Source organism: Vitis riparia, chromosome 6 (genome assembly GCF_004353265.1).
Source record: "Vitis riparia cultivar Riparia Gloire de Montpellier isolate 1030 chromosome 6, EGFV_Vit.rip_1.0, whole genome shotgun sequence".
NCBI lineage: Eukaryota > Viridiplantae > Streptophyta > Magnoliopsida > Vitales > Vitaceae > Vitis > Vitis riparia.
The window spans coordinates 13186114-13257988 of record NC_048436.1 but is presented as its reverse complement, the minus strand read 5'-3'; the positions used below and the strand labels follow the sequence as shown (position 1 = coordinate 13257988).

The 71875-nt window shown below is 35.1% G+C and overlaps 5 protein-coding genes across 12 annotated transcripts in view; 1 reads left to right on the top strand and 4 right to left on the bottom strand.

The window, feature by feature from the left end:
• Positions 1-5208, bottom strand: part of LOC117916163 (calcium uniporter protein 6, mitochondrial-like) — a 5726-nt gene extending 518 nt beyond the window's left edge. Inside the window, exons 1-2 of the mRNA XM_034832059.1 lie at positions 4589-5208; positions 1-364 (exon numbers count right to left, since the gene is read on the bottom strand). The exon at positions 1-364 is cut by the window's left edge and continues 518 nt beyond it. Coding sequence (XP_034687950.1) covers positions 1-364; positions 4589-5014 — 790 coding nt within the window. The 5' untranslated portion in view covers positions 5015-5208. The remainder of the gene's footprint in view (positions 365-4588) is intronic.
• A 540-nt stretch (positions 5209-5748) lies between these two features.
• LOC117915564 (TLC domain-containing protein 4) lies at positions 5749-16832 on the bottom strand. 4 transcript variants are annotated; one of them, XM_034831146.1, is made up of 9 exons: positions 16579-16830; positions 16238-16453; positions 10292-10380; positions 10064-10202; positions 7700-7774; positions 7274-7395; positions 7124-7199; positions 6887-6946; positions 5810-6273 (listed from the first exon to the last, which is right to left on the bottom strand). In XM_034831146.1, exons 2-9 carry the CDS (start codon positions 16340-16342, stop codon positions 6136-6138), a joined length of 804 nt encoding a protein of 267 aa, XP_034687037.1. In that variant the 5' UTR covers positions 16343-16453; positions 16579-16830; the 3' UTR covers positions 5810-6135. The 4 variants fall into 4 exon arrangements, with proteins under 4 accessions (XP_034687039.1, XP_034687037.1, XP_034687038.1 ...); XM_034831147.1 differs by having other exon boundaries at positions 16238-16375; XM_034831149.1 differs by having other exon boundaries at positions 6187-6273; positions 7128-7199; positions 16579-16832.
• A 1664-nt stretch (positions 16833-18496) lies between these two features.
• On the bottom strand, positions 18497-33837 carry LOC117916210 (CBS domain-containing protein CBSX3, mitochondrial). 2 transcript variants are annotated; one of them, XM_034832127.1, is made up of 6 exons: positions 33738-33837; positions 23755-24017; positions 23569-23650; positions 19230-19303; positions 18968-19028; positions 18497-18872 (listed from the first exon to the last, which is right to left on the bottom strand). In XM_034832127.1, the coding sequence occupies exons 2-6, from the start codon at positions 24010-24012 to the stop codon at positions 18730-18732; spliced, it is 618 nt and encodes a 205-aa protein (XP_034688018.1). In that variant the 5' UTR covers positions 24013-24017; positions 33738-33837; the 3' UTR covers positions 18497-18729. The 2 variants fall into 2 exon arrangements, with proteins under 2 accessions (XP_034688018.1, XP_034688019.1); XM_034832128.1 differs by lacking the exon at positions 33738-33837 and adding an exon at positions 33656-33736.
• Positions 33838-48253: 14416 nt separating this feature from the next.
• On the top strand, positions 48254-52033 carry LOC117916402. Of its 2 annotated transcripts, none has more exons than XM_034832376.1 (4): positions 48254-48333; positions 50388-50666; positions 50772-50832; positions 51308-52033. In XM_034832376.1, exons 3-4 carry the CDS (start codon positions 50797-50799, stop codon positions 51686-51688), a joined length of 417 nt encoding a protein of 138 aa, XP_034688267.1. In that variant the 5' UTR covers positions 48254-48333; positions 50388-50666; positions 50772-50796; the 3' UTR covers positions 51689-52033. The 2 variants fall into 2 exon arrangements, 1 of the variants encoding a protein (XP_034688267.1); XR_004651554.1 differs by having other exon boundaries at positions 48279-48333; positions 51322-52031.
• Positions 52034-52422: 389 nt separating this feature from the next.
• LOC117916401 (protein CHROMATIN REMODELING 35) lies at positions 52423-65595 on the bottom strand. Of its 3 annotated transcripts, none has more exons than XM_034832372.1 (6): positions 65338-65595; positions 64180-64730; positions 62871-63137; positions 60901-61053; positions 52894-54677; positions 52423-52800 (listed from the first exon to the last, which is right to left on the bottom strand). In XM_034832372.1, exons 1-6 carry the CDS (start codon positions 65408-65410, stop codon positions 52797-52799), a joined length of 2832 nt encoding a protein of 943 aa, XP_034688263.1. In that variant the 5' UTR covers positions 65411-65595; the 3' UTR covers positions 52423-52796. The 3 variants fall into 3 exon arrangements, with proteins under 3 accessions (XP_034688263.1, XP_034688265.1, XP_034688266.1); XM_034832374.1 differs by having other exon boundaries at positions 64926-65593; XM_034832375.1 differs by having other exon boundaries at positions 65323-65593.
• Between the last annotated feature and the right edge of the window lie 6280 nt (positions 65596-71875).

The following is a 71875-nucleotide window of genomic DNA, read 5'->3' as shown; positions in this document are numbered from 1 at the left end:
AATTGTGCTTCTTGAACAGCTTCCTCTGCCTTGAGAGGAAGAGCCTTTTCACGATATCTTGGTATGTGGGGTCATTTGAAGTGATCAGGAAGTAAGCATAACCTACAATTATACCTGAGGTGGTTGTGAAAAATGCAATGGGCTCCATGACATCCCATGAGAATTCCCAGAATGTTAACCGAAAGAACAGCCCGACTTGTGCCATAGTCAACCCCAGACCTGACCAGAGGATACGACGGACCTGCTTATGTGCCAGCCTGTCAATTTCTTCCTTCTTCTTCTGCAGCCTTTTCAGTTCATCCCTCCTAGGGTCATCTTCTGGTGCTAGGGCCAAGGGCATTGCTCTTCTAACCAGATCCACAACCTGAACACATGGAACATAAGATCGAGCAAAATAGACCAACATTAGCATTTTTATTAAGACTGCATCTGATTTTGGAAATGAAAAATTGCTCTCCTCATTGAAAACATAATGAAAATGATGTAAAAGAACATGTTTAGCTTGTGCTTCAGAAAGTTTATGTTTATTTCCCCTTGTACACAGTTTTCTGGAAATCTTGGAGGTTGTTTCTGAATTTTCATTTCCTTGATTTGTGCAAGCCAAAGCAATAGAAGCTATGTTATAAAAAGTTTTCATGGTTTCTATTTATGTAAATAAAAAAAAATGCTTTTGAAACCAGAAACAAAGCTCTTCTTGTGCTTGAAATTTGTTTCCAAACAGCATTTTCAAACAAGTTGTGCACCATGCTGATTACAACAACATGACTAAAAGGATGTGAGAAGAAGAAACTGAATGAAGTAGGAACTGAGGTAAGCATAACTTGTATAGGATTGCTACACAGCTGGGTATTGATGACAAGCAAAATGATGAGGGAATGACCAACAAAGAAAACTGAATTAGCCGCAAACTGTGGGCTATGTTTTGTAGATAATAGGGTCAAGAAAAAGGTGTTGGACATGGCAACCCTCATGGTCTAGGATAAACAGCTTACAAGCACATGTTGATGAATGCAGTAAGTTAGACCATACATTTGTGCCTATGTTCCAAGTTCTTCTCTGTGAGTGCTCTGGTGTGAAAGATCCATACAGAGTAGTCCATGATGGTCAAGTTGAAATACAATGGAAATAATATAAGTGATATATTATCTGTGTGCATCATAAATCATACAATTTCAAAGACTTGCCAAGCTTCCTTTCAAAGATATACCTAGAAAGCTTTCACTCTCCTGGCTAGTATTGGTCAATTACTAATCAATTGACTCTTGACAAAATTAGAAGGCCATAAATGGCATCTAGCCACCAAACCTCTGCGAAATATAAATTACATCTATCAGAAACAATTTATTAGAAAGAATTTGAGAGTATCAGAAAGATGGGCTATCCTTCAGAAAGATACTGACCAAAAAGTGCAGAAAGAGATAGAGATGAATAAACAGAAAAGCAAACGACAAGGTGGCATAAAACCTCTTAAGCAGGAATTTCACCACAATTTTTTTTTTTATGATAGTCAAAGACGCAGAAAAGAGTATATTATAAGAAACAGGGCACTCAACGGCAAGCCCAAAGCATGCAGGAGGTATACAACAGACACCTAAAGGCTAAAAACAAAAGAGGGAAACAAAAACTTACCCACCCTCATCTAAGACCCACCCACATAAAAAAGTTAAATAAAGAATTAGGCCCATCAACAATATTACACTTGGACCAAGACCACAAATTGATAACAAAAGAAAATTTCATCCTTTGGATCGAAAAATCCTCATTTTCAAATGCAACCTTGTTTCTTTCCTTCCAAACTGTCCAAAAAAGGCATAAAGGGGCTGCTCTCCAAACCTTCACCTGTTTCTTGCCCACAAACTGCCCATACCACCTGAGAAGAATCTCCTTTACTGATGAAGGAAGAACCCAAAGTACCCCAAAAAGGTTAAATAACAAGTCCCATAAAACCCTAGCCTTGGTGCAATGAATTAAAAGACGATTTATAGACTCTTCGGCAGCCTCACAAAGATAACATCTGTTCGGAAGTGCCCAACCCCTCTTCTTTAGTTGGTCCAAAGTTAGAGCTTTACCCCAAGTGGGTTCCCAAGCAAAAAAACCAACCTTAGTAGGAACAAATGGGCTCCAAATAATATTTTTCGGAAACGGGACTGTGCTGCTACCCCTCTAATGCACTATAAAAGGATTTAATGGAAAAATTACCACCCTTTTCCTCCTTCCACCGTAACTTTTCCTCCAAATTAATAGCCACTCTCTTCACTTGCAAAGAGAAAAGGAATCTCTCTACCACCTCCAACTTCCAATCATTAAACAATCTAAAAAAATGTGGGTTTCAGTCCCCATCCTCCCCCAAAGTATCCCAAACCTCCGCCACCCAAGCCTCTTTGGAAGTCGACAAAGCGTACAAAGAAGGAAAAAAAATGCTTAGAGCCTCGTCTCCACACCACCTATCCTTCCAAAATCTTGCTCTTGTTCCATTCCCTACAAAAAAAAAAACGAATTTGTCTTTCATAAAAGGCCATTCTTGTCTAATTTCCTTCCAAAACCCTACATCATACCCTCCCTTACTTCACAGGTACACCACCCCCCTTCTTCTACCCCATATTTTCTATTAATAACTTGATGCCATAGAGCCCCCCTTTCTTCCACAAAGCGCCAATTCCATTTACCTAAGAGGGCTCCATTAAGTTTAGAAAGACATCTAACACCCAAACCGCCCTTACTTATATACGAGCATACAATTGACCACTTCATGAGGTGAGGCTTACCACCCTCTTTAGCCCATTAGCTAAGACTTTAGCCAACAACTTGTAAAGACCTCCTACCAAGCTGATAGGTCTATAATCTCTATGATCATTAGCGCCTCCTTTTTTGGTATTAAAACCAAGAATGTGGTGTTCAAACTCCTAACAAATTTCCCCCGCTCATGGAAATCTCTGAAAAAACTTGTAACTTCCTCCTTCACGAAATCCCAACTAAACTGCCAAAAAGCAATAGTGAACCTGTCTGGTCCAGGGGCTTTGTCCCCGTTCAGCTCTCATAGAGCAAGGAACACCTCCTCTTCACTAAAAGCTACCTCCAACCTGGCTGCATCCTCATCCCCTAATCTGCTATCTGGTTTGCTAAATGAGGAATCCAAGCTCAAGAGCAACCCAAGCCTTTAGCAATCTTGATAATTTTGGGTAAAAATACATCAAACTTCCAAGCTCTGCTTGTCTTACGACACTCAACAGATGAAACTAGCCAAATTTCTGTCCATCAAGAGATAAAAAAAAAACACAAATGGTTTTGTCCTTAACCTTCCAATAATGGAAGGATCTCTGCCTCAATGGCTAACCCTCTCCTAAAACATTTGGAAAAGCTCTAAACACTCTGCCACAATGATCCCTAAGCATATATCAATTCCTAACCATCCCAGGTTTTCAAAAAGCAACCACAAAAATTTAGCATAAAAGAACCTACTGGAAGGGATTTTCATTCTACATGCTATACCACAATTCTCCTAATTGTATACAGAGAAGTTAATAATCCAACATGACCATCATTCACAAAGGAGTATTAGATAAGGGAGGAGTAACTGATGCCTAGAGAGAGAAGAAGTAAATTCTGTCAAGAAGACGCTGAAGTCCTCCACCTGTCTCAAAGATACTGGCATTCTTCTCAAGCCAGGTTATCCAATTAAAGTGAGTTCAGCCCCCTGCTAGAGAGTCCTACTCCTAGTTGCTCCTTGAAAGCCCAAAAAAGCAACGATCAACATATCATCTATATTCCTAGGAGGAATCCAGTGCAATCCCAGCAAACTTCAATGACTTATGCCACATCCCTGAAGCAACTGGAGAAAACTCATTTAAAGCAATGAGCTATTCTCCTGGGAGACACCTAGTTACTCCTAGCAAACCTGAATATCTATGCTACACCCGTAGAACAATCCGGGAGCAACACTAATGAACACTTGGAAATTTTCAAAGATAGGAAAACATGGAAACTCCTATAAAAATATCTGAGACAAAATCAACGCAAATTATTATTTACAGATGCTAAAGCAAGTGAAAATAAATTTACTTCCAAATAAAGACCAATCACTTCCATAAAACAAGAAGACCAAGAAGACTTCACAGACTAGAACTCTAGGTCTAGAAGATCTCAAGAATATAAATATAAAAAAGCAACAATACAACTCCAAATAAACAACCTAAAATGGGAGATTATGTTATGCATTGCATAATGTATCCAAAGGATTGTGAGATGCCTCATTGAGGCAGACTGAAGCAGGGAGAGAGAGAGGTGGAGACATCCATCCCCTGAATTTTCACAACAAAACAAAGATAGCGCAGGTAAAGCTGAGCCCTTTACCATCAGCAGTCCAAACATAAGTGGAAAAGAAACGGAAAAGGAGGGAAAAAAAAAACAAAACGGGAAAGTCTCTTCTCCCGACAGAAAGCAGAAAAAGGAAGAAACGTGGTGCCCACCGAGTGCTGTGAAGAAGAAGAGGAGGCAATAATATCATTGCCAATTTGCCATTGCTACTCATCATCATTGGTAATAATATAAATAAAATTAACAAGATAGAGTGGGGAAAAGCACAGCGGACCTTGTCCGGATGTAGGTACACCTTGTTTCTGAAGAGAAGGACGATGCCTGCCTCGTCAAGGACACGGGCAAAAGCGGCAGCCTCATCAAGCGTTCTTGCCACGCCCATGCTCTCGCAGGCATCGAGAAGCTCAGAATAGCAAATCACCTCTTTCCCTTCCATTCCCAGCTTCATCTTCAGCGCCTCCACATTCACGAGTCTCATTAGCTTCTTTGCCTCGGCGAAGGATATCGGATCTCCTGACGCGAAGCTGGGCGACGAAGAAGCAGGAGGTGGCGGCGGCGGTGGTGCCGTGGACGACAACATTGAGACCATAACTTTGGGTAAGAGAACGCAGGATCCGAAAGCTGGCTTTCCGCCATTTCCATTCCCATACCTAACGGCCGCTGACAATCCCTTCCTTAAAACACACGACCATCTCCACATGTTTCTTTCCTTCCTTCAATTCTTGGTATTAATGAATGCTCCACCATTAGAATCTCAGATCCAGTGTAATATTGAGGAAGTGATTGATTGTGAAGATAAGAGAGAAACTCAGGGCACAACGATCGGGAAGGGGAGAGAGACCTGACTGTTCCAACCGTCTTTACCGTGGGATATGTTTCGGAGTTTTGAATGTTCCAACCGCGTGCCACTTGCCGTGTCCCCGTGTCTTGGACTCCACACGCATCCCAACAACATGATCCACTGTATTGTCAGGTTGTCATTCCTAATCAAAATCACTGAGTTTTTTTTTTAATTATTATTATTACTTAAAAAAAAAAAAGGACAGGTGTTTGATACATTTTTAAAGTTTAAACTATATATTCTTAAATAATGACTTTAAAGATATTTCTCCTAAAATTACTTCCTTTTTTCTTCTTAATTAAATAATGTAAAAGTCATTTATAATAATAAAAAAAAGATATTTTTATTGAAATCACTTCCAAATCAACCAACCATAATTATTCCTTCTTCCTTAAATTCATTTAGGTTCTCTTACAAGATTTTTCTTATTTATTTCAAATATCCCAAATTTTAATGCCTTAAAACATAACATTTATCTAATCACCAAGGGTGGTTTTGTCCCTTCTCACGTTTGTAGTTTCACCCCTCTACTGAAAGTACAGATAACTTTTATACCATCATCTACATTTAAGAGCTTAAATTTCATCGAACACTTTGACCAATTAACTTTGATGGGTACCAATTCCCCAAATTTGATTGGATTATACTGTCGGCTAAAGTAAGGAAGAAGAATAGCCCAAGTTCTATTCCAAACCAGTAGTGTAGGTAGCCTTTATTCACATTCTATCACAAGAAAAGCATGACCACTGACAAATAAAACAAAAAATGCTGCAACTCCAACCATATTGACCTTCATTTGCAATTTTCACCTTTCATTTCTCAGTTCAGTTCACAGCAACAATGGTTGGGGTTCAGCTCCCAGAATACCACCAAGGAGAAAAGAAACATACTAGTACAAGATATACAATTTAGATGGAAACCAATTACCACCCTCGATAGCCCGTGGTAATATACATTTGCACATCATGGAGATGCTGAGATCACTGACTGTGTCTTGCTTTGGAAAGAGTTTTTATCAAACCCTTTGCAATTTTCCAAAACCAAAATGCATTCATCATTGCCAGCACAGGAGGCACTATCAGCAAGCTGTAGAACCCCAATGGAAATATTTTCTTCACCTGACGAGAAAGAGCGAAGGATTGAGATCATTTGAGTTGAGCCACAATATCCAGTTTGGAATATGCTATGGTACCAATTTGGTATCACACCAAACATGTGATCTAGACTGTTCAAATGTATGATAAAATCTAGATCATTGAATGAAGGTACAAACAAATGAAATTAAAACACGGAGATATGGACCAAGATACAAAGCAATGTGACCAAGGAATGAGATCTTTTGCAAGGTAGGTACAGGGTCATGAGACCATGTTAGGACATGTAGCATTCTGCAATAGGTGGCTACTTTTTAGTACGAAAAGTAGCCCTTTGGCGCCATAGCCAAACACTATCCAGTTTGCCATTTCAGTTTGCTCACTGCCAAAACTGAAACAAAGTTGAAGGATTTTGTGGATTTGGAACCCACTTGTATATGGATGTCACTGGATATTCTTTGATTTTTGACATCAATCATGAAACTGTCAATATTGACTCCAAATCATATTGAGATATAATAAAATTTTGTAGGTCAAAATTCCAAAAGGTTTCAATATTGAAGAAAAAATGACCGAATTTAGAATCCAATATGTGATTGATTGTCATACAATTAACCAAGGAACAGCATCCACTAACCTCATCAAAATGGATTATCATGTGGTAGAAAAAGAAGATGAATAAAAGAATCCTTGCAACCTGAAGGCATCAGAAGTTCATGTCAGCATAGTTATATCATGACAAGAAATAGAAGAGTTGCAGCCTAGCAAATGCAATTTTGCAAGCCACCTAAAAATGAGCTTTGTTTTTTTGTTTTTTTTTCCCCTCTTTTTGGCACAGAAAAGAACTGAGGTTTTGGAGTCTGTTGAACAGTACCAACCACCCAAAGAACAGTGCGATGCCATTGCAGATGTATAGGTTTGAACTCTTCAGACCAGCAACATCCAAGTGCCTGCAGAAGTATTTACAAAATCACTCACTGTTGACAACCAATTACATTGAAAGAACTTGTGGTGCTGACTTTACCATCTTAGATTTACAAAGGGAGTAGTACTCTCAGAGAACAGAACCATTAGTATGTAAACCTGTCCTTGTCCACTGATGAGGGATAGAAAGATTGAAAACATGGATAACCCATGGTGCAGGACCTAACAAAAATAAATGACTATATGATGAGAACAAGATAAGTGATCTACACAAGTTCCCAAATAACAAATATCTCAGTTTATTCAAGTCAATTCAATTCAATCCAGCGCAACTCAACTTAAATGGTAATAGCATTAAACCCTTGATAACTTTTTCAGAAAACCAGAATATTGATTCAGTTGATGCAGCCAAGTTAGGAAAGAAATGACTTTATTCAGGATATGTCACAAACTTTGAAGGAAAAATAATCTCCAACAGTAAATAATTGGATATCTAACATTGAGCATGCATTCTCTTTGTACTTACATACTCCAGACCGCCTAAAGCTGGAAAATTCCAAAGAATCATTGCCAAGTCTGACAGAAAATAACCAATGGAGATCTGTACAAAGAACCCAAAAAAAAAATTAAAAAAAAAAAAGAATTAAAAGGGAAAAAAAAAAATCAAATGAGTAATATATATTCAGACAACAGCATGAAATAGACATCTTATTGCAATATAAAAGCACCAAGATACAAAAAGGATAGGCTATCCTTCATGGTAAGCACAAGAGGAAGAATCAAAACCCTGGTAGTATAAACAAGGAACCAAAAGAACTTCAAGATTCAAGGGGAATGAAGCCCAAACAGATCCTTTGAGAAGGAGAATCATTGCTTAAGCCAGTTTGCTAAGTGGGAGCTTCAATAGAAAGAACATCCCATATCTCTTGAGAAATCTAAATATTGTGAATCCATGCATCCAATCTCCAATCACCTCTTTTCCCCTGGATCACCTAAGAGAGCACCAAGGTTTAGTCTAATTCTGCTTTAAGGCAAAAATTGCTCAACATCTTCACCTCAAACAATACTTCCAGCAAGGCTAGTTCTCTACCTCTACAACCAACCCAGAACTGACAGGCTGCAGAAAAGCCCTACTGATTCTACCATTGTGGTCTCCAATAACACCTCAATCACCATTTGGGCTGGTTTCCCTTATGAACATCCAGCAAAGTATAACGTTTCCAGAAAGACGATGCCCCCAAATTGCCACAACATGTGCTGCATCCTACTTCCTCTACAAAATTCTCTTCTATCTTGTAGGATCATGCCAAGAGGAGTGCCTCTAAAGCTGTAGAAACGGTCCTCAGAGATATGTAAGGTAAAACTCTCTCCTAAACAAAATCTGGACAAAAGAGCAGTCAGATAGAAGGATCATTTGACAATTGAATTGATTATTCCAAGCCCTCAAAAGATTTCTGGTAGCTCTTCCGTCCACTAATCCACAACAAACATAATGGGGCTAACCTTCCAAACTTTTCTTCAATTTTCCCAGCAAAACCCCGTTGTGGTCCAAGGATTCCCTTTTTCTTTTATTATTATTACTTTTTATTTTTAATTTTAATATATTGAGAGCCTGTTTGTTGGGATATGGCATCTATACTTTCAGGGTGTGTTCTCGCATAAAGCCCATGTAATTGGGTTCACCCCTTCTTTTGACACTTATTAATGCTCCTCATCCAGAAGAAGAAGAAGCAGCATTCAGCTAATGACCTAAAGACACCACAGGAAAGGACATCTATTTATGTGCTGAGATCATGAAGAATCCTTTGCCCCCACCTCCTCATATTTGACACATCAGCATAAAAGTTACTTTCAAACTAATCTCTTCCAGTGAACTCCACTTGTCTGCTTCAACTATTAAGAGGTGTCCTGCAGTAAGCAAATAAGCTAGTAAAGTATTACATCATCTTGCTTGGCAAAGACTGAGCTTCTCAATAGTATGAGAAGTTTTTCAGTGGAATTCTCCCTTTTAAGGGAGGTCAAGGGAAACAATATGATTCCTAAAACTATTATCATTCATTTTCCAAAAGCCTAACAATAATGTGCAAGAGAGATTGCCCCAATGGTTTTGTATCTTTGAAACTCTTTGGGGCCACTAGGTGCTGATTTGCCATCTCTAGCTAAACTTAATAAACAGTTGACATTAGCACTGCTGTAGTTATGACGCCATTCTTAACCTGCTTAGATGTGTTCAAACCATCTTAATCCTCCATTCTTATTTTGTTGTCCATTAAGAGTAATATATTTTCCCCAATGCACTCATATCTCAGCTTATCTCTACAAGTCCTCCACACATTTACCCAAATGTGTCCAAGACATTCTTTGCATGATCACTTATGAGATATGAGAAAGGATTTACTGTCAAAAAGTTGAACATGAAGCAATTCATTAGAATTGGACTTTGCACTATATTTCAGGTTAAAATGAATTACTGCATAATTTATTGTGGACAGACAATAATTATGCAAGCATTCTTTACATATGGTTTCTTACCAAACTCTTCAAATTTCAACCGACACCCACAAACAAAAGTATAAGAGATATCATCATTCTCAAAGTTCACACATGTTGGATGACATAGTACACTATAAGTTTGATAAACCATTGGGCTAGGGACTGTCTACCACCGGACTGACATTACTGGGAATCTGGGAAGCATTTGCAAACATTGACTAAGATAAATATGCCTGAATTTCTTTGTGAATGCCATGTCATAACTCAAAATGATTATATGTTTATAGACAGTCCAATATATGGTCCATCTCAAGGTGGATGAATCAAATTAATTAATTTAGAGGATCAGCAACCATGCAAAGGATACCCTCTAATGCTGCTTTCTGCATCAACTTACCCCCAAGATGGTGTCTGATAAAGTAGATGCCCTGTTAATAATCAACTCATCATGAGAATCCTCATCAAAAAGATCTGATACCAGTAGAAGATAGAGAGAAGCAACTGCCACAATAATTGCATGGAATGTAGAGAACCCTCTGTACAAGAAAAAAGGGCCAATGAAATTTTATGCCTGTGAGGCAATTGAGGATTAATTATAGAGGATGAACAAGCAAAAGAATATCACCGGTTGTTCCATTCAACTTTCTCAGTGTTGCTAAGTTTGGTATATCCCTTGAAGCACAAATTGCTAAGCAGACCTGTTAATTCATAAACCTTCAAAAACAGAAAGGGACCACTTAGAAAGGTAAGTTATGAACAAAAAAGGAAAATCATAAATCTTATGCTGAGGTTAAATGTATTCTTGTTTTTATTTTCATGTAAAATGAAACAGAAAATCCAGACCATAATTAAAAAACAAAAAGATAACATAAAAATAATAATAATATAGTGATAACAAAGAAAAAAAAGAGAAGAGGATACACTGTGTATCACAGGACCAAGGGTAAGTTTCATTTGTTTCTAGTGACAACTTTTAAGAGAATTGAAGAAAGCATTTTGGATTTTGACGCTAGGCTAGAGAGAAATTTTGGGATTCATCTTTTTACTAAATTAAAGGAATCACCAACAAAGAATTATTTCCCAAGAACTTATCTTTAGCTTTCTTTGTTTTCCATTTTTCTAAAATCCATTCAAAGTCAAAGTATACTGTGCATTTAGGGTTAAACATGTAGATTAATATAAATATTTGATTCATTTTTGCTATTTGTTGAAAAAAATTAAAATTATAACCCAAAATCTTTCTCTTAAAAAAACAAACATTCTTCTTTCTTAAGGATGAAATATAAAAAAAGTTGATTGGAATGTGATCTCAAAGGTTTTTTTCTGAAGGAACATAATATAGGTGAAGTAAGGTGATTCTCAGGGGTTAAAGCCACAAGAGGTAATGAAGGCACATCTTTGCCTGAGCCTTGGCTTGGGAGTGCTACACCTATGAGGGGCATTGCTTAATTTTTAAAATTTCAAATCATGAAGAAACTTAGGTGAGTTCAAAACCACCTTATCAAACCTTGATTATAAAATAGATGTCACTCTAATGGTGGTACTACATCCATTTGCATTGATAAATACAATATGTCCTACTCAAGTCCTACATCTATTTGCATTTTGATAAGCATAATATGTTCTACTTAAGTGCTTAAGTTTAGGGTGGGGATGGTGGGGGAATGGATGCATGTTTTATGGCATACATTACAAGAATTGTTGGGGTTTTGTGACCACAATTCAATAAGTTGTGACTTCAGTTCCTAAGCATACCTATTTCATCTAATCCATCCATTTAGGACTTGAAGAGGTCATCAGTCATTATGCATATTGAAACAACTATGCAATTTATCTTTGAGTACATGATAGGGATGGTGAGCAAACCACAAAACAAATATTTAGTCAAGGAAAATTAAAACGATTCTTCATATTCTTAGAATTGTTTTTATTGCATCAAGATTCAAGTATGCAAAAATAAGGCTTTGGTTTAAAGAAAAAAAAAAAGGATCATCAACGGGTCTATGTCATAACTTGATTGTTCTAAGTCAAACATAAAATTCACTCAAATTGAGTGACAAAAAGCCTTGATTGATCAAGTGTGAAAATTGCAACTAACAATCCAAGCCTTGTCCCATATCGATCAAGCAATGTGTAGACATAAAAATTTTTAGTGGATTAAATTACCACAAAATTGATTTTTAAAATTGTGACTCCTTATCTCAACAAAATTTGGGTTTGACAAGTAAGTCATGCACATGAACATGTGACATGCAATTCTAAAGATGACATGTGATGAAATTTGGAAAGCTACAAAATCAAGTCTTGCAAAATAAAATAAAATCAAATAATTAAATTGAAAAGAGAATTAGAAAGAGATACTCTCTTGTTGGTAAATTTCCTAAATGAGGGCAATAAATTTCTCAATTGAAGTCAAAAGTGAAATAAAAAGAAATATTCTATTGTTGGCAAATTTCCTAAATAAAGAAGACAAGTAGCTAAAATCAAGGAGCCAAATTTGAATTAAGTGATCAAATCTTGGAGATTCCATATTTAATCCCCTAACTTCACCTATAAATAATGATGACCCCCTTCAATGGAGGGGAAAAACAACTTCACAAGAGTAGAGGCTTCACAAGACATCCTTACAAGTGTGAGAAAACATAGAAAGTACTACACACATGCTCTTCACCATCCTCAAAGTCATTTACGAACAAGCCACGTTAAGCCCTCAATTGATCTTCAACTTCAAAAAAAAAAAAAAAAAAAAAAACTCCCATTGCCATCCTTTTGATTGTGATCAAAGTGATTGAATAAGAGGAAAATATTTTTTTGAAAAAAAATATTACCACAGATATTGTACCTCACAAATATTTCAATACAAATAATTTTATACATATATTTTTCTCGTAATTTTGCTTATTTTTGTAGGACACTTTGGAATTTGTGCATACAAATTTTTGGTACTCTTGGTGGGGACATCTCTGCTTCTCATCTCTTTTGCTAAAAAAATTATCACTACTAAAATGATGACACTCAAAAAGACTCAAATTGTGCAAGTTAACAAGGACAATGACAAAATTGTCATTACTCAATCGAAGCACGACACTATAGGCCCTATGACTTGTAGCAAAACAAAGACATTCATTAAATCTTTGGCAAAGCAAACAAGTGGACACACTCACTTGCTAAAACCAGTGGAAACACATAATCTCCAGCTGCTCATCATCTTAGCCTTATTAGGGGTAAAAGGCCAAAGTTTCCATGGTGGGAAAAAAAACACCCCTTAGCACCAAAGGACTTTAGAGATGGTATCCCTAATTTATTGCCAATGACAACTCTAGCACCAACTCATGTTATGAATCACTGATCGGGACGTCAAGGGAGGATGACTCGTTAAAACGTTTTAACTTCTTCCTTCTTAGTAACTATGTTGGTAATAACAACAGGCATTACACCTGTAGAAGAATAACTAGCTAAGATGGCTCATTCTATGGCCAAACTAACAAAAACCATTGAAGAAAAAGATCTACAAACAGCCTTCCTCATAACAAGGTTGAGGCTATAGTTGTGAAAGGCTCCAAGTGGTGCGACGCCACCCTCCGACGCTTTGCCTAATTGCAGGCACCGCCCCTTCATAGAGGCGCTGATTAGGCGTGCAAGGCGCTTGCCTCTCGACTAGGCGCGATGCCCCCAACAGGTGCGCCTCTATCCTCTATCGTCATCTTCTTCTTTTTCTTTTTCTTCTTCTTCTTCTTCTTCTTCTTCTTTTGGTCATCTTCTCACCCTTCGGTGACGAGTTATAGAGTAGCAGAGGGAGAACGATGAGGGTTTTGTTTTTTTAATTTCCGAAGGCCAAAACGATGTCGTTTGGTTTGTTCTTTTAAAAAAAACAGGCCAAAAACAACACCGTTTTGGCCTCTTCTTCTTCCAGAACCCAATATATGCTTGTTTTGGACTTGTAAAATACAAAAAAAATGCCCTAGCCTTCCAAAGAGTGTGAAGAAGAGAAGATGACGAAGAAGAAGAGGAAAAATAAAGGAAAATTTTCGGGAACTTGATTATATTATATAAAAACATATATGTAAAATAGGGTGTCTCTCACTTCACTAAAGCCTACGCCTTAGGTGTGCCTTGCGCCTTAGGTTCCAAGAGGACTTTGCGCCTTGGTGTGCCTTGAGCCTTTTAAAACTATGTTTGAGGCACAAACCCAAAACATAGCTAAGTCATGGACTCACTCACCCCCCAAAGACTGCATCTCAAGGTGATGCATCACATGCATCTAAGTCAGTGTAGGTTGGAAGGCAAACCGCTAAATCTACCTTAATGTCATCACTATCTATTCAACAACTTCAAGTCGTGATAATTAACACTATCATAATACAGTATGGTGGACCATCACATAGCAGGCTATGTACTTTAAACTTTACACAAAGAATATTGATAACCTACATATGCCTATGGGTTATCAACCTTTAAAATTTCAATTATTCTATAGAAAGGGAAAGTCAAAGCAATATATTGTCCACTTCATCGAAACTTGCAACAATGTAGGCACTGAGGATGATCTCCTTGTCAAACAATTTGTTCACACCATCTAAGGGAACGCTTTTAATTGACACACGAATCTTCAGACCGAATGCATTGATAGTTGGGAACAAATGAAGCGTGAATTCCTCAGCTGCTTCTATAGTACCCAAAGAATAGTAAGCAAGATGGAGCTCATGAATACCAAGCCATGAAAAGATGAGTTAATTGATGACTACATCAATTGATGGCATTTTTAGCCTTGGTTGCAAGGATAGATTATCTGAGGTGTCTATAGTGGAAATGTACATACAAGGTATGCATTAAGGGCTTCTATACATTCTCCAAGACATATGACCTTACACCTTTGAAAAATTTGCTACATGAGCACATGACATAGAGCTTGGTATAAAAATAAATGCAAATGAAAATATGTCTATTGAAGGAATTGAAGATGATATTACTAGGGGCAAAAATATCACCGATGAGGATGAAAAGAGTGTGATATCAAATTTTACTACAATTAGTTTCAAACCTCAACACTCTATTATGCTCTAAAAACAATAAGAACTTTTTCCTTCAAGTAAGCAAGAATGGACAAAACCTACTCATAAGTAGAAGTCTGGTTCATTCAAATGAAACGTTTCTACAAATGCTCAAGCAATAGATGAGGTGATACACTTCAATTATCTAATACAACAAAAAGTTGAATAGTGATACTCCTCAAAACATGAACTTAAACTGCATATTGCTTCTAGCCTAAGAACTTAAATTGTATTAGAAAATAAATAAATAAAACTTATGCCACAAAAAAAAAAAAAAAAAATCTTTATTGACAAATTTTTTAAACCAAAGCAATAAATTCTTTACATTAAAAAAACTCAAATTCGAAGATTCTAAATCAAAATCTCCAACTTCTTGAAATGCAAATGTTTTTCTTCCAACTTGAAGTATTATAAAAAAAATTAAAAAAAAAAGATGCAATCAACCAAGGGTGGAAGATTTCTTGCAAAGAGTTCAAGTTCGGTCTCTCAAATTATTGTTTTCTTTAAATAAAAAATTGGGAGGACAAATGGGAAGGGAAGATGCCCATGAAAAAAAGAAGTGAATTTTCCAATTAACACAAGGTCTTCCTTTGATATCAAATGGAAGGAATGGAAAAAACCAAAGCAATATTTGGGAAAAGTGGGAAAGAGATAATTTCAAATAGGAAAATTTTTTATTAAAATATTTCTTTGGGAAAAAAAAAATTCTTTTAGTTTTGTTTATCTTTGCAAGTACATAGTGTAATAAGTAAGGTTTCTTAATTGGCCAAATTATATTGTCGCCCATAAATATGGAGCCCCAAGAACATTGATTCTCCTACATATTGATTGAAGAAACTCTTTGAAATACCAACTTCAGAAATCAATCTTTCTCATGAGACCTGATTTCGATTGATTTTGTAACATAAAAAGCCCCAAAACTTGCTGTTCACATTAGTTGTTTGTGATTTGCAAGGAAACTGTGCTTCTAGTGATCTCAATAAGAACTGGTGAGATCTAGTAGAAGGGATGCAAGAAGTGGTTCTTAATTCAGCATGGATTTGCAAAAGTCGAGTAAAGGATTTTTGGGGATCAAGGCCTTGATGCTCGGCTCAAGTTACAAGGGATTAGTGTGGGAATGTGGAAGGTTCCTGGTTCAATTCTCAGCACGGAGGAAAAATAGGACCCCAAGGATCATGTGTCATGAATCAAGATTGTATGCAAAGGATGCTTCAGGGTTCTTCACATAATTAATGTGAAAAGAATTTGTCATGTCTCCATTTATTGTGCTTACTTGTTGGTTTAGCTGGATTCAATTGGAAGAGAGAATCAAAATTAGTTGTAAGCTAATTTATGATCAATTTATTTATAACCTCTCTTTAGGTCTTATCCAAAATATTAGAAGTCCTTCCAAGTTACTCTATCCAGCAGTAGTTTAGCCTACACACTACACATTGTTATTCCAGCATATGCAATGATGTTTTTATTCTAATAAGCAATCAAATAGAACAGGTTTTACTAAACCAAACAAGAATGCTTACAATTTTGCAGAAAATCATTCCAAAAAAGACAGATGTCATCCAGTGGAATTCTTTGCTTGAACTGACAAGGCCCATGAAAGCTGGGTGGAAAGGCAGACCCACCATATTGCTTTCTTGGAGTTATTAACTGAGACCAAACTGCAGCAAGTACATCACATATAACTAATCCAATTTTGTTCCATCCAATACTTTGAAACAAGATACTTTAATCAGATCCTGAAATTTTCCAATGTAATCACTAATTGAGTCAATAGATCGAACACATAATACCCACAAACACTGAGAAGGAACAAATTAACAATTAAGCTTTATTGTACGAATATAAATGGGAAGAGCAATACCCAGAAATTAGGGGGCTGAGAAAGAGAGGGGAGTCTACAGACGTGGGTCGACGAGCTTGACCAAATATCAGGGGTTGTCGTTGAGCAGAACCCCCATCAAACAAGAACCACGACTAACGTAACAACGAAGAGGAGGATATATTCGTTAGGATTGGGTTCTCTGTGTATGGGCTTTACTCCGCCCTCGCCGGATGCGTTTAGTCGCCTTCCTACCAGGCCGCCACTACCGCCATTCCGTGGGCCCTCCAGAAAGTGGAAAATTAAATGTTCTCTCCAATTATATTATTTTGGATTATTGGAGTAAAATTTCCACGCTACATTTGCATAGTTATTTTAATAAAAGTTTGAGGAGAGAAGATTTTTTTTAGGCTAAAATCACGGAGAGAGTTAAAGATTTTCAAATTTGAGATTATTTCAATTTTTTTTTTTATCAAATAATTAAAATCACATACTTAAAGAAATCAAGATTAATTAGAACATCTTATATATAGTTTTATTCCTAATTCACACACTTTATACTTTAATATTATTTTTTATGTTTTTACTTAAATTATATACTTTCATCTAACTACTTAAATTTTGTTACATATTTTCAACAATTAAGATTAGAAATCGAATGCATACTAAAAATTTCTATTTTAATGCAATATTCGATATTTAGAATGCACTTGATAGTAATTTTAGGAAGTGTTTCTAGTTTTTTTTATGTTTGAAATATAAAAATTTTCAAATGTTAAAAATACTGGAAACACTTCCTAAAATCACCATGAAACGCTTTAATTTTATAAATTTAAAAAAAATCATTAAATTGGAAGTGATGGTTTTATTATTTAATAGACATGGGACATAATTAAACTTAAGCTCCACTTTGAGAGATTTCTCACAACTAAACATTCTTTATTATTTTTCATTCTTTGAACTTGGTTCAATACCAAAATTTCCTTTTTCTCCATGGTTATGATTTGTTAATGGTGACAATTTTAAGGATTTAAGTTTCCTTTTTAGGTGGTGTTTGTTTTTTTTGCTTTTTATTGAAAGCAATCTGTTTTTAGAATTTAGGTTGTTGTTTTTCTATTTTTTTCATGACTTATTATAAATTTTTTATTAAATAAAAAAAACCAAAATATGTAACTTTTTTAAATAGAAAAAATAATATATTGATTTTTTTTTTTTACTTTTTAATACTTAATAGAAATAATATACTATAAAAATAAATAATATAATATTTAATATTATTAAGTATTAAGATTCTATTTAAAATTAAGTAAAAAAACAAACACCACCTTAATCTCCTAGGTTTTTATGGTGAAAATTTTGAGGGATTTGGTTTTTGGGCTTTCATTTATTGGTTGAGGGTTGTGATTTTCACAATATTTTCATTCACCTCCAAGGCTGGAATAGCACTTCGCTGAACAAATTTCGAAAAGGAAAAATGACATCAACGTACCCTCTACAGTTTGGACGAAATTATATATACACCCCTTGAGATAAATAACAAGAAAAATTCAAAAAAAAAATTTCTCAAAGAAGGAAAATTACAACAGTGAAATATCTTCATTAGTCATTCATAAAAGGTAAAAGAAGAGTGTTGGACAAAACACAACATTTCGACGCCATAATAAAATTAAAAGTTAGCAGAAACCCTATTTCTGCAACTGCAACATGCATGCACAAACAGATTTGAAAGTTTTCATTTGCATTTTTATAAGATTGTAATGCACAGCTATTGGGTTAGAGGTAATATGTATATGTTGTTTTATTCATTATTCAACTGAAAGGCAAATCACCAGTACAGAGTAGTCAAAACCCTTACCAACATCAAGGCCAGTGCATCATCCAGATACATGTAGCACCTAGAATTAGTGTTTTTTATTAATCAATTAGACTTTGTGTCAGCATTTGTGTATTTAAAAACAAGTTTCAAGTGGGAATCATAGTGCATATTATTTAGCCATAGTCCACATGGCGATGTACTCCAAGCGCAAAAACAAGTAGCATAAGTTCCACACAGCACAACATATATTTACAAGCAGTCAGCGTAGTACTAGTGTTCAAAGAGAAGTATTATCCACCCAAGAGAGCTCAAAAGCATTTCATCTTCATTTTTTTCTGATAGGCAACTTGATATCTCATCATCATTAGCATAACCATCTAATAACCCCCCTGGATGTATGCATTCAAGCGGTCCAACTCCTCCCTATGCTCAGTCACCACAGCACGAACCACATCCCCAATGGACACCATGCCTATCATTTCCTTGTCATCAATCACTGGAATGTGCCTAATGCGGTTATCTGCCAACCAAGCATGATTTACAAGGTCAAATTGTCATCCTGGAGGGGAGGCCATGATAAACCAGCAATTAAAAGCATTCAACAAGGAATATTACCTGTCATCAGCTGCATTGCTCGCAGAACTTTGGTATTGGGTGAGACTGTGATAAGCTTGTTCTGAGACCACCACATAACGAGTATGGCATTTGCAACCACAAATTTACAGATTATACATTGAGAAAAAGGAGCACAGGTATTATCGGCATAACACATAGGATGGGATTTAAAATTGTGTAGATGTATATATAAACTCGTGACTGACAATTGGACATAACCCAAGCATGAACTTTATTCTATCAAAAAGGGTACAAAACATACCTCTTCAGTCATGATATCTCCAACCTTCGTTGACTTGGATGATCTTCCCTGTACTATGATCTTTCTCAGATAATCTGGAAATGAAACATCAAATCAGGGAGAACTGGACAAGTACAACAGCACCTCACCAAGCTTGAGAGTGCAGTATGTGCAGCCAAAAGTGTAATTATGATCATAACGCAGGACTAGCTTAAATCTTGAATACTGCAGTTTACAAATCTTTCAAATTGGTGAGCTAAGGTCAAGAAGAGGCAACAGGTTTAGGGTTTTGACCATGCAAACTGAACAGTTGGGTGTTGAAGGAAGATTTGGAAGGTAAATTTGGTGTTGGAATTCTGAGAAACAGGTCACAAAATTTTTGGCAGTGTCCAAACTAGGATGTTGATGATGCAAGTAGAAATACATTTACATTTACGGTTACAAAAGAAGAGTATTTCGGTTAGGAAAAATGAAAGGTAAATATTGTGCTTAAAAGAAAGCACAAATGCATATAATTGAAGAAAGGAAGAATCCAAGTAATTATGCCATCAATCATAAAAAAATCTACTAAAACTCTTAGGCCTATTTGGTAGGCAGAAATGAGAATTGCTTTGTCTCTTTCAAAACAAGAAAAATGAAATGATAGAAAACATGTTTGGGGGCATGTTTCCAAAATTTTTACAAAAGTGGGTTAGGCCAAGACACACCTTTTGGCTACCAACTGTTCCATAGGAGAGAATCAAGTGGCTTGTGGATGCTAAAACTTTTTGGAGCTTCGGAGCTTTTAAGGCTGGAATCTTTGCTTGATCCAATTTTTCTGGGATCAACATTAGTTCAATCCACCAGGTTGACTTCTTTGCTTGATCGTGATATCTCTAAGTGACCTTTAATGTATTTGGGTCTTCCTTTAGGATGGAACCCAAAATTGATTTCCTTTAGGGATTCAGTGTTGGATATAGTCTCTATGAGGTTGGATGGATGGAAAAAAACTTTCTTATCCTTAGGAGGTAGAATCACCCTAATTCAGTCTTGTTTGTCGCACATCCCAAGCTACTTTCTTTCTCTTTTCAAGATTTCAGCTTCAATAGCTTTGAGGATTGAGAAATTACGAAGAGATTTTCTAAGATCGAGGTCTAGGAAGGGTAAAAGGGTTCACCTGGTCAATTGGAACATACTGTATAGACTTAAGAAATTTGGTGGGTTAAGGTTTGGGAAAATTACTTTGAAGAACCAAGCTTTATGAGGGAAGTGGTTTTGGAGGTACCCTCAGGAAAGTTTTGCCCTTTGACATCAGGTTGTCTTGAGTATTTATAGGACATATCTTAATGGATGAGACGCCAATAATTTAGTCAAATGGTCACATTGTTGCCCCTAGAAGGTCATTACACATATTCTCTAGGTTTTTTCTACACACTCGCTTTGCAGTGGGTGATGGGTCCAGAATTTGTTTCTGGGAAGATTTGTGGTGGGGGGACTAACCGTTACGCTTACAATTTCCAAGACTTTTCAGAGTCACCACAACTAAAAACCTTTCCATTTCAGTCATATTAGGTAATGATAATTCTACTTCTTGGGATCTTATCTTTTGCCGCAATCTAACGGATGTGGAGATTGAGGATCTTGAAAGACTAATGTATTTACTTTCCCATGTTCATTTGACTCCTTTGATTCCAAATGCAAAAGCTTGGGTTATGTTATCTTTAGAAGTTTTCTCAGTAAATTCTTTTATGTTAGCCTTATCCAATTTTTCATATTCTACTCCTTTCTACCTGGCTAACTTTTTGTGGAAATCAAGAATCCCCTCTTAGGTCATGGGTTTTGCCTGGTTAGTGGCACATGAGAAGGTAAATACCAATGATATGCTACAGTTGAAAAGACCTTTCAAAGCCCTTAGCCTTGATTGGTGCATCCTTTGTAGGAGGAGTATTGAGACGGTTGATCATCTTTTCTTACAATGTCCAATTACTTTGGGATTGTGGCATAAGATTTTCTCATAGGTGAGGATGGTGTGGGTTCTACCAAACAATATTCATGAACGATGATGATTTCTTTCAAGTGCTTTGGAAACTCTATTAGAGGCAAGACTCTTTGGAGGATCGTGTCTCTTTTTGTTGTGAATTGTGTGGAGAGAGAAGAACGCTAGGATTTTTTAGGACACTTGTAAGATGCCAAAGATGATGTGAGATGCGTTTCATTTCTTAGTTTCCCACTATATAGACATTTTTAAACCCTATCCCTTGAGTGTAATTCAAGTTAGTTGGTTTTCGATTTGCACACCTTAGGGTAGGGTCTACAGGGCCAGGAGTTGTTATACTTGTACGGGCCTTTTGTACTTTTTGTATAGCCCCTTGTATTGAGGAGGCCTACTTAGTTCTTTTATATCAAATCTGTATTTCACGGGGAGGATTTCTCATCCTTCTCATCTTTTATTTATTCTTAATTAATACATATGTTTGTTTTTTATCTTTTTAAAAAAAAAAAAAAAGTCCAAAATATGCATAAGCAACCCTTCATGCCATATTTCTTCTCTTCCTCACAAAGGATTTCTACCAACTTAAGAGAGCCTCTTTAAATGAAGTTTGCAAACGATGAGAAGATGCCACAAGATACTTTTCTTGGTGCAATGAAGCAAGAGGTGGTTTACTAATCAAAACAATTTCTTTCAGGAAGGGATCATATAGCCTCAATATCAAATAGGAGTATGGGGGTTTTACTAAAAACTTACCATTCTTTGATTCTAACCATACTGCCCTATCCCCATCATTTCAGCTAACCACTTTCATTTGCAATCTTAAGAGGAATTCCTCCATTCTTTCAAGCTCCCAATCATGCAACTATCTAACAAAACAACGGCTCAACATTCCCTTTCCCCTGTCTGCTCTCACACATCTGCTACCCATGAGTCTTTTCCAGTGGCAATAGCAAAAAGAGAAGGAAAGGAATCACTCAAAATTGACTCACCACACCACCCATCCTTCCAAAATATTTACCCTTTTTCCATTCATCACTGTGAAACAAGATATGCTTTTAATGGCATACAAACCTTATCTAATTGCCTTCCACAGCCTCAATCCATGTCTTCCCTCATGAACTGCATTTCCCCTGCTTCTTCCCTAAACTTCCCTACTATAACACTTTTTTCCAAAGACCTTCCATTTCCATTGCAAACCTCCAAGTCCATTTGTCAATCAAGGTCTCGTTGAGCACAAAAAAACTCCTAGTACCAAGACCACCCCTCCCCCTCTTTTCTTCTCGATGTAGACAATAGACCCATCAACAAAATGGGGTTTGATTTCTGGTGATTCCCCCCACAGGAAGTCGTTGAATCTTCTCAAGCAATGAACTCACTTTTCTAGGATTGAGGCTTAAATAGAATATGAATATAAAAATATTAGGTCAAAGGAATTTGGAATACTTATCAAATAAACAAAAATAAATCACTACCAAAAATCACTACCAAATGCTATGGTGTATCCTGGAACACCGTAGCACGGTGCAGTCCTTCACAAAATAACCTTAGATGCCACTTTAGTTGAACTCCGCACAGCCCTCCCTTTTTGCACAAGCAAACACAAACAATTTGAATTGTATGCCAAGATGAAATTTTCACAAATTAGTTGCTGCTCCTAATCAGTCTACCAAGTTGCTTCCCTAAGGAACTGTTGTTTCCCAATATGATAAATGTCACAACTACAGAAGGTTTCAGCAAGCATAGCAGATAAAAACAGATCAATCGAGAGATGAGTAATCTATGAAGGGGAAACAAAATCTTTTGTTCCTGCTGCTGGTATTGCTTCTGGACAAGCTTCTACTTATACTGGTGCTTATAGATCACTTGTTGCATTAAACCCAACTGCATATAAGTTTGATTAGCCCTATCAGGAAGTAGATATCTATATAAGAAAATGCATCGCCAATCCATTTAATCCTGAGAACTTAAGGCATGGAGTTGCTTCAGGTTGCAGGTAGGCTAGCAATCTCTGACAACTAGCCTAACGAATGAAGCAGGCTCTCATCTACATTCTGGACAACCATAAGAGAGATGTTTTTTCTTGATATTTTTCTTACCATAGTCCAAATCCACAATATATTTTTTTAATCACAAATAAAACATGTATTAAATAAAATAAAAAGTGTATGAGAAGGATGAGGAATCCTTCCAAAAATACAAAAATTTGATTAAAAAAAAAAAAAAGGTATGACTGAACACCACCATACTGGGAGCCTCTATGTTGGTATGCTACCACACAAATCCGCAAAATATTTTCCCACACAGAGCTCCAAGAAACAATAGTGGTTCAGATATATCAAATGTGTCATGCATAAACGAAGAAAGTAAATAGAGGGATTCTCCATTTACCTCTCTCTGTGATGATTCCTGCAATAGATTTTTGTTCTCCAGGTTTCACAACCACCAAGGCTCCAACATTGTGATGTGTCATCTGAAATGGAAGTGAGACATTTCATCTATAGATTCAATCCTCATGCCAAAGTTTGTCATAGCATAACAAAAATTAGAAGTGTCACAAAGCACAAAAATGCATACTGATTTCACAGCATCATAAACAGAATCATCTGTAGTGCACCAAAGCCAAGAACCATCTGCACTTTTGCCTTTTCCTTTCAAAACGTCTGCAATTGTGGTGCTCTCAAAACCATGCTCCTCCATACGAGCTGAAGTAACCGACTGAAGACGAGAAAATACAACAGATGGCATGATTGGATTCACCAGCCTGATACGATGCAGAACTACATTTTTTACAATGCTTCCATGTGATACAATTGCTTGTATTGCTCCTTGCATTTTACCTGTTAAAGAATAGGTTTCAATATGCAGGTGGAAAATATTAATTTTTTTAGTTCAGCATACAGATGGTAGAAATTCACAAAGGGTGATATGAGCCTCTTTCAATCATGCATGTACTTCCGCCAGAAAAATCAATTTCAATGAACAGCATGAATTGTTTACTGAGATTCCAGCCCATAAACACTTTTCTCTCAAAAGAATTATTTCAAAATAAATAAAAAATAAATAACAAATTAAAGAGAATTTCTCAAGTGGGTATGAGGACTGTTAATATCTTAGCTACTGAGATCTTCAAATGTTGCAACAACAATAAGTGGTCATAGAAAAGCAGTTATTTGGGCTCCTCACTCTCTATTTTGACCTTCATTTTTTGTGATAGGCAACAAGATCATGCATTAAGAGGCGCCTAAAAAGAGTGGGGGGGCACCCTATGTATACAGGCAGTATACACAAAACAACCAAAAGTAAGCATCAAACAAAGTAAGCCTACAAAAACAAGGCAATGCTAACCACAATAAAAAGCATTTAGGAAATCCAACTGTAAAGAATCCTAGGACCACTCTAAAAGTGACTGTATGAAGAAAGCCTTCAATCTTTGATCTTAAAGCTCTCATCTTCAAAAGTCCTTCAGGTGCACTCTTTCCAAATACACCAAAATAAGCAAATTAGAGCCAAATGCCAAACTACTCTTTTCTTCTTATTTAACCCCTTAACTTTCCATTGTAGAAGGAGATTTTTCACTAAGGATGGAAACACACAAACCAAGCCAAAGACTACTGACAGAAAAAAAAAACACCACAGCTCTCTTGTCTTGTCACAATGAATCAAAATGTAATCAATTGATTCTTCACTATCTTTATAAAGGCTACATTTGTTGATCATTTGTCATCCCCTCTTCATTAAAGCATCTACCGTTAAGATCTTCCCCCAAACAGCTTCCCAAGCAAAAAAACAAATTTGAGGAGCACAAGATCCCCAGATCTCTTTACCTGAAAAAACTAAATTATTCTCTACCCTTAAGAAAATGTAATATGACTTGACACTAAAATTTCCCCTTCTATCATCTTCCAAATTAAAATGTCTTCTTCTTGCACTTTTAACAGGTGAAGAAGCTCTAAAAAATGGGTCACCTCCTCTATCTCCCAATCTTGGAAGGGTCTTCTAAATTGAACCTCTCAACATCCCCCTTTACCCCCATCTCTTTCCTATAAGTCTACAGCTGTAACATTTTTGTGGGAAGCTATCTTGAAAAGAGTAGGGTATGCATCTTTCAACTTAAACTACCTTGCCCATTTGTTCCACCAGAATCTAGTATATCTACCATTTTCTATTCGAATAGAAGTTTTGACACAAAACTCTTCCAACCCTTTTCTAATGTCTTTTCAAAGGCTCATCCCAAAAGAATCCCCCATCCATTTCCCTGAATTTTCCAAAAATAATCTTCCTCCACAAGCTCTATCACTCAACAAAAAACCTCCATAACCCTTTGCCTAGCAAGGCTTGATTGAGACCCTTCAACCTTCTTAGTCCTAGCCCTCCATATTTTTAATCCTTACACACATCTAGCCAATTTACCAAATGGATCTTTCTCCTTTCTCCCGAATCTCCTCATAAAAAGTCTCTTTAAATTCTCTTTAATTTGCTACTCACTTTTCTAAGAATTGCAAAGATGGACATAAAATAAATAGGAGGTTTGATAGAGTGCTCTTAATAAGGACACTAGTCTTCCTCCTTTGGATTGGTACTATTTTTTTTTCCAACCAGCCAATTTCTTCTTAAACCTCTCCTCGATTGAATCCCACACACCACAATGCTTGTGAGGGGGGCCCAAGGGGTAAGCTTAGATAAGAAGTAGGAAGTTTACCAACTTTGCACCCAAAAGGAGAAGTTGCTCTATCTACATCCTCCATCTCCCTCACTAGAATAATTTCACTTTTTTGCATATTTATTTTCAAGCTTGACACCAATGTGAAGCAAGTCACAACCCACTTCCAATATTTCAACTAATCTACATTATCCTCACAAAACAAAAAAAAAAGGGTATCATATGCAAACAAAAGGTTTGAGACTTGAGTCACCTCTGCCCCTCTACCCTCAATCTTGAAAAACCCTAATGAAACTTCCTTGTTTAGCCTTTGCAATTAAGCTAGTGAGGGCTTCCATGACCAACACAAAAAGATAGGGTGAGAAAGCGACCCCTTGCCCCAAACCTCTAGAGGTCGAGAAGAAATTGGTGGGAGTGCCATTTAACAATAGCTGTCACTCTCGCATAAGAAATACAAAACTAGATCCATTGTCTCCATTTGGGGCCAAATCCCATATTTTCTAAGATTGAGAAAAGGAACTTCCAACTTACGTGATCGTAAGCCTTTTCTATATCCAATTTGCAAACTAAACCCACATTGGAACTATGCTTCCTAGAGTCAATAGCCTCATTTGCAATCAAGATAGCATCCAAAATCTATCCACCCCTTACAAAAGCATTTTGACTATTTGACACCACCTTGCCAACCACCCTTTTCAACCTATTAGCTAGGACTTTTGCTAGAAGTTTATAAAGACACCCCACTAGGTTGATTAGCCTAAAATCCTTCATGTCACGTATCTCCTTTTTTTAAGAATAAGAACTAAAAACGTTGCATTAAGGCTATGAGCCATGGAATTCTTCGAATGAAACTCCTCAAAAAAATGCATCACTTCCCTACCTACTCTAGGCCAACAAAACTTCCAAAAAGCCATTGAAAATCCATTTAGCCCAAGTGCCTTGTCACCCTCCAATTTTGAAAGTGCTACAGTCACCTCCTTCTCAAAGCCCTCTTTGTTTGAAGAGTCAATGCTTTTGAATAGCTTTGTTCTTCTCGCTTGGGATTCATCAAACACTACTTTAAAGTGGGAAAAAAAATGCCTCCTTTAAGCTCCTCCTCTTTTTCCAACCGGACACCACTAACAAAATTTTCATTTCTCCTTGCATTAGCCATGTAGTGAAAAAAATTGGTGTTGTTATCTCCTTCCTTCAGCCAAAGAGCCCTTGACTTTTGCCTCCAAGAGGTTTCTTCTAAGATGGCTAGATGACTGTACTCATCTTTAGCAACCTTCTGGCTTCCCCTATCCTCGTTGGCAAAGGGTCCTAGCCTTTCTACACTATCCCAATAGTTGATAAACTCAAAAGCAGAATCCTTCCTAGCTGAGACAATACTAACCACCCCTTTATTCCACTTCTTCAAGTCATTTTCAATGCTTGTAATTTCTTCGCAAGCACAAAGTTGGGGCTACCCCTAAAATTATACATCTACCACCACTCTTTGATTTTATCCGCAAAAAGCCTTCTAACTTTAACCACATGTTTTCAAATCTGAGTAGACCTTTGCCTTCCCCCCCAAACCCAACCTAGCAAGATAGGAGAATGGTCAAACAATGGTCTTGGCAACAAAAATTGTAGGGCCCTTGAAATGTGATCCTTCCAATCTCCAAAAAATAAAAAACAGTCCAAATATGCCTTGAATGATCCTCCCTGTCCTCCACTCCACGTGAACCACCTCCACCTAGAAGTGAGTCTACAAGCTCTAACTCTTCAATAAAGATGAAGAATTCTCTCATAGCAGCTAACAACTACCTACAATTGCTCTTTTCAACTGGTAAATGCACCACTTAAGTCACCAACTATGCACCTAGGCTCATCCTAAAGACCCTTAATTGATGCTAACTCCTCCCACATCTCCCTCCTCTCTCTTCCCTTTAGTGGGCCATATAGCCCAAAAAACACCCAAAGAAAACCATCTTCACAATTTCTAAATTGACAAGAAATTAAAAAAAAGAACCCACTTCAATAGCCATCCTTTCCAATACTCTTTTATCCTAAAATAACAACACCCCTCTTGTCATGCCCCTTGCATTCAGAGATGCCCAACCCAGATGCCTTCCCACACCCAAGTTTCTCACAATCTTGTTTGACATCTCCCTCATTTTTGTTTCTTGAACACATACCAAGTTTGGCTTATGTTTTCTAACCATAAACTTAACTACCTTTCTTTTATCTGGGTCATGCAAGCCTCTAACATTCAAGGAGAAAATCCCAAGCTTCATTTGGATAATAAAGTTACATGCCTACCCATCCCCCCATCCTCTACCTCTTTGCCTATGTTGCCCTCATAATTCATGGAGCTAAATAGTTTCTTCAATTCTCTGTCTTTCCTTGAGTTGGATAATGCTCCCTTTTTGCCTAGCTTTTGACAGACTCACAGAGCATTTTCTATTCTCAATTTCTACAAGAATTCTCAAGATATATCCTTTGAAGCCTTCCATTGAGACCCCCATTGACTTACAAAATCCAAGGAATTTTTTGTTCACCCAAGGGGATCTCATTGTTCCCACCTCTCTTGCTACAGAAATCTCAAGCGACAACCTTTCCTCTCCTATCGCCTCACTTTGATCAGACATGGGGGATTTTCCAAAGCTTCACTCCCTTAGGGTCGAAACATCCACCCTTTCACTTGAAGGGCTAAGACTAGGTGATCTTGAAGTACAATAGATTGTTCGTCCTTGAGAATCATACACAGAGGACCCCTCACAAACCCATGCTTCATTGGATCTTCAAAATACCCATTCGTACCTAATTTACTCCCCCTAATTACCTTTTGATTGTACTCCAAGGCCACAGGGGCAAGCTCTTACATCCATAGTTGTGAAAGGTGTACTTAGGCTCAGGGTGGCGTGACGCTACCCTCCGACGCCTCGCCTGAAGGCAGGTGACGCCCCTTCACGAAGGCGCCGCTTAGGCGCGACACGGTCGCCTGACTCGCCTCTGACTAGGTACGCACTCCTTCTTCTTCTTCTTCTTCTTCTTCCGTTGGGTTGCAGAGGGCTGGACTGAGCCCTAATTTTTTTTTTATTTGGTGGGTCCAAAACGGCGTCGTTTTGGCCCTCATTAATTTTAAAGGAACAGGCCAAAACGACGCTGTTTTGGCTTGTTCCTCCCTTCCAGCCCCCTTTTCTGGTCTTTCTCAACCCAAGACCACTCCCAATCGTGCCCTAGCCTCAGCCGTGTTGGAGAAGTGAAGAAGAAGAAGAAAAATAGGAGAAAAATAGAAAAAGTGAAGAAATGATGTGATTAAATTGAAGTTTTGGATGATATTTGATGATTTATGTGTTTAAGACAAATAAATGATTGTTAAATTTGATTATATTATATGAAAATATATATGTAAATTAGGGTACGCCTCACTTCACTAGAGCCCGTGCCTTAGGCGCGTCTTGCGCCTCAGGCTCCAGGACTACTTTGCGCCTTGGTGCGCCTTGAGCCTTTTAAAACTATGCTTACATCACATCCTCAAGAACTTCCTCCCCAACAACCTTTTCCTCACCAATCATCTCCTATGTGAGCCCTAGCAATCAAGGACCACCACTACCCCCCTCCTTATCTCCTTTAGAGGACATAATATAGTTGTGAGAATGCGCATGGGGCTTCTTTACTTGTTTTAATTTCCTAAGGCTGGTCTTTTTGGGCCTTACCCAACTTTCAGCCTATAGGCCCACTTAAAGAAGAAGGCCCATTTTGTTTTTAAAACAACTAGCTTGAATTGAATTGGGCTTCACAAAAGATCCAAGCCCCCTTCTATAAGTAGGGCTTCCCTTCTAGGCTCTGGCTCAACCACCTTATCATCAAACCCAAGCAGCCCACAATCAGTCATCCCCATACTATAGTCAGATTTCACAAATCCCAACCTCAAAAGGTCATCTTTTCCGCTTTTTCCTCTATCAGGACCCCCATCATACTTATTGGTAGCCCTAGGTAGATTTTCAAAAGCAAGATCCTCACAACCTTTTAGCTTAGAATTAACAGAACTTCTCCAAGGCAACAAGCCAACATCCCCACCACTCTTGACAGAATCAATCGTTTTGGCTATAGCAGAACCTCCTTTCGATTGAGGTCCTTGTCAACATGCACCAAAGCACGTGAACTAAACCTCTCTTCTTCTCGCACATTGCTTTCTTTGTATTCTAACAATGTTTCGCTTTGGGATTTTACTACAACAGTGACCTGCAAGGTTGAGTACCACATAGAGTTCTCCCACCATAGAAGAATAGAGGAGACAAACCCTACTATCACCTCTATTTTTCAAGGCACCTCCTTTCCAATGTTTTTCATCAGGATTCTTACCTATTTGAAATTGAGGGACTATTCAGTCTCCTCATCCACAGCTATGAGCCCCCCACATGCATCCACCACCTTTTTGGAGAACTCCATATCTCAAAGTTTTAAAGGCAAACCTAGGAGTCTCACCCATGAAAATGCCTTTAAAAATCCAGTCGAGAACACCCCACAATTGGTAACCACCAATTTAGAGAAACTTGACGACCATTAAGAGAGCAGCAACCTTCATCCAAAGCTTTTTTAGCATGATCTTATGTAGAGAACTCAAACAGGAATAAGGGATCACTCATTAAGGCCACTTTCACTGGTCTAAATAGCCTTCACTTGGTCTTTACACAATTTTCCACTATCCTTAACTCTGGTGTTCACACATCTTTGACATCCCATTCACCTACCAAACAATAGCTAAGAGCTTTCAACTTAGAAGAGTACGTAGCATTCCCGACTTGAACCCAAACTTCTTCGCCCATTCTTCTTGGCAATTTTTTAGTAGCATTTGCATCGCTTACACCTATTTTTACTAGGCAAGACCTTTCCAAACTTCTTGACCTGGAGTTGCCCTCTCCCCCAAACTTGATTTCAACACCATCTAAGGATATCTCCCTTAATTTCCATCCCAACAAATCCCATCCTACCCTCTAGAATAATTTTTTTTTTTTTTTATAAGTAAATAAGATCTTGCATTAGAAATGCCTAGAAATGGTGAAAACAGACACACGAAGTATACAAAGAAACGCCCAAAAAAACTAGGCAGCAAAGGAACAAGAAAGTCATCCCCTTACTTAACAAACAATCAATCTATGAAGTCAATCATAGACAAAGTGTGGTCCTCTATATACGCCCTAGCCCAATTCACAAAATTATACAAAAAAGAAAATTTGATAGCTTGGTTAGACCGTTCGACATCATTGAATGCTCTCTCATTCTTTTCCTTCCATAAAGTCCACATTAAGCATAAAGTTGCAGCCCTCCACGCCTTCTCTCTTCTTTTGCCCACAAGGCTTCCATGCCACCCAAGCAAGTTCCCTCTCACGAAGGAACGCAAAACCCAATGCACACTGAAAAGGGCAAAGATCAAATTTCACAACATTCTAGCCTTAATACAAACCAAAAAAGGAGGTCACTAGTTTCCTCTTCTTTACACAAGTAGTATCTATTCAGTAATTTCATCCCCTCCCTTTCAATTGGTATCTAGTATTTGTTCGGTATCATACGGTCACTGGTATATTTGTTCTCATTGGATGTCAAAAGATACTTCATTATTATTCCAAAAGGCTAACCCTCTGGAATAATAATGAAGTATCTTTTGTCATGCAATGAGAACAGAGACTAAGAGATAATGCGTAGCTTCATTTTGACACATTTCTATCTTAAACCTTCTACCACAATCTCTCAATTCGCCCTTGAAGAGTTTTTCCCCTCTCCAGTTATAGCATAAATCCAAGGACTTCAAAAGCCAATTCAACACTCCTCTGCTCACTTTGATCCATCTCCAGCAGCCTTGCCTTTTTCATCTGTGCCTCTCTCCACTGTTTTACCCAATCAGCTCTAAGCTCAAAGGACTTGGAATGAATGAGGACCAACCTCAAACTTTCTGCACCCCTTAGATCCATCTTTCCAATCTCATAACAGGTCCTTTTTGACTAATTTACCACCAGCTTTCTATTATAATTGTGTTTCCAATATTTTAAAATTCTATGTCCAATAAGAGTTCCCACTTTTACAAATATCACAGGGATATCTACCTCAATATGGCATGGCATTTAGAATGTTGAATAGCATTTCCAATTTCCATTACAGATGTTTTCAAATTTGAAAGGACCAAGTCATGGGACCATATGATATATCATACCAACATTAGGCAGCACACTCATTTTTTGCAATATGCATCTAAGAATTAATATCTTAAGCTTAAGCAAACATCCACCAGATTTTTTGGTAAACTCCATATGTGTTTCCATCCTTGTCAGTTGAACACATGTTTTGTCTATGTAGCATTATTGGGTCAAATGAAAAGAAAATTTCCAATGAATGAAAGGAAAACCCAAGACACCCCAAACCATGAAAAAATGAACTGTTGGATGAGGGAGGCAAAACAAGAAGAAATAAAAAGATGATCAAGTGGCTCTTCACATTGAGGCAGATGACATATCTGGTTTTACAAATTACAAACCCTTGCAAATATGGTGACCAACATTGAGGATCTCACCTAAAAGAGCCATCCACGTAAAGAAAGAGACTGTAAGAGGAATTAAAGCTGAATAAATGTCTATGCCTATAAAAACAATGAGTATAAGGGAATGGATCCCTGATTAAGGGGTGTAACCTCCAGTAAAATCATACCAAATCCAATCATTCTGCAAGCTGAACATAAGGAGTTAATAGCTTCTGGGTCATAACCAATTCCAAAGCAAGTTGAAAAATATTACAGTTATCCTTAAATGGAGGACTGGTATCATACACAGTTGTTTTGGTTATGGGAAAATATTTTCCCTAGTGAATTACAATCCCATCTTCCACATATGTTCTAAAGCACCCATCAAGTATCTCAAAATATTACATACTGTTGTTAAACAAAATAAGATGTATTGCACCTTCCCGATATGGTTTGCATGGGAAAGCATAAACAAGTTAATTACTTCAACTACAAAGGTAGCTTACGAGTCTTCTGTGCCTCTGATCATTAAAAAATTTCAGTTGCTTAGCATTACACATAGTACTTAGATCCACAGAGGTCTCAATATTAAATGGAAGCCAGCTAAACCGTTATTTTGTAAAAGGTTTATCCCAAGGATTGGACAAGCTGGCAAAGGCCCAAAACCAATCAACACTCATTGAATATTTGAGGCTTCAACCTCAGCCTGGCGGCCATAGCCTTAAGTCTACAACATAAGCCTCAATAGCCTTTAAAAAACTACCATTGGATAGTTGGAGATTCTCCTGTATTTGAAGAAGACTTACTAACTTACTAAAAACAGGACAATCAACACTTCCTGGAGATCCAGATCGGCAAACTTCACAGCTGACTATCCAATGAAGAGGGGACAGAACATGAGAATTATTATGGTTGTTAATCCACGCCCATTTAGCCATTGACTGTGCTGTCATTTCTTCTTTGGGAAAGATCCCTATATTTTCCTCATAAATTCAACAATTTCTTAAACAGAAAAGGAATTAGAGAGAAAACATCAAATTAAGGATCTTCAAAAATTGGAGAATAAACTTTTGCAACATCTAGTTATGAGCACATCCCAGTTCTCATCGGTCAACCCACTGCAGTTTTCCTACCCACGGACAAAAATGCTATTGATGGGGGACAATGAAAAAGCAAAACTCACAACGAAGATCACAGCGGGAGACAGAGACGAACATAAAATACTCATAATTTATACGAGCAGCAAGCATATACAATTTACAACAATTATAAAAAGAGCAAGATCACATCCCAAAAGGAAGAAGGAGCCGATAGTTTTCGGATCGTGGATTCACCTCGTGGAGTGAACTCCAATGAGAAAGAAAGAGAAAATCGGAGAAAGAGAGACGAAGATGGAAGATTTAGGGTTAGGTTTACCTGGCGGCCACTGACGCTATCCTTTCTTAGCTTCTCTCTCTGTGTCCCCAAGCACTCCTGAAGCGAGAGATAAAATAATCCATCCAGCATTTTTATTAAACCGAACAAAATAAGCTGTTCATAATCTTATGCAAAGTAAAAGTGCATTTAGTGTGGGTATCAATCATGACAACAAACTATTAACGAATTATACGCTTAAAAGGTCAAAAGTATGTCCACGCTAGGGCAGCAATTAGTCAATTACACAGTCCAACCAGCCCAAGCTACTGTTCGGGTTGTAGTGTTAAAAAAACATTTTTGTTATTGTATGAGAAACCTATATTACACAAAATACATTATTGTTGTTGCATTCCTATCTACCACTTCAAACTCATTTAACTTATTTTAATTTTTTTATATCAGTATTAAATAATTTGAAAATACACAAAAATTTTACTAATATTGATTATATTATAATTTCTTTAATATTTTTAAAGTACAACCAAACGTGAGAAAATCATTTTCTTTATATTATTTTTGGTTTCTGAAAAAAGATAGGGAAATAAAATAAAGAATAAATGTGGAAGGAAAGAAAAAGGTTTAGGGTTTAATATTTAAGGTTTAGAGTTTAGGTCTTAGGATTTTAGAGCTTAAGGTTTTAGGAGTTTAGGGTTTTGGGTCATCATTTATAAACACTAATAAATTTTATTTTATTTATAATTTTTCTAATCTTCGTGGAAGTGAATTCCACATAGAAAATGAAAAGCAAAATTAAGTTGTATTTAAGAAGGGATGCTCCCATCTTATGCATTGTTGAGGCGTGGATCGGGTTGCAGCAAGGATGCATGCTTTTGAAGGCTTGAATGAATTGGGTTGTAGCAAGTTGGGTCAGATACTTTTGAAGGCTTGGATGGATTAGGCTATAGCAAGTTGGGTTAGATGTTTTCGAAGGCTTGGATGGATTGGGTTGTAGCAAGTTGGGCTAGATGCTTTTGAGGGTCGTTTCAATTTCAAAGTTTTAAATGAAAGGGAAGTTGACGTGGCACCGATTTATCAGTAATATCGTCGAAATGTTGGTAAATTATCAAAATATCATTGAAATATTAACGATAAATGGAGAAAAAATCGAAAAAATCAAATGGTCGATATATTTATCTCATATATGTACCAGGTCATTTCGATACATGATATATCATTGATATATGGCGATATTTTCCTCCTTGTTTGAGATCTCTAAGAATAAAATATTTCTTTTAAGGAAAAATTCTCATTTTTCCAAAATCTTAATTTTGGAAATTCATGATATATAATTTATAATTAAGAAAGTTATTAAAATAAGTGTTAAAAACTAAAGAAAAATATTTTGGTATTCTTAGTAAATTTTTATGAAAAGATTTTCTAAGATTATTTATTTAAACTAGTTGTTGCTAATAAGAATATTATTCCTTTTGGAATTATCTACTTAGTTTTGGGATAGGTGAGTTCTTCACGCTCTCCTCCATTGAGGAAAGGAGAACTACACCTATATAGTCTTCCAAGTTCTGCCCTCCTTAGAGAAGATGGAAACTATTTTGCATGGATATGGATAATTCAAAGATAAAGAATAAGTGAAGAATTCTTTTAGCACTTGAGTCTCAGTTTAAGAGATAAATAACAGATTTGGAAAATCTCATGATAGAGAATTTATGATAAGAAGGGTTGTCAAAATATTTTTGGAAACTTTTAATAATTTAATGGAGATATGAAACATTTTGAAAATATTTTCCAAAATAGATTGTTTAATTCATTTCAAAGAGATAAACGTTTTTGGAAGTTTTCCCTAGACAATATTTTATCCATTAAGAAATTACTACAAAGTTATGTTTTCAGTAGTATTTAATGGAATAAATTATTATTGTAGTATCTAGTAGTAATGAAGTAAATAAACAATAATGATTATCTTGGTACTTAATTTTAAACGTTCTTAATTAGAGGCTAGACTAATTTAACGTTAATCTTATTTAATTATGAATTAAACTTTGATTAAGGTTAATTACGATTAATTAACTACTTAAGCATGTGTATTAACTTCATGGGGGCTAATTAGAATTAAGAAGACTTGAAAGATTGATTGGCAGCTGCAAAAGCATAAAATAGCACAAGTAGGAAGACTAAATTGCAATATGGAAAACTTATGGTTAGTGGCAACCTTAGAGCTTACCACCTCATGCATGCTTGCTTGTGAACCGTTATATAAGGCTTGCTAGCCTTCATTTCCAACCTTGCCTTTACAACAATCTGGTGGGTTAGAGAAAGAAGTTAAAGAGAGAAAGTGGAGGAATCTTGGTGAGTAAGAAGACAGGGTTAGTAATTTTGGTAGATTTGGATTCCACAGTCTTTTGAAGTAAATTAATGGTGAAGCTTGTTTAAAAACCAATTTTGATTAGTTATAATCAGGTTTTAATTATAAATCAAAGTTAATTAGGGTTTCAAATATTTTAACTTAAATATCTTTTGATGAAAAAATCAACATGTTTGTTTGTTTAATCCACTTTAATTGAAAAATAGACTGATGAATCATATGATTAATTAAACTTATTTGTGTATTTGGAGTGTTAAGATAGAACCCTTAAAAGTATGATATGATGTAACAAAATTTGGAGTTCCTTATTTAATAATATTTCAATTTCACTTTTATCTATCTTTATTCCATGCACTACACTTTATGAGCATTCTTATCGACATATTTTACATTGTACATGACTTGAGTGCATTAAAAGTTATACGGAAGATCCAAGTCATAGGTTCCTTACAAACAAATGACTTGTTCACAATCAATTCATAGGTCTAGGCAACACATTAGACTCTATAGTACACCACCTTCTAATTGGAATGATGATTGATCTTGGCTATCAGGATGAGTTTCTCATTATGAGTGCACTAGTGTGTATGGTTACACATTGGATGGGACCTATAGTAAGTCATGACTTAAGGTTATCAAGTAGTCATGACCCCACCAAGCTATTTCATTATGTTGTCTCTCAACCTTAAGAGAATATTGTGCTTGTGCTAAAGTTACTAGTAGTTTTGACCTACGGGTGAGATCGTAAATTGATCATATATTCCTTATGGATTAGGTCACTATTGATGGAAACCGATAGCAATGAGTATTCTCAATAGAGGCACCATAATATCTCATGGGATTAAGATAATGTCTCCTTAGGTGATCCTAAGGAGACGTGTTTATGAAAACTATGACTATAGTAGTTCCTTAAGTGAAACTTGACCTAGGATCTTTGAGAGTTAAAATATGTTAGTTGAACACACAATAAGAAGATTTGTAACTCAAGGATAGTAGAGGTGGTCTTGAAAGACTGATAACTATCACTTTGTTAAATTATAGACACCAATTCATGGTGAGACTAAATGCAATGGATAATAGGTCATAGACTTGAGCACATAGTGTCTCATTGTTATTTACATATGATACTGAAATTCAGTTGATTTTTTATATTAAGATGTTGAATCAATTTCATAATTAGATTTTAAGGGAGCCAATACCCCTACGGGTCTCAATGGTCCCCGCTTTGAGTTCATACACCTTCTTGGTAAGAGTTATGAGGGTTGAATTAGCTCTAAGTTTACCTTTATGTATAAGGGTGTTTTGGTAATTATGCAAAGTTGCACAAGGGTAAGTGAACAATGTCTTTAGATTAGACTAATTGATCAAGTAGTAGACCTTGTTGGGTTAATTTATCAATTAGGACCCAATTTGGGCTAGATTAAGTGACCTAGGTCCATATGAGCTCAAGTCACTTAAGCCTGGTTAGGAACCTTATAAATACCCTATTGGGGTTAAACTTTCCACCACTTCTATCTTCCATCATCCAGAAAGAAAGAGAGAGTCATAGTCTTCACCCCTCTTTCCTCCCTACCAGAAGTGTGTCAAGAACAAGGTTGAGTTATCAAGCGGAAGATTATGGGTTTACAAGACTTCCAACATCTTCAAGGTTGTCTTCAACACTTGAAATTTAAGGTTTAGAAACATTCAAACCTAAAGATTAGTACTTTAACCCTCATGATCATTTTTTTTGAAAAATTGGTACTGTTTCTGTTTCTTAGGTCTAAGATGCCAACATGGAGCTCATTAATGGATTAAGTTCAAGGAAAATTAGAATAATTAGTGTATGCTAATTAATTTGGGAATATAAGTATGCATAGGAAAGATTGTTTAATTTACCTTAAATTTGTTTTGAAAACTTGTGGGCATATAGATTAGAGATTATGGAAATTAAAGTTATCAACACTAAATTGTTAAAATTAGAAAAAAGAGAAAAATGTCATAAATTTTAATCGTGTAATTTTTCTGGCTAGAAAACCTAAATTATATTATTTCATTTTAGTTCTTGGTATTAGCTAAGGGTCGTCAACATAGAAGAATTGCAAAAGAGAAGTTGGTGTAAGGTAGGGAATTTTATAGCATTCCATTGTGTATATTTGTTTCTTTTCTTGATGCGTTTATTGAGAAGTTATATCTTTACTATGATTTTATGAAGTGTTTCAATGTGCCATGGTGTTCTTAGTTCATTGTTTTAAAATGTTGTAATTATATTTGGATATGCATTAGTATGACGATTCATGAGTTTAGTATTGAAGAAGTGATTCATGGTATGGTTACATTGTAGGAATGATATGAAACAATGACATATAAATATCTAGAGAATAGATTGATATGTGAGAAGTATTTTATGAGAAATTGCAGATACTATATTTCAATATATTGCTTATGTGGGACAGTAGGTCATTGGGTGAAAATCCCTAAAACTCTTGAGGAAGACACTTTGATTTGGGTGTATGTGGTTTGTTGGTCCTTGATTAGAGCCACAAATTGTCCTCTAATGGCGCATATAGGAATGAATTATGTAAATGTAAAGGCTCAATTCACCCAACTTAACTTGAATTGTTGCTAAGACCCTAGCCATGAATCTAATATATATCTTGAGCTAAATATCAAATTTAAAGGATAAATATCAAATTTAAAAGATAAAAATGATGCAATTTGGAGAAGTCATTTTTAGTCATGGTGGAAACTAAAATTCTAGAAACAACATATATTATGATTTTGAGATGATATTTGGAGTACTTTCCAAGGTCATTTTTGGGCATATTATATATCATTTCGAAGCTCGAAAAGTTAGAAATTCAATGCTTCAAACTATATGCAAATTGAAGTTGAAACGAGAAAGATATGGATGATTGAAGAAAACTGCACAAAGAGGAATTAAAGTGTCAGTTTCACATGAACATGCGAAATTTTTGCAAGACCATGCCAAATGCACCATAATGATGTTAGAATGTTGTCAATCCATTTATATTTCACATGGCCATGTGAAATGGATCATCCTCATGTAATTTTTATAATTTTTATTGAGAGCCCTTGATTTGGAAAGAAGATTTTACATACTCTCTAGGATCTTGCCATGTGTCAACTTAACTTTTAACCTATAAATAGGGCATTAGAGTTCTTTTTTAAGAGTTCAGGAATTATTGGATTTTTTGGGGAGAGAAGACGACATTGAAGGTTCTTGATTTGTTTTCTTTATTTTAATCAATTGTTTCTAATTTCTTTTATTCAAGAATGGTTCTCAATTCTTCTTTTATGGATTGTGTGAATGAAATCACCACCATGAGAGGCCAAAAAGCCATATTGGGGTGTGAAACATGAAAACCTAGGGTTAGTGCTAAGGGAAAACAATGAGTAAAATCAAACTAAAAATGGAATGAATGAAGGGTTGAGGCATAATAGATGAAAATAGAAATATCCTATAATGTTATTTTGAATTAGGGGATGTTATAATAGCCCATTCCTTGATACTAAGGATTCTTGGTAATTCTTGATCATTAGTTATATGAGGTTTTGCTATTGTTATCCACCCTAAGACAAATCTATACAGAGTGGTAAAGACCTAACTCCTAGAACTAAACCCAATTTTCATACCCATTCATCTATTTGGTATTTCAATAATAGAATAAAATATTAAAAGTTAGGATACGGATGCAACCCTGAGTTGTGGAAATCAAGTTGATCTCGTTTGATCCCACATTTTAAATACTTTAAGACTAATTAAGATTGTGGTACCCCCAATCTTGAATCATTTGAATTAGAAATCAATCATTCTTTTGTAATTTATTTAATGTTTATTTTATTAAATCCAATTTTGTTCAAATCAAATTTTTATTTTTTTTCCAATTCAAGAATTTAGAAAAAAAAAAAACAATCTTTTAGACCTAATTTGACAATTTTCACAGGCAGTCCATGAGGACGATACTTGGAGTACTACAAAAGTTGTAGTGACTCTTTCTTTGGTTTTTCTTAGCCAGAGTTGCTACGTAATTTAGGCTTGGTATTTGGGCAACAAAGAATTGTGGTTAGTCCTACCCTTGGGTATTAATCTTAAAAGACACGCGACATGACTTGTTCTTGGGTGGTAGTCCCAAAATAGTTATTGTTTTATGGTTGAGCATCCTTTGGAGCATTGATGGTTGATATGTACATTGGTGAGGATTAACAATTTATCATGTGTGTTCTAGGAGTTAGATTGTGGTACCCCCAATCTTGAATCATTTGAATTAGAAATCAATCATTCTTTTGTAATTTATTTAATGTTTATTTTATTAAATCCAATTTTGTTCAAATCAAATTTTTATTTTTTTCCAATTCAAGAATTTAGAAAAAAAAAAACAATCTTTTAGACCTAATTTGACAATTTTCACAGGCAGTCCATGAGGACGATACTTGGAGTACTACAAAAGTTGTAGTGACTCTTTCTTTGGTTTTTCTTAGCCAGAGTTGCTACGTAATTTAGGCTTGGTATTTGGGCAACAAAGAATTGTGGTTAGTCCTACCCTTGGGTATTAATCTTAAAAGACACGCGACATGACTTGTTCTTGGGTGGTAGTCCCAAAATAGTTATTGTTTTATGGTTGAGCATCCTTTGGAGCATTGATGGTTGATATGTACATTGGTGAGGATTAACAATTTATCATGTGTGAGAGAATGGATGAAGCAAAGCAGAGATGAAACCATCAACCACATGCATGCATATTTGACATTGTTGCATATTTGTTAACATATTATTCCTTCCACTTTTAGATGCAGGTTAGAAAACATCTGCTAAGGTTAATGCTTGAGTTTTGCTTGTTCTGTTGATTGAACGTTGTTTTGCTCGTGTTGAGGGTGTTTTGAGGCTTTTGCCTTTGTATCATAGAAAGACTAAATCATTCTGAAGAAATGATGTAATTTATGTTTGTTTTTGTACACTTATAGTATGAGCTACCCTTAGTGAACCATGGGGGTTTTGGTATGTGTATGGTAATATGGTATAGGTTTTCTCTGTGAAATAGATTATATTTTGTTAATTAATAGTTTCAAAGATTATCACTGGGTGAATACTTATTTATAATAGGTTTCCACTTCCTTATTTTGTAAAAAATCAATCCAAAACTCAGCATTTAAATTTTCATCTCCCTAGTTTTAGGAGAAATAATTTTGTATTTGAGTATTAATTAGTAAGTTTGAAAATTAGGGGTATGACATTATATTTTGTTAATAAATGGGTTCAAAGATTATCATAGGGTGAATACTTCTTTATAATAGGTTTCCACATCCTCATTTTGCACAAAATCAAGTAGAAACTTAATACTTAAATTTTTGTCTTCCCAATTTTGGGAGAAATAATTTTGTATTTGAGTATTAATTAGTAAGTCTGAAATTTGGGGTATGACAATTATGAAGTTTCCATGAGAATATTTATTAAATTAGAAAGGTGTAGGAATAAGGAAAATAAATTTGTGAGAAATTTTGAATGTGAGAAGCTAAAGTTCCTTTCTTGGATAAGATGCTCTCAAGATTTTCATATTCTCATATATTGATAATTCCTTATTGCACTAGTGTTTCCAATTTGGAAAAAAATATCATCAAAATTTTCATTAGAGATAATTTATCATTAAAAGGTTATTACTAAAAAGCTTAGTAATTTGATGGAGATGAATTTCTTTGAAAACATTTCCTAGATATTTATTAAATGGATTAATTATGTATAGAAGGAGAATTTTATAAAAATAGATTTTAAAATTTTGAAAGTGAATATTTTATGACAATTCATTTTTATCAAATCATGACTTAAGGTTGTCAATTTTCATGACTCACCAAGCTACTATATTGCATTGACTCTCAACCTTGAGAGAATATTGAGCTTGTGTTGAAATCAATAGAAAGTTTTGACCTATGAGTGAAACCCTAAAGTAGTCATATATCCTTATTGATTGAGTCATTGTTTTAGTGACAACAGATATTCTCAATAAAGACACTATGATATCTCATGTGATTGAGATAGTGTGTCATCTTGGGTGATCTAAAAGACATGATCATGAAATTTGTAACTACAATAATTCCTTTAGAAGAATTTGACATATACTCCTTGGAGCTAGAGTATGTTAGTTGATTACATAATACATGAGATTGGTAACTTAAGGATTGGAGAGGTAATCTTGATAAGTGATAACACTACCTTGTTAGATTACAAACACTAATTCATGAAGAGTTTGCATGTATTGGATAATAGGCCACATACCTAAACTTCATCTCGTTATTATTTACATAAGACACTAAAGTGCAGTTGATTCTCTTTAGTAGAATGTTGAATTGACTTCTGAATTGGATTTTGAGAGAGTTAGTACTCCCATGGGTCTCAATGGTCCATACTCTAAGCTCATATACCATGATAACACGGTTTATGAGGGTTGTATTGACTCTTAGTTCACACTTATGCATAAAGGTGTTTTGGTAATTACGCAAGGTTGCATAAGGGATAGTGAACAAGTTCTCTAGATTAAGTTAATTGATTAATTAGATGACCTTGTATGGTTAATTAATTAATTAAGACTTGTTTTGGGCTAAATTAAAGGCTCAAGTCACTTAAGCTTAGTAAGGATACACAAAGCTATTTTAACATAACCAACTATACAAAATAATATCTTTACACAACTATATCTAGCTATAATATACAACTATGATTTGATAGCTAGTTACAATTGTGACTACATAGTTGTTACAGTCGTGATTACACAATTGTGACTTTCATGTTGACTATAAGGAACATTTAGTAGGCAAGTCAAAAAAAAAAAAAAAATTCATATATAGACTTAGAAAAGCCTCCTGCTAATGGTATATTAAGTTTCACAATACCATAACAACTTTTGGTTTTCAAGAAGATAAATTTGATAAATATGTATACCTAAAGGTCAATGAAAGTAAGTTTATTTTTTTTAATGTTATACGTGGAGGATATCTTAAGTTTATTTTTTTTAATGTTATACGTGGAGGATATCTTACTTGTAACTAATAACTTAGCTTTATTACATGAAAATAAAAATTTTCTTTCAAACAACTTTGAGATGAAAGATATGGGCAATGCATCCTTTGTACTTGGAATTGAGATTTATTAAGATAGGTGTCAATGTCTCATTGGCTTTTCTCAAAAGGCTTATGTAAACAAAGTTCTTAAAAGATTTCAAATACAAAAATGTTATCTAAGTCTAACTCTCATTGTTAAAGGAGATAATTTAAGCAAAGTCAATATTCTAAAAGTGAATGGGAGTTAATGCAAAATATTCCCTATCCTTTTGTTGTTGGTAGCTTAATGTATGCCTCAACATGTACATCCCCAAATATTAGTTTTATGGTTAGAATGCTCGTTTGCTATCAAAGAAATCTTGGATTGGATTATTGGAAAACAACAAAAGTTATATGCTTACCCATAAACATGACGATCACCTAGAGATTGTTGGTTATTCCGATTAAGTTTTTACGAGTGTATTGATTCTTTAAAATCAACATCTAGATATATTTTTTCCTTAGCTAGTGGTACTATATTGTGGAAGAGCATTAAACAAACCATAATTGCTTCTTCAACAATGAAAGCTGACTTTATAACATGCCATCAAGCGACCTCACAAGCTATTTGGTTATAAAACTTTATTTTATGCCTTAAAATTGTAGACTCCATCATTGAATTAATTAAGATATATTGTGATAATTCTGTAATAATTTTCTTCTCTAAAAACAATAAGTGCTCCAATAAGTCAAAACATATTAAGTTGGAATATCATATGGTTAGATAAAGAGTCCAGTTTCAAAAATTGTCTATTAAACACATTAGTACATATATGATGATAGTAGATGCATTTACAAAAGCTTTGGTGCTTAAGAGATTTAAAGAACATGTTCATTCTATAGGTCTTACCAATGTTGTATAATCGTTTTTAGACATGCAATAATAGAGTTTCTTGTTCCCTTATACACAATTTTATGGGCTAATGATTACAAGATTGTTAAAGATGTTACAAGGTTTTATCCCTTCTAACACTTTTAATTTGAATGAAATTGAGTTGATAATCATTCTATAGTCTCTGGTTGATAGAACACACAAACAATATTATCACCAGATGCAGACTGTGGTATCATCATTTGATGTGATTACAGGATCCGGGGCTGTAAAACCAACACAACACTTGTCATGACCCAAATTCTAGGCAACCCAAAACTTAACTCATGACCTTCGGTCAAAGGTTTGATCTTAAGGGTTACTACACCTATCCAAGCTGACGGTCAATCTTGATAACCTGATTTTTTTTTTTTTTTTAATTTCTCAATAAAACAACATCTAATCCCAAGAAGAAATGGTTATGTGAAACGGAAATGAGAATTAAAGGACCCCAAAGAAGGCAAAAAAAAAAGAAAGAAAAAAAAATAGAAGAACCCTAGAGAAAGCGAATTAAGAAGAGAATGAGATCCTTAGGGTGAAAGACCCAAAAGTTTACCCCGGGAAGACTCCGAATGGGGAGTGTATTTGGGTACAGATGTGTATCCTTCGGTGAAAGCTTGAGAATAACAATGTATTGTGTGATTGTGTAAGCATTTGCATCATATTGCATTTGGAAGAAAGATTTGTATTATTTATCAATTATATGTTTGAATATATTATTTGAGACTAAAATGACTTGTTTATTTTGTAAATTTAGAATTTTTAATATGTTAAACATATGATTGAATAAGAGAAATGATAATTTTGATTGGTTAATGTATAAAATGTAGGTGTAATATTACATTTTGGCATATTATTGTGTTTTATTGACTTAAAATTTCTAACTCGTGTGGGTTTAAACACCCTAAAAAGCAACGTGGGAATGCTAACCCCTTTATTTTCTAAAATTTTTAGATACATATATAATTTCTGAGGGATCATAAGAAGATCAAGAAGTGCTCCAAAAAGCAAAATAATCATAATAATGTTTGTTTTTAAGTTATATTACCTTTTTTACATGTACTAATTTGAGTTATATGGACTTTTGTAAGTTAAATTATATTTTGTTAGTTTGTAAAACATTTTTGAAAATATTCTTTTTGACTTAGAGATTATTGTAAATATTTGAGCTTTTGGGTGGAAAAATGTTTTGACAGATTTATTATACTTGCGAATAAGTGATAGTGTAATGGTTAGTTTCGGAAAAATAAAATAAAATAATATGATATAGTAAATTTTAGCTTAATAAATTGATATTTTTTTTCTTCATATAACCATGATGCGTATGAAGTGCAATTAAATCATATTTTAATATCCACAATTTTCCAAAATATAATTCTATTTACTCCCATTATGTTTCATAATCTCCAATAATTCACACAATGATTTTTCTCAACTCTAATCACCACAAACATCACATAAAATTTACAATTAATTTGTATATCATCAAATATAATTTAAACCTTAGTCACATAAATTTTATTTCTTCCCAACATGCTTAATAATTTTCAACAACCAACATAACAATTTTTTCTTCAATTATATCATCCCAAATATCAAAGAAAGTTCTCCAATAATCCAAATATCAACAAAAACACAATTTATACCATAATTTTATTTATTTCCATCAATTTCAATAATTTTAATACCCAATACAACAATTTTCCACAATTAAGCCACCACAATGTTCAGAAAAATTTCCAATAATTCAAATATCGACAAAAACACAATTTATATCATAATTTTATTTATTTTCAATAATTTCAATAATTTTAACACCCAATACAATAATTTTTCACAATTAAACCACCACAACATCCAGGAAAATTTTCAATAATTTAAATATCAACAAAAATACAATTTATACCATAATTTTATTTATCTCTAACAATCTCAATAATTCCTAACACTCAATACAACTATTTTTTTATATTTAAATCATCTCAAACATTACCAAAATTAAAAAATAACCTGTAAATCACAAAAAAATTATCAATAACCATAATCATACTTTAAATAATACAAATAACATCTATTATCTTTCAAAAACATAATATATAAATTTTTTCCAAAGAAAAATATTAAATCAAAGTTTTAGGATTAAACCACCTTACCTTAGATCTGAAAATCTAACAATTGAAACTAAAATCGGACTCCGTAAGAGTATTGCTCATGTTGAATAGAGTACCCTCCTGAAATCTCACGCAAAATGGAAATAGTTTGTCAGGTCAATCGGCTAGTCGAAGTCGAGCAAGATTTTCTCCTCTACGATGCCCTTGTTTTGGTCTCCCTTCTTTCTTTTTTTTTTTTTTTTTAAATTCCCACGCTCTCATAAACTTCATTTTATACATATATAATTATAATTAAACAAATTTGAAAATGCTAGCACATCCTTTTCTTTTAATAATAAATTAACTATTATCATTTACTTCACACTCTGTAATTATAAATTATACTCAACTTATAATTTTTCACCTTACCAAAAATACCACTATATTCTTAATTAAATTTATTACAAACCTACTTTTCAAAAAAAAGTAATTTTATTATAATTACCTGAAGTATTTTTATTTTAAAATTCATTTAGAACATGATTTAATTAACTATTAAAGAAAAATTCAATTTCATAAAATGTTTGAAACATAAAATAATTTGTTTTCGGCGTCCAAGAAGTTGAAATTCATAATAACCTTTAAGCCGTTAATTTTGTCAATATTTATTTACCAACAAAATTTAAACAATATTGTAGACTCCAAAATTTGTCATAATTTTATTTTTACATTAATTTTGAGCTCAATTTTATCAATAAATTTTAAATTCCGATTACATGTGATTTTTGGCCCACTCACCCTTTAATTCTTAGTTTTTATTATTTTGTAAATTATTTTACTTTTATTTTTATTTGTTATTATTATTATTATATTATATATTTATATTTATATTTTATTTATTTATTTTCTCTCTCCTCTCTCCTCTCTCCTCTCTTTTCCTCTTTCTTCTCTTCCTTCCTTTACCCAACTACCCCCCACCCACTCCCTCTCTCTTACCCATACTCCCCACGTGACCTCCCTCATTTCTCATCTCTTCCTTCTTCTCTCTCTTTTGATTTTTATTTTTTATTTTTAGTTTTTCTCCCGCCATTTTCCTAAGAGTGGTGGGGGCCCAACTTCTCTCCATTTCTTAGCTCTTCCCCTTCCCCAATTTTTTCGCTCCATAGACGACGACAACCGACTTTCCCATTTTTGTTTCCCCATTCTTCTTGATTTATTTATTTATTTTATTATTTTTGGCTGCCAAAACACCACACTCCGCCGAGACCCCCACCCATTTTTTTTCTTCCCCATTTTCTTTTTCTTTTTTGGGTTTTTCTCCATCTGAAACCCATTGCCACTTTCCTCAGTTCCCCACTCTTTTTTTTTTCTTTTCATTTTTCTCTCCACATTATTTATTTATTCTTTTTGGATTTTTTTTCCTTTCATTTTCTCTTTCTCATCTTTTTCCTCGCTCTCTCCATCCCCCACCTTCACCGCCACTACTGGCCGGCCACTGTCAACCAACCACTACTGACCAACCACCCCACCATTGCCGGCTAGCAATTCGATCATCCATAGTTTTTTTTTTTTTTAAAGGTAAATTTCCTTTTTGCTTTATTTTATTTTTTTGTTTTTGGTTTGCATAGTAATTGATTTGGATTTGGGCTATTACTTATTGGTTATTTGTTTGGGCTTATTAGTTTGGGTTTGAGATATTATTTCCTTTGACTATATATATTATTAATGTGAGCTTGTTAATTGATATGAATTTTGAGCCCACAATATGGGTGAAATTTGTTGGATAACTTGAATATTTGACATGGGCTTTGCGAATTTGAACTATTTAATTTGAACATGGGACAATTGTAGTGTATATTAAATTATATTTGGACTATGGAATATTAAATTTAGGCGTAATAGAATTTATTTTAATTTATCCAATTTTAGGTTTGATTGATTGTGTTTGTATTTTTAGTTATTAATTTGGATGTTTTGGGGTAAGACTTATAGTAATTTGAGTTCATTTTAATTGATGAAATTTATGGGACTAATTTGAAATTTGTATTTGGGTTTGAATATTTATTTGGAATTTTGTACAATATTTACATTTGGGCTATTTTTGTTTTTGCATGGGCTCATTCTACAATTTTTTGGTTGAATACGAATTTATGACACGTGGGAAACGAAATTTCATGGAAGAAAGTGAGACTCGAAAAACTGTAGAAAGACACTGAGCTTGTTGTAAGTTTATTTGGGTACATGTTTTACTTCCTATTTTTATTTGGTTTTATTTTTATTAGTTCTATAAATATTTGTTTGTATACATTTATTGAGTGTGTACAGAATTGAATATCGAACAAATAATAAATTTTGTTTAAATAAGAGGAAGAATTCGGTAAATATGTTTTAATAAAATAATAATTTTAAAATATTATTTTTAATAAAAGAAAGTTTTTTTTATTAATAAAAATTCAGAAAAATGCATTTAGAAAAATCCAAAAGAATTGTTTTTAATAGAATTTGAAAAATTGTTTTTAATAAAATTGTCCAAAAATTTCTTTGTTTAATAAATATAGTTTAGAAGTTGTTTTGTAAATAAAGGTGTCCCAAAAATTAATTTTTAATAAAATTGTCCAAAAAATGTTTTGTAAATAAAGTTGTCCCAAAAATTAATTTTTAATAAAATTGTCCAAAAAATATTTTTTTAAATGAATTCTTTTTCCTTAGTTAAAATGGGATTAAAAATATTTTTTAGAAATAGAGGATTTATTTATTTATTTAATTAAAATTTCTTTTGCAAATAAAGTTATGTCTTTAAAAGTAATTTGTATAAATCACTTTTCTTAAATGAAAACAAATTGAAATACTTTTATAAATAAAATTATAAAAATTCATTATTTTCTAGTAAAAGTAAGTAAAAATAATTTTTGTACCCAAATTGAAATTTTGTAATAAATTCTTTTGATACTGTAAATAACTTTTTTGAAATTGAATATAAATGAAATTGAGAAAATAAATTGATTCTTTTTTGTAAATAAATAAATCAAAATCATTAATTCAAAATCATTTTTAATAAAATCCTTTGAAATTTTTTGAAAACTATTTTTTTTAATATCTTTTTTTTAGTTCAATAAATCATTTTGCATAATTCTCTTATTATTTATTTTGTGTATTTTTGTAATTAGATTTCATCATTATTTGTGTGTATATTGATTTTCTCTATGACTTGTACATACTCATTTGTCTGATTATTTTTTTTTTTGGTATCCATAATTAATTAGTTAATTGCCATAATTCCCTTAATTTGTTTAGTAAAGATCATATGTATACGGGTTTAGAGGGGTGTTACGGCTCACCACCGTACCTTCCCAATAGCTAACTTGACCCCCGGACCCAGACTCGGTTTTTCACAAACTTGTTTTTCTTTCAGGAGTCACACTTAGGGTTTTTCTTTATTATTTTATTTTTTCCTTAAAAAATAAAACAAAAATAAGTGACGACTCTAAGTCATTTAAAAAAAAAAAAAATCAAATTTTCACCAAACATATAAAAAAGCGAGTCACACCGTCAAGTGAGAATGCACATGAAAAATGCGGGGTCCACAAATATTCTAAAACTTAATTTCATAAATTCATTCGTATTTCAATTTATCTATATATATAAAAAAAAAATCAAATTCTCAACCATTTGGTATAACTTTTATTTAATTTACTTCATTTGTCAAATTCCTCAATTGCATCAAACTTTCAAAATTTAAGTTTACTAAATTCATATTTAATTAATTTACTTTTTGTATATTTTTCTAAATTCACATATTATAATTTAATCTAAATTTAATTTCAATTCAATTTTATTTGATGTTTTGTAATTTTATAAGGTTTAATTCCAATTATAAAAATTAAGTTGATTCGTTATAAAATTATAGTCAATTTCTTTTTAATTATCTATTATAACAATTCGATATAGTATAAATTTTTATCAAGTTTTTCTTCTTATGGTCCCTGATAATTACCCAATAATAATTAAATTAATTCTCATAATATACTTAATATTCAAATTTTCAAAATCTAATTTTAATTATATGGTGTTTAAATTTTTCTCCAATTTTAAATTTAATTTATAAAATTTTTACTCAAATGATGAAAATTTCAAATTATTGACTTTTGACTAACTTTTTTAAAATCTCTTAAATATTAGCACCTCACCATTCTTTTTTACTATTTGACTAACAATTTTATGAAAACTTTTCTGATATCCGAATCTGACATGTCATTAAAAAAACACGGGTGTTACAGCACCTCCAGTCAATCTCTCGCCACTTCCGCTGCTCGCGTGATGCAATCACTGTTCAGATTCAAGCAACGCGAGGAAGCCTTGGGGAGCAAGATACTTCAGGAAACAGCAAAGGGGTTGGAATATCTCGCTTGCGATATGTGGACCAGCAGTTCATGCAACAGAGTGCTCTTCAGCAGCTTGGTATGATGCAACAACACGCCTGGAGGCCACAGAGGGGGCTGCCTGAAAGCTCTGTTTCTATTCTTCGTGCTTGGCTTACTACAGCACTTCCTTCATCCGTAAATCCTCAACAATAATCCTTTTTAAGTTCATTCATACTTGTTGTTTGCAAGACATGTGAACTCTTCCATTCATCAAATTGCTAATTTTTTTATGTTTTCCAGCTGCCCAAAAGATTCTGATAAGATCATGCTGGCAAGGCAGATGAGCTTGACCAGGAGGCAGGTGAGAAAGGAACTGATTATATTATCTAAATAAGTTATTTAATAATGATTTAATCGTTTATCTATGAGGCAATCTTATGTGGTTGAGCTTGGATGTTAGATATTCTTTGCTTGGCTGCATCTCTAAATGATTTTATTGTACACTCCTATCCATATAAACAATGATTACACGTTCAGGGTTTAGTAATTATTCAATGTTAGGAATAGTCATTAATCTCGAATATGTTGCGAAAATGTTTGAAAGGTGGGAAATCGTTTCAATAGCTGGAAACATTTAAAGAAAGAAAAAGGAAAAGACAAGTTTTGAAGAATGACTTTGAATAACCTTTGTTAGACATGGGGGAGAAGGACATGTGCACATTCTACAATATTAAGGAGTAATATCTACAGATTTGTTTTGAATGCACTAGAATCGGGCTTTTTATGTTATAACCTTTTTTTTTTTCCCTATAAATGGGTTCTTCAAAATTTTGTAGAATTGCCTATGCAGATGGGATTCTTCAACTGCAGGAGCCAGTTTCAGAAATGGGGCACCTGGTGAAACCCAAACTGAATATGGAATAGTGAAATTAAGCAGGGAGCAAGGGCCTGGTGCGGAAGAATGCAGCAGCCTCTTCCCAGATGGCATCGTTCAATCTTATGGGGGCAGCGATAGGCTCATGGCAGCCCCCGCTGCAGAACATCACATGTCAGAGTTAGGGAGGTTCGGAAGTGGGACTGGGGTATCCCTTCCATTGGGGTTGCAGCATTGCGAGGGAGGCAGCTTATCCATTTCCGGTGAAGGTCATCACGGTTTTGCGGGTATGGGAGAGGACGATACGTACGACCCGCCCAGCAGCTTCTTCAGTGGGTACTGAAACGGCCACTTCCGGTAGCACAGACTCAGCTCCTCCCATCTATTACATGATTTTGTAGCCTGATTACTGATCCATATGGACAAATTTTCAGAAAAGGAACCAAGCCTTAGCCCATTCATCTTGCTTGCTTGCTTGCAAATGCTGAAAAACAAGAGCCCGATAGCCCCTGATTTTCTGAATATTGAGATATATCAAACACAGTTGTAACATTAAAACATGGAATCGATTGGAAAGTTCGTTTTATTTGTAAAGATGAGACGCATATTTTTTGTTTTAAGTGTATTGTTTAAGGCAATTTGTACAATTACTTCAACTGTTATTGAAGAAAAGATATTTGAATTAAAACCAGAGTATGACTTGGATGATCATAGCCTTGACGTCGATTATTACTTCACAGGACTACAGGAGTTTTCTAGGCATTATGAAGTTTTGCATGTTTTGTTTTAAACAAAAATAATATCTTTTAAAAGTGTGCCAAGAAAGGGGATCTCGCCCGATATATAGTATACACAAAGCATCACAGTAACACCAAAAGGCATATACAAGAAACAGCTAATCTATCCACAAGCAGGGACTAAGGAAATCCATCGTTGAAGAGCTCCCATTTCCAACGAAGCATGTGACCACTCAAATAGGGGATTTAATGAATTCATTTAATCTTTGATTTGAGAGTTGTTCTACATTGAAAATCCTTCAGTTATGAGAACAAACAAAGGGGAGCCATACACCAAACAAAGGCCATCATGAGGTTTTTGCCTCATACTAGATATAATTATAGGATTTGTAGAGCTTGTTCAACACAGAATTCCTATTCGCACCAGCATAATTGAATTGCAGATAAAAGCCAGAACATGGTGTTTCAAACAAAACCGCTTTTCTTTCTACAAGGATAGACAGGTGGTGATATACACATGGTAATTACAAAATTTGCGAAAGGGAACAATAATAACAGAAGTCATGGCAATGTGCTAGGCCAATGGTGTTCCATTAAAGGGCATTTCTCACAAAATCAGATAAATGTTCTCATAAGGGATGAAAAAGAAAAGCACAGATGACTTATCTCCTTTGTCTCCATCTCCTAAAGAGTCTTTTTGGAATATGTGAGAAGTTACCTGAAAATTTTCAAATAATAAATAAGGCTAAATAACTATGAAATTTGTACACTGGAACTTGATGATAACACAGAAGAATGATGAATGACTAACCTTTTGTACAAAACTGTTACATCTTCCCTCAGCAATGGACTTTCAAGGAAGAGATCCCCAGAGTCACTGACATTGACAGTTTCTGCCTCAAACTCATGGTTACCACAGTACTCATTCCACTCAAACCACATCTTTGAAATCAATTCTTTCTTGAAGCAAGTATTGTGGTCTTCCTCTTCCGGTGAATCAGCAGCAACCAACTTGTACACATGCACTTTCTTCTTTTGTCCAGGACGGAAAGCCCTGCCTATTGCCTGGCGGGTCACAGATGGGTTTAGATGGACATCCAAAATAAGAACCCTAGATGCCCCAACCAATGATATTCCTTCCCCACATGCTTTAATTGAGCCAAAGAAAACTCTTGCATCAGGAGAGGTGTTAAAGCGTTCCATTGACCATTCCCGTTGCTCTGAACTAGACTCACCTGAGATGGCAAATATTTCTTTTCCTGGACTCCAACCCTTCACTTTCATGGTTAGTTTCTCCAAAAATCTTAGTGGTAGAAGGTACTGACTGAAAACCAACAATTTCTCCCCTGAAGATTGACACAAGGCCAACACATTAAGGAAGAACTTTGCTTTCACTCCATCTCTTACATCCAATTGCTCTAAGATCTCATCCATCTTTTTCTGACAAGTCATCTCATCCGTCTTAGATTCATTTGCAGCAAGTTTTTCTGCAAAATACTTCAACTGTGGGTGTAAATAAACAGCACTCCCAACAGAATTTTTCTTGAACTTCCTCTCAAACTTGTTCAAATTTCCGACTTCCTTCTTCTGTCTGGCACTGAGATTGAGAAGTACTGTGAAATCAACCAGTCCAGGTAGCTCATCCAGGAAATCTCCTTTATAGTAGTGCAGAACTTTGCTGGTCATCTCACGGAGATCTTGTATCACAGTTATTTTCCTCCTGAAATTATCATCCTTCTGGAGTGTGTTTTCCACCAGGTCGTAAAAAGCATCTGCAGCATTGGATTTCAACTGCTTCCTTACACCCATGATGTCCACCTTGCTCATTATACGCTTAACAATAGCACGGGAACTTTCCAACTTCAGAAACTTTGGACGAACGAGATTCAAAATATTAAATACCTCTTTCACATGGTTCTGATAAAGGGTGCCTGAGAGTACAACTTTCCGAGGAGTTTGAACTTTTGCAAGGGAGTACAGAACATCAGTGTTCTCATTCCTTGGAGTGTGACCCTCATCCAAAATAAGAATCTGAGGGGCCTTTAACAGTATTTCTTGGCAGGCCATTGCTGCCTTGGAAGCTCCATCACCACAAACAATTGAGGAGAACTGCTTGTACCCTAAAAACAGAATGCTCTTCTCTGCCACCCATTGTTTCAACACCTCTAGCTGCTGAGGCCGGCTATCTGCTTTCACAGAGTAGAAGTCATACAGCGGAATATCCTCAACTTGCCAAGTCAGAAACTCTTTTTTCCATATTGCCAAGATACCCTTGGGAAGTACAACAAGAGGTCTGGCTTGGGGATACTTGGCTAGGAAACTTTGCATGAAACTAATGATCATGAAAGTTTTCCCAGACCCTGGAGCATGAGCCAGAATGCAACCCCCAGGATTATCTGCCACCAAGTTGCTTACCAGAAAATTGAAGCCCTCCACTTGATGGGGCTTCATTTGCATGCTGTGCCTCGGATGTGCATGGATTTCAGTTACAATTAAACTATGTTCAGAAAATCTAAGTCCATCTGAAGGGTCATCAGTTGGCTCTCTATCTTTGGTGTTTCGTGGTTCATACATGTAAGTTCTGGATCTTTTCACCTGGATAAAAATCAAAGTCAAAATAGAAGGATATGATTTAAAAAGAAAATAAATAAATAAAACCAAAAAAGCACAAAAATTTCCCTATATCAAGGTCCAAGCAACTATATATTGACTGATGGCCTGTGCAAGAAAACCATATGCACAAATCACACTGTTCAAATTCAAAAATAATATGACAGTTTGTTGACAGATCATATGATATCAAGAAAACTTTCAAAGCATGAAGAGCAAGCACAAAGGAGAAGACCACCAGTTATAATAGAATTAATAATTACCTGATCTATCTGCTCAAAAATCAGTAATTTAAGGTTAAGAGTAGTAGGAAGTCTGATCAACATCTATAAATAATAAACCCCATAAACAAAAGGAAAAGAATTATGGTTACCCCAAACCAGGAATAATGCTATCATTGTGATATTAACAACTGATAGATTGTGTTATATCATGGGTAACATTCGGAGGTGATGACAGCAAATTTTTCATGGCTTAAAGAAGGGATAAAGTGTAATTGTCATGCACAACTCAAAAAAGACTTAATCCAATGGCACATAAAAAAGAACCAATGGAAAACAATAAAAGAAAAAAAAAAGAATAAAGAAACCCTGCAAATTTCTGTGCTATTCCCACTTTTCCATTTCCTATGTGCATGTAGTGTACACACACAAAGGGGAAAAGGAGGTGTTATTCAGTGAAGTGGAAAATGTTTTAGGCTGTTTGTAAATTTGAGCATTTAAAAGACTGCCTATAAAGAGGTGGACAAGGATTGTATCCAGAAACCTGCTTTCATGGGACCAGCAGTAGGTAATTGGCCTTTTTATATAGAAAAAGGGGATTAAAAATAGACAATTATTGAGGAATATACAGGAGAAGGAGCCCTGGAAGAAGTTCTATCCTCAGTAAAGGAAAAAAAGAAAAAAAAGAATGCTAAAAAGGAAATTGCAACAAAATTGTAAAGCCTCCTACATTCCTCATGTGCTGAGCATGTGACCCTTCCTGGTTTTAATGAAAGAAAATGGTAATTGTCTTCTCTTGAAAATCATTTTCAACCGCTGTCCTTAATCCGATCAGGCATCCAGCAAATCACAACTTTGAAGACATAAATCCCTATGATTTAGAATCAGAAAGCATCAAAGCAATACATTTGTACAAGACTAAATATGATCTACATCGAAAGATAGATGCAGTGCAGTTAGTGTTGAAATGGGAGTATTAAGTGTTAAATAGAATTGGTCCTATCATCACACCTTAATTAAAATTTCTGAAAAGACCTAAGAAAACAAAGTTTGAGCAAGTTAACCAGAGATTGAATATTTGATTTTACAACAGTATTCCAAAACAGGGAACTAAAGAAAAGAAAAGAAGAACTAAAAAATTGGTGAACGGTTTGGTCATGCCATTTTTTGTTTAACAGTTCAAAGTCAGAAACTAACCCCACCCCCCCTCTTCAGAAACTAACCCTGAAAGGAGGTTGAATTTAATGTGCCAATGAAGGCAAGGATGGCAGTGTCCAATCCAAATCGCTATAGAAATAAACTGACCGTAAAACCTAAAACCCAGCTATGGGCTTACTAACCAGGTCTTTAAATTATTTGGGTGGGTTTTCTGGTTGGTAAGACCATAACTGGGTCTTTTCAATGATATGCACCAAATGGTCCTAGTGAGTGCTCCTTGCTGTTTGTTTGCTCTTTTCTTTTTTGGCTAGCCAAATCTGATGGCTCTCAATACATTCTGTGCTCTATGTTGGAAAACTCAACCCATCCCACACCCACCCTTTCAACATTTCAATGTACATTTCTGATACTTTAGACAATGAAAGAAAAATTGACCACACAATAAATTGAGATTAGGTTGAGCCCATTATGAAAGCATCAAAAGGAGTATCCTTTAAGTAATCTTTTTTATAGGTAAACAACGCAAATATATTAAAAGCACTTCGAAAAGGCACACAAAGTATATAAGATGCAACCAAAAACAAGCAGAAGTGAAGAGAAACACAAACCAACATCTGAAATAAAATATGTCATCCTCAAGGCTAGAAGAACAAGAAACCCCCGGCATAACAAACACAAAGGTGAAACCAACCTCAGACACCCCACTACTGCCACAACCCCTCCTCTTCCTTGCCCTTTCTAAAACCACCACCTTCAGCCCCCTTGGAATTACAAAATAACCCACGTTCCCAAAACCCTTACCTTAAGACCAAGTTAGAAAGCACCAACCCCTCTCCTTTTGTATAACTGAGGAGAGATAAACACCTAATGGAGAGGCAAACGCCTCTAAGCCAACCAACAGCAACCCCAAAATCAACCTACATGGTCACTTGCAAATCATCTCTCATCCACTACTCCAACTCCTCTCTTTTTTGTTTGAATTGCAGTAATTGACCGAGTATTCCAAATTTCAAAGCTCCCTAACAAATTGAAGAGTTGAAGAGGGCCTCCTCTTCATAGCTAACACTCTATGATCCTTTCTGGTGTCCATCTTTCTCAGTAGGGAAGCAATTTCCTTCTCATGCCCAACCACTGGCAATCTTAGAAACTTACTAAAAGAAATAAATTTTGGAAAGAAGGATCGGAGAGGCTCTCTACATCTGATGGGCCCCTACTAAGACTCCCAAAACCCAAAGCCCCCTCCTCACTGCACACTTCTAGATTCGCATCCTTGACATCCTTAGACTGAAACTCAAGGACTTCCACAACCATGTCCTCACCGGAAATCATATGCAGAGGCTTGTAAGTATCATCCTTGCCCTTGCTAAAAGACCCACGTCCTGCTCCCTCCAAGGGACCAACCTATCAGTCCTCCCCAAAGACAAACCCTTGTATTTGGATGTGGAAGAAGCCGAAGAAGACGACCTTCCCCCCATCAGACAAACTAGCGTTGGAAACTTACCAAAGAAATCTTCCGCTTAAAATAAAAGAGCAATGTTAGTAGAAAGAGCCCTCTCCTCCAAGCACAGGGACGAGCAACCTAGAAGAGAATGAGAATTGTCTTCACAACCCAACCTCAGGCTATAGAAAACAATTGGGGATGACATCGGATCAAGACTCAACACTTCTAGGGCTTCCGTTCTGCACAAAGGCTCCTTCTCATAACCCTCGACATGTTCTCCTTCCGAGGGTGAGAAATCAAAACAACTCTCAAGCCCCTTAGAACCATTTGAAGCCCAACCCACCTCCCTTGGTCCATTGTTCAAAACACTTAAATTAGAATATAGTGACATCTTCAACAATATAGCCCCATGGGTTGACGAATTGGAGACTGAGCCTTCCTTCCTTTCAACAATATAGCCCCAGCCTAAAAGCGTTGTGTTATCCACCTTGCATTAGGCCTCCTTTGGTGGCCCAATATCCACTTCTCTAGACCTACCCCCACAACCATAATGACCAAGAGAGGATGACATCTTAGGGCCGCTAACTGCTTTCCCAACTATGAAGCCCCTACAAGCCCCTAAGCGTGACACATCCTTTGAACCTTTGCAACCAGGCCAAACCTTCTCTCCCACACACTTAATGCACGTGGATCTCCACCTTCATCTTTTGCCCTAACATCTTACTTCTTTTCAACTTTCATGGCTGTGACCTAAGATAACCAAGGTGAAGCCTCCCACCATAACCAAACCAAGTAGCAATAGGACCCCACCACTACCTGAAGGGAATCAAAAAGCTTCTTGCCATTTGATCTCACAAAAACCCAGCCCATTGAAGATTATGGCATCTTGCAATGTCTTTGTCCACGGCAACAAAGCCCCCACAATAATCCCCTACATATTTAAATAACGCAATGTCCCACAAATGCAAAGGTAGCCTTACCAACCTACCCCAAACCTCCTTTGCATGAACGTTTATTCAAGAGCACCCTACCTCCGATGACCATCTCTCCAAGGACACATTTTTTTGTAAACCTCCTTAAACCCCTATGCATCACCTTCTTTGCATCTTCAAAAGAATCAAATTTGAAAAGGATGAGAGCTCTCCCTAATAGAAAAAGATCAACTCCCCCTTTTAAGTGCCAATTGTGAATTGCCCACTTCTTCAGAATCTACCGCTCTAGCACCAAATCGAAATAATCCCCCAACCATTTTACTAGATAACTCTTCAAAGAATCGTTTTTAAGATAGACCTCCTTTTCCTCCATTTGAAACCACACTACCTCTCCCAAAGCTTCTAAACCTTTCTTCGCCTTGTCTGCAAAAGACATAACAAAGGAAACCCTTGTTAAGGTTCCCTCTTTTGACCGGCCTGCAACCAACGGTACACCTTTGCTAACCTGAGAGCCGAGTGTCACTCCTAAGTTGCAAAGTTTCCCAACCAAAATGCCCTAACCCCCTGGAAGACCAAAACAAACCTCTTCGCCTCCATGGAGTGGACCAAACAAAGGATGAACCTTCCAATGTCATTACAGCGAGACTCAACCCTGTAAACTCTCCCACCTTCCATTGATGCATTCAATTAAAGCTAACAATGAAGAGAATAAATGTTCGCGGAAACATGATATTGACACTATTTGTATATTTCATATGTACTTTGGTGTGTCCTTCTTGTTTTTATTTTTATTTTAATGAATTTGCTTTTTATTTATAATATATATCTATCTATCTATATATATATATATATATATATATATATATTGGCCTAACAACAAACAATTTAAGGCATATCTTGCAAATAGGATTTTTTTGCATAACAAAATATGAAGGTAATTTATGAATTACTTCCTCTAAATAAATTTACAAGTTACTAAACCAATTCCTCAAACAGTTATTGTGGCCGTTATGAGGCATATTGAAAACAAAAAGACATAATTTAATCTGCATTAAAAGTTGATATTGTGACAATAGAGTTTAAAAACATAATAGTAATACAACAATGGAAGGGGGTTTTCTAAAGGGCTTCTTAGCTAGTGGGAGAGGAGGTGTGGGTATGGTAGTGTCTCATTTTTATTCGCTAATGATAACTTGATTCTATGTGACTCTGATAAGGAGCATTTGGAGTTCTTGGGTTGGGCTTTAATGTGGTTTGAGGCAATCTCCAGTTTAAAAATTAATTGGGATAAAAATGAGTTGATCCTAGTAGGGGAGATTTCTAATTCTCAGGATTTGGCTTGGGCATTAGGGTGTATAGTGGGCACTCTCTCTTCCTTTTATTTGGGCCTCCCATTGGGAACCTCTTTTAAATCTTTGCGGGTTTGGAACATAGTGGGGAAAGATTTTAGAAACAATTTGTAATGTGGAAGAGGCAAGACTAATCAAAAGGAGGGAGGTTGACTTGGGTGAAGAGCACTCTTCCTAGCTTACCAATCTACTAAATGTCTTTATTTGTAATCCTTTGTAAGGTGAGTTAAGATTGGAGAAGATAGCATGAAGAGCAACTTCTTTGTGCTTATTTTGGACTTTATGGAAGGAGACAAATTGGAGAGCCTTTGAAAATTCCGAAGTGGCGGACCAATCAATTATAAGGTCCTTTCTGCACCTATTCTTGGAATGGGTCATGGTGAATTTAGGTTTAAGCTCATTGTCATTATTTGATTTTATTGTTTGGTTGGGCAAGGGTATTGTTTTTTGTGTATTCCTCTTCTTCTTTGGCCTTAGGTGCCTTGAATACATCGTGTATACCTTTTCAAGCTCTTCGTTGGGTGCTTTTAATACAATTGCTTTTACCTAGAAAAAAAAAAGTACAACTAACAAACATGATGCAGAGGATTTTACATTTCAGGAAAGAGAAGATATCAAACACCAATGTTTGTACATCTTTAATGCAAATTGTTGTGATCAGGGGGCACCCACTCCTGAGTTCTGATTAAGTTTCCCTTACTTCAAAGGACAAGCATTTCATGTCCCCAAATGTCAACATCTAACTTAACACAATTTATATTGAAAGGCATCATGTTTGCTTTGACTAATTCAGATTATAATTTGAGTAACTAAATGAATTCAAACAGAAAACATATTTTGTTTTCTTTGACTTCTTTCTCTTGTTGTTGTTTTTTTTTTTTTTTTTGGGGTGCAGGGTTGTTAAATATGATAAACAAAAACAAGATTATTGGCATAAAAAAAAAAACACAAATACCTTACACAAATTATATATATTTCAGTTACTCTCATCTATCCAGCTTCAAGCAGTTACATTCAGAAGTAATTATGATAAACTTAGCTCTTCCTAGCTTCATGATAGAGAACTAGAATAAAATAAAATCAACTGATAACAGAAAAAAAGGATACCTTACTATACTGGTACTCAATTATGGTTTCAATACTTTTGTTGACAACTCCGCAGATGCGACAAACTGAACCAATATCATCCTTCAGAACAAAAGAATGCTCACATTCTTCTTCGCCTTCCTTTCCATCTTCTTCAGGATCCACAGCAACATCCTACAGGAAGCATTGTAAATTTGAATCAAATATCAGAAACTTTAAAGAATGGAATACTTGAACTAATATAGCTAAAAAAAAAAAAGATTCAATAAAAAAAAAAAATGGTTCTGATATACACAATAACAAGAGCTTCTTACCTAATTCATTCTATCAAAGCTAATAGTGAATCAATAGCATCTGTGATTACTGAATTTGATTTTCAGCATAGAAAAAAATGACATATTGCAAAGGTAAATAATATCTTTGGCCATTTTAAGTGAGAACCCACAGGAATCTATAGTGAATCCTCAATCATCAAAAGAAAATTAATTATATAAAATAAAATAAAACTAAAACAAAAGGAAAAGATCAACATTATTGCTAGTGCTCTAGGCAATCCCAGTGACTGGAAAGAGTGCTACTTATATTTTTATTGAATTTGGAGGTTCTTTGCCTCCAAAGATGAGATCCCATTTCCTTGTTTTTCATGTAATACTCCAAGAAATATTTAAATGTTGGTGTCTCAAACCACTTGATACCAGTCTCCTTTAACAAATGGTAAAGGTATGAATTCTAAAAATTGAAAAATGTTGGTGAAGGCAATTCTGGTGACCAGTATGCAACAATAGTTCTGTTTGTCTCAATCCAATGAACCCTTCCCACTCCCCCAACCAAACCCAACACCACCATATTCACTGAACAGCAAACAAACAAACCACAACCATAAAAGAAAGAGATCAACATTAGTGATAATAATTCAGACGATGCCAGTGACTGGTATAGACTACAGAATGATAATAGTTATGATTTCATGAATTAAAGGTTCTTCACCTAACAAAGATGGAACCCTATTTCCAGGTCTTTCTTGTAAAACTTTTAGAAATGTTGAAATGCTGATGCCTACTATCACAAAGGTTAAAAAAAAAAAAAACTAACTGGTAAAGGTGAAATAAAAAATAAAAAATGAATACTGTCAGTATCCCTGGTCTAGGCAATTCTGGTGACTGGAATTTAATGATAATTTTGGTTTTGATCAATTGGAGGAGCTTTTTCTCCCATATATAGAGTATTGATGTATCATATTCATCTACAAGCAAATCCCTGTCTAATAAATAATCCCTTCCAATCTTTTAAATTTTAAATCTTAAGTATCAAGTCTAGAGTAGGAATCTTTGTTTCTTTATTATACCCATCTAACAGCAAACTGAGACCATGACTATCCCAAACCCAAACCCTCCTCCTAGCCAGGGATTCTTAAGTAGGAAATCTGTGGCAACATTATTGAACCTAGAATGCCCAATCAATAGAACGTGTAAACTCCAAAAAAGGATTCTCTACCTCCAAAAAAAGACAGTAAAATGTCCTTTCTTTCCTCCAACTCCCCCTCAAGAAAGAGTATAGATTTTAGCCCAACTGAGGATTCTTTTGTCTCTTTGTTTTTCAACTTATTATCCTCTCAACCCCCAAAAATAAACCACCCCCACAACCCCAAACACTTGCAGGAGTTTAGTGAATCAACAGCAAAACCACTCCTTGAGCCAGCAAAATTCGACCTTACTAAACCTGAATCCTATTTACAAAATTTTATATTACCACTTCTGATCAATAACCATATAATTTTCCACACAAAATCCAAACCCTAGGTCCCCAAAATAGTCTTGATTTAAATATCAACGTAGATCTGAAATTTTAAAAATAGTAAAAAAAATAAAACTACTGAATCTTTGATAGTTTATAAAAAAGAATGACAATCATTCAAAGATCATCTCCTTCTGGAAATTTGAATGAAGATACATTCAGTCAATAAGATAGACAAAGAACTCAAATGAAAATACCTTTGAAGATTGTAAGGCCAAATCAAACTCTTGCCACATATCAGCCAAATCATCATCTTCAGTCTTAGCTCGAAGCTTGCCCTCACTGGCTTCCATATCATCTTCCACACCAACATATTCACCTTTAACATTTTTCATTTCAAGGTTAGCCGCCAAACTTCTCTCTCCCACAGCAATATACAGGCCCTTATCTTTTCTGATTTCAGAGGAGGCTGTCAGACTTCCCTCTTCTTTTTTTGGAGCTATGCTCTCAACATAATCTCTAACCTGGATTTGTTAATTAATAATGAGATTGAAAACAGCATAAGAGTTACATTTAAACAATCAATTAGATACTAATTTTTTATGAGATATTGTTATTTGCAAAAAAAAATATACAGTAATAAAAAACTAACCTGGATATGGTAATGATTTTTTTTTTTGATAGGTAGGATAAGGTATTGAAATAATCATATTGGAAAGATTGTAAAAGTTAATTTGCAACAATAAAGCACATACTAATAAAATTTGCAAGCAAAAATAAATAGCACAAATTTGGCAAACAACTGTAATATTACCAATGGTCACATCACTCGGGATTGTTTTTTTTAAAGTATTATAGTCTTCTTTTGGGCTTTATTGTCAAATTTAGCCCATCAAAAAGTTTGGGCTCTGTTTTCCTATAAAAAAAAAGGGTTGGCCTTTTTTCTTTTACTTGATGAGTAACCATTTTTGCTTTATATGCATGGATTCTAACATGGAAACCCACATCCCCATCCCCATCCCCATCCCCAATCTCCCTACGCAAAGCCATAGAGGCCAGATTTATGGCCTTTTTGCTTCAAAAAACCACTGCATTTTAGGAGATGCTGAAAAAATTGCTTTATCCTTAGGTTTGCCATGAATTCAAATATAGATGCTTACTTCTTCAACTATCTGTTTATTTTCAATCTGCATTTATTCACTCAAATTAGTTGGAAATTGAGAAAATAATTCTGGCAACCGGCAAGATAATGTTAAGATAACTTTCTTAAAGGTCTAAAACATGAATTACTAAAAAAACTCATGCCATTTGTTCTTTAATGAAGAGAAAAGGGTTAATTGGTTATATCAAAATAACAAATTTGGCAGCTCATCCACCACTTGCATAGATATCTCCTAAATTCTTAAAGTGGGATAACTGAAAAGTAGTTGAAGGTGAAAGAAGGGAAAATAATGTAAGTTCAGGTCCACAGGAGCATAACCACATGAAAGTGAGTTCAAACTAATTTGAAATGCATGCATTCTTAGATGTGTAATGCTAAAGTTACAAATGCAGGAAAAGACTTACCACTTGGTTATTCGCAAGAAGTCCAACAGAAGGTTTTCTCAAGATAACTTCCTGATATGAGAAAGAAGGCCAAGCCACTTCCTGTGGTGGATGAGAGACCTTCTGATCTCCACTTTCTTCATCATCTGAATCAATAATCACAACAGGTAATGCTGCATCTGCTACAGCTGTTGCTGTTGGAACATCATAAACAATATGATCATCCTCCAGATCAATAACATCTTCGTGACCCAAATGAGAGGCATGTCTATTCACCAACTTTGAAGCCTTTTTGCTCTGTTGCTTCCCCAAATCCGTGGACATATATGAAAGTGAAGGGTACATCAGATAATAAGGGTGAAGCATTTGCATCCTTCGAGCACATAGGGCCTCTATTTCTTTAGTCATGCTTCCAAATTTTCCAGCATCTAAACCTTCCAGCAAATTGGGAATGGCAAATGGATCAGAGTAGTCAACAACGTTTGAGCCAGCCTTCTGCCGCTTCTGTTTAGGTTCAGATTGCATATTTTCATCAAACGTTCGGATCCTTTTATGTTTGGTGGAGTTGTACTCTGTTTTCAAAATGAAAAGTCATTCTCAGACCTCAAAATATGAGCAATTGCGTTCGTAAATCATAAACAATATAAAACAGCTGAACAGTCCAGGCAACCAGAAAGTTCAGAAAACTATGCTATGCTAAATTCAAGTACCTTGAAACATAAACAACGAAATGTAGGGATATTATGTTTTAAGAGCATCAAAATAACCTTTATGAGCAGGGAAGCTATTATCATTTTATGAGGAGGGAATTGCATTGCTGTTGCCTGGACCAGTGGGCCAGCCTAAGATTTGAGGTTCAATGGTGAGAGGAGGAAGGTGTTGGTTTGCGGTGGAGTCAAAGTCCTTCGAACTTTCGGTCGATGTAGTTGGAGCGAAGTTGAGCAGTGTTTTCAAAGGCGTTTTTGAGAAGCGCCCCAGAGCGAGGCGTTGTGAAAAAAACGTAAGACACAAAAGGCGTTCGCCTTTTGGCTTGAGGCTCTGTTGAGGCGCGCTTCCGATACGCCTTTTACGCCTTACCATTTGAGGCGTAAGCCTCTTGGTTGCAAAAATTGAAGAACCAACGTTTAAGCCCCAAAAAAATGACAGGATAGAGAAAAACTTAACCCTAGCTCTCTGTACCTCCGGCGGCTTCAAGATCAGGCACTTCTCCGGCGACAACCTCATTTCGACGGAAGCTCGTGCTCCTCTTCATTGTCTCGGCATGTACGTTTCTCTTCTTTTCGTCGTCTCGGTAATACACTTCCGCTTCTATCTCAATCGCACTTTTCACTTCTCTATCAATCACACTTCAATTCTCACTTCACTTCTTTCTCTTTTTCATTTTCGACAGAAGACTCGAATGACTATGAAATCATAAAAATGTCCACCCTTTTTAATTTCGTTCACTATCAAATCATAAAAATGTCCACCCTTTTTAATTTCGTTCATAAATGACACTGTTTGCACATTTTTACCCCTTTATTTGGTGGCCTTCCACAGGGTATCTTTTTGGGAAAGTTGGGCTTTGGGCTTCCCACCATCCCAACATAATAGCATTTTGAAAATCCAACAATAGGAAATATGACAATCAACTTTTAATATGAAAAGTTTTATCATCTTTGTGCACTTTGAGCCGACTCTATCTTCTATGCCCAAATTACCCCTTCGTTTCTCCAGCTCAACATCCTCAGCAGCATCCCAACCTCCATATCACCTTCTCTCATTTGGAAGTTTTCTCTTATCTTTCTTCACTCCTGAAAACCCAAAATCTCTCATTTTAGTTCAGAAACTCAAATCCAAAACTCCAAGACGATGTCAAAATACGCCTTTTGGCTCATCTAGGAGCCATGGGAGTCCAAGAGAATCCCGAAAAAACGAAATGGACATCGGGTGGGGAGAGTGGGTACCCAAAAATCGAAACCCTAACCTCCAAATGTGTTCTAGACTCGCAAATCCGTGTCCAAGATAGCTATATTAACAAGAAATAACATCAAACATCTCTCCTAGACCATTAAATCAACAAAGCCCTTGAAGAATAAGAGGAAATGGTGCATAAAATGAAGCACATGAGACTCTTAGTATTGGGTCCCAACGAACCGGTCAACCAGTCCTTGACCGGACCTCAACCGATAACTGTACTTTAGGTATTACCTTAATAGCCCTTAGGTACGACCTTAATCTACCTTAAACCTTAATCGACCTTAGGTACTACCTTAGTTAAACTTAGGTATTACTTGTGTGAAGCCTCAAAACTTCATTTATGGATATTACTTACTTCATTTGTGACCTTTAGAGCATGCCATTTTGTGATTAATTAGTGTGATTAGTTGGTTCAACTTTGGTATTTTGGTGATTGTGCCTTAGGTACTACCTTAATAACCCTAAGGTACTAATCTACCTTAGATACTACCTTAACCGACCTTAGGTACTACCTAAGTAAAACCTGGGTACTACCTATCTGAAGTCTCAAAACTCTATTTGTGGATATTACTTACTTCATTTGTGACCCTTAGAGTGCATCATTATGTAATTAATTAGTGTGGTCAATTGGTTCATCTTTGATATTTTGGTGATTGTACCTTAGGTACTACCTTAATAGCCTTAAGGTACTACCTTAATCTACCTTAGGTACTACCTTAACCGACCTTAGGTACTACCTAAGTAAAACTTGGGTACTACCTATATGAAGTCTTAGAACTTTATTTCTGGATATTACTTACTTCATTTGTATTAACGTTTATTAATCATAAAAGTAAATATCTTAAAAGGTTTATTCATTAACGTAGGTTTATGTATTAACGTTTCAAGACTTGCATCTCACTTATAGACACAAAAAGTCTCCATCTCACAGACACAAAAAATGCCTCGCCTCAACCTCCATCTTTAAAAACTTTGGTTGAGAGAGGCTAGAGAGGCCATCTTATTCGATTTTAACAATGACATTAGAAACATTAGAAAAAGCTTCTATTGCTAAGTATTGTGCCTACTGGCTTACCAAATGTTGCATGTCTAATTCATACTCCTTGATAATAAGTTTGGGGTAAGAATATAGTGGCAAAAATAATATGAAGGCTTCCGTTTTCTAGTCACTTGGGCACTAGATATTGCTTCATAGTTTAGGTAGCACTAATAGTAAATAATAGACAATGTGTTCATATGTAATACCATGTATGTGTGTGATAGGGAGAGAGAGAGAGGTAGCACTAAATAGTAAATTAGAGAATTTGTCTCTATATTATATTGCGTGTATATGAGGGAGAGATAATGAGAGAGAGAGAGAGAGAGAGAGAGAGAGAGGTAGCACTTAGAAGTAAATAATAGAATGTGCTTAGTGTTATACCATGTGTGTGATACAAACAAAAGAGAGAGAGAGAGAATGGGAGCACAATCATATAATGAGCAGATGAGAAGAGGGGCAGACACATTCTCTTTTTTCTAATTAGCTAATGGAGAAGGTGGGGGGTTACAAGGTGACCCGCTAACAAAAGTTGGATCTAACAAGAAATGCACCTACTCCAAAATTTCTCTCTCAACCCTTTTGGTGGAATTGAATCTCCTTGCATTGGCTTCACTTTGCCTCAAGTCAAGCACATGATCCAAAAAAGGCCAACTGAATCTCTCAATTATGTGTTGAAGGTCTGGGTTTTGGTGGCATGTAAAAAGAGTTTCCCCATTCGATTGGAGTAAGCAAAAGTGGATTCCATATGTCAAATACTATTCGCCTTCCATGCCCAATCCTTCCACTTAAGCTAAATGGTGGCACTATGCCAACAACTACCAACTTTTCTGGATTTAGAGATCTTGTGAACAACAAAACAGGCTCAAGTGGATCCTGCATTAAATTCTATATTTATACACAATTTTACAACAAAAGAAAATCTGATTTGGTAGAAAGAGCAATGCATAAACCATTTTATGAAGCCACCATGGGGGGGCACATGCTGCCGCCTCAACTTGTCTTAGGCTTCCTCCAGAAACCATCACCAGCTTGGAGTCCACCAAAGATGGATTTTGTCCTACCGCAGGTCGTATATGTAGACGACTGTTTGCAACATCATCTGAGTCCACAAATTCTTCCTCACTTGAACCAATTTTACAAGGCAAGGTTGGAAATCCGGGGAGTGCCAAGCTATCATTAAAAAGCTCAGTTTCATGCTAGAAAATCCATGCAAACCCAAGCAACAATCAATAATAGAGGCCAAATCTAAGCAAGTTTATGTTTAGAACATGGCAACAAACATCACAGCATGCTTCAAAACAACAAGTCAAGGAACTAAATAAATGCAAAATGTTTTAAACAGTAGAAATCATATAATGTAAGCTTAAGGCATATATCAAAAATGGAAAGATCAATCAAACTTCTCATACAACTAAAAAATAAACCTCACATCAACTTCATGTGTATCAATGAGTAAAACTTTACTTCTTTCCCTTTCTATTTTTTCTTCCTCTTGAATTTGGAGTTCATGATACAAACAACTTTTCCATCAATGGTCATCAAACTGTAAATCTTTCTAATTTCATACATCCACCAAATGCCACATTTACATTTCATAATGCAAGAACAAGATGCAGAAATACTGGTAAGAAGTACTTTTTAATCCATGGACAGCATTGAGATATATCTCTTCAAATCATACTCAATTTTTTTATCATAACTTTTGTGTACCGATGAAATGTTAGAGTTGAACTATGACACTATAAGAGAAAAAGGCAATAATGATGTTTTTTAGGTGTCAAGAAATGTATAAGATGGTGCTTCCTGAAAGTGTCATGCATTCCTCTGTCAAGAAATGGGTAAGGTCAACCATGGTGCTTTTAGAAAGCGTTATCTATAAAAACACTAATATTGACGCTTATTGAAGTGTCATCTTTCCAAAGCATGACATTCTTTGAGTGCCATTATTTCCACCAAATTTCCAAATGTTGATGACACCTTTAAAGTGTCATCTTTAATATTCATTATCAATGATGCTTTGGAAAGTGTCATTGTTAATGTACCTATATTGACACTTTAAAAAGCGCCATTGTTGATCTATGTTGACACTTACCGAAGTGCCAAGGGATGCCCGAAATATTATTTGTTTATTGACACTTTAAATTTTTTATATATAACTTTTCAAGTGATTTTTTTTTATAAAATACAAAACAATTACTCACCTATTTAAAATTTAATTCAATATTAATAGCTAAATCTTCCAAAAGACATTGAATAAATTTGCTAATAATATCATGAAAAAGAACTAATTTACTACATAGTTAATTAATATGTAAATTTGTTAATGTATCAAAATATTTACAACAAACATATTTTCCAACTCCAACATCAAAAGAAGTACATATATACGAAAAAAAGGTATCTAAATTCCTTATCAAAAATAATATTACAAGTAAGAGGAAGAACAAACCAAAAGTATTCTTGGTGGTTGCATATCCACTCCTGAACTTGAAATCTTTTACCTGTATACATTAAAAAAATAAAAGGATAGAAGAGAAAAATTATGTTTAATTAATACACATGCAATGAAAGTTAAATTTAAGTCTATAAATAATCCATGAAAGAAGTGCAAGTGAAAATAATTTGGCGTTTAATGAGATCTTATGTTTCAATAAAAATGAAAAATTGTTTAATTTCATAATTAACCAGCTTCTAAAATGTTAATAGACTTTTTAGTTCATTACTAAATTAAAGGAAATAAGACTTTCAATCATATATATTCTACAATAAGGAATGTAGTATAATATTTTCTTATATACATCTAACATATGAAACTAATTTTCTCATAAATAAATATATGAAGATATATACCAATAATTATGATTTATAATTAATTTCAATCATAAATCATCATATTTAATAATATAAGACGTACATTTAATATTGATCATTTGCAGATGCTTAAATTTCTTCTTACAACTTTCTTGTGTTACCAAAGTTAGTTGACTACTAGCATTCCCTAAGGATAAAAAAAGTATCAAAATAAAAAATAGAGCATAACCAAGGAAATAACAACCTACAAATCATTGGTTGAATGTCATCATAATAGCAACCATTCTAAAACTTATTATTTTCGATTCCAAATTGTAACCAAAATATAATAATTGACCCTAGACAAAAGAAGCTCTCTACCATATCTCCATCTGACAACAACTTTTCTATGCAACAACGACCTCTCCAACAACAATAACTTCTCCATATAAAAATAACAATAACAATTTCTCTATGCAACAACAACACAATAATAACTACAACATTGATGATGGTGATAATTATATCAATAATAATTTGATTTGTTTTGTCCAAACATTATGTGCTTTTTTTCCATGCAACAATAACAACTTCTCTATGCAACAACTTCTTCATATAACAATAATGGCTTCTTCAAACAATAACAACAATATTGATTGTGATGGTAATTATATCAATAGTAATTTGATTTGTTGTGTTTAAACATTATGTGCTTCTTCTCCATGCAACAATAACAACAATACCTTCTTCATGTAACAACAACAATAATAACACCAACAACATTGATTATGATGTGATAATTTGATTTGTTATTCAAGCAGTTTGTATGTTAAAGTATTATCTTCTATTATTGTGGAGGAAAAAATTACTTACCATGAGAGGAGAAAATGTGAATCATGAAAATGGTCTACAACTTTTTGATGGATTGAAGTGAGGGCATCTACATACATAACATGACAAATTCCAAAAATTAGTCCATTCAAGACTTCATTAATAATGACAATTAAATCAAGTATTGTAGATATTAATTTGTACCTTCAAGAATGGGGTAAGAATTAATTGGGTTGCCAACATAACCCACTAAGATCGCACTTCATTAAGCTCAACTTCATTATATGACTTTTTCTCTTTAAACTAATAATTAATTGTAAATACATGATGATTAGTTAAGTTTTTTTTTTTTTTAAATACTAAAGTAAAAAAACTAAAAAAAAATTATTAATGAGTACATACTTTTGTGGATAGGAGGCTTGGATCAATAATGATATCTTTCATGTATCTCATCACATAATAGTCGCACTCCACACTACCAAGTTGTCTTGGGTACTATAGGCACAAATATTAATTATGGTACCATAAACACATTAATATTATGATGTTTCATATCATTATTATTTAAGTGATAAAAAAGAAAATCATATTCAAATTTTATGGATTGATCTAAGTGGTCAAAGGATATAACTTACTCTAAATAAGTAACTTACCACTACTTTTACCCGTGTTGGCTCCCTTTTTGATGAAAATTTGTAGTGCCCTACATGGGTAAAAATTAACATTTTAGAAACTATTTACTACATTCAACTATGGAAATGAAGATACTTACATGTTAACAATTTCCTTAAGATCATCACATGGTTGATTTTGCATTGGATCAAGGTAGTGTGTAGTTAGTGTTCTCGTATCTAGTGCCACCAAGACCCAGTGGAAACTACAACAATATAGTAGATGTTATTTACTAATGAGCATAGATTAATTTATTTAACAAACAAAAAAAACTTTATATTTTCCATAACTTACTTAGGGTTGTATGGAATAAAAATGTAGTTAGCACGTTTTGCATGCATTAAATGATTTGCAATCAAATTTGACCTATTTTCCTTTATTGTCTCACCCATTCTAGCTTTAGAGACCAAAGTTGGATTGACAAAA

What these genes read in the sequence shown, in the direction of transcription:
- LOC117916401 (XM_034832372.1), bottom strand. Translation starts at nt 65,410, where the DNA reads ATGAAGAGGAGCACGAGCTTCCGTCGAAATGAGGTTGTCGCCGGAGAA. An exon ending in TGATCTTGAAGCCGCCGGAG is followed by an intron (nt 64,731 to 65,337) that starts GTACAGAGAGCT and finishes TTTTGAAAACAG; the next exon opens with AGTACAACTCCACCAAACAT. An exon ending in TGGCCTTACAATCTTCAAAG is followed by an intron (nt 61,054 to 62,870) that starts GTATTTTCATTT and finishes TGCTTCCTGTAG; the next exon opens with GATGTTGCTGTGGATCCTGA.
- LOC117915564 (XM_034831146.1), bottom strand. Translation starts at nt 16,342, where the DNA reads ATGGTGGGTCTGCCTTTCCACCCAGCTTTCATGGGCCTTGTCAGTTCA. An exon ending in GAATGATTTTCTGCAAAATT is followed by an intron (nt 10,381 to 16,237) that starts GTAAGCATTCTT and finishes CTGTTTTTGAAG; the next exon opens with GTTTATGAATTAACAGGTCT. An exon ending in CACTGTTCTTTGGGTGGTTG is followed by an intron (nt 6,947 to 7,123) that starts GTACTGTTCAAC and finishes TGATGCCTTCAG; the next exon opens with GTTGCAAGGATTCTTTTATT.
- LOC117916402 (XM_034832376.1), top strand. Translation starts at nt 50,797, where the DNA reads ATGCTGGCAAGGCAGATGAGCTTGACCAGGAGGCAG. An exon ending in TGAGCTTGACCAGGAGGCAG is followed by an intron (nt 50,833 to 51,307) that starts GTGAGAAAGGAA and finishes AAAATTTTGTAG; the next exon opens with AATTGCCTATGCAGATGGGA.
- LOC117916210 (XM_034832127.1), bottom strand. Translation starts at nt 24,012, where the DNA reads ATGCAAGGAGCAATACAAGCAATTGTATCACATGGAAGCATTGTAAAA. An exon ending in GAGATATCATGACTGAAGAG is followed by an intron (nt 19,029 to 19,229) that starts GTATGTTTTGTA and finishes TGGTGGTCTCAG; the next exon opens with AACAAGCTTATCACAGTCTC. An exon ending in AGCAATGCAGCTGATGACAG is followed by an intron (nt 18,873 to 18,967) that starts GTAATATTCCTT and finishes CTTGGTTGGCAG; the next exon opens with ATAACCGCATTAGGCACATT.